The following is a 72089-nucleotide window of genomic DNA, read 5'->3' on the forward strand; positions in this document are numbered from 1 at the left end:
CCCAGGTTAAATCTAGATTAAAGACACATATCTTTAGCTAAGCATTCACATAATACATCTCATATCTTTGTACTCCAGTTATATTGGATCAAATGCACATGCCTATCTTTGCTTAATGTTTTGAACAGGAGCTACACTAATTATTAGGGACCAAGCACCGAAGGTGAGTAGGCATCTATTGTATCTGTTGGCATTCTTATTATTATTGTTCTTCCGTTTTGGATTTTCTTTTTCAAACTCCTCCTAGGCTGTTGCTCTGATATTCGGAAAAATTGAACCAGATCATCTTCAGATCATGGTGACAAAAAGTTATGGAATTCAAGTTGATTCGTGAAAGTGTTCATGAATAATGCACGAAAAAAATTTATGTAGCTTTTGTGAAAACAGACGTAAGGCTCTATCTCTGCAACGCTTTATTGTATTCAGACCAAACTTGGTACATGTCTGGTCCGAAGATACTAAAAATGGATATTTTTGCTTATAACTTCTGAATACTTTGCCCAAAAATCATAAACGCAATCTCATTAGATTCAGGGTGGTATGCCGAGTTCAATGATATCCAATTTTCACATATCGGTCATTTTAGGTGTTGGCCATTTTGAATTTTGTTGTAAAATGCTGTATTTTATGAACACATTAGCATATCGTTATGAAACTTGGTATGGTTAATTGGCACGATGCCCTTAGTGAGCCTGAGAAGTTTTGAGCCAGTGCCACCTAGTGTTAAAATCAAATATTCACATGCTTATTACTTTGGATGTGGTTGCTTATTTTCATGGGAGTCATCTCCTTAGATTCCTGAATCCTTACTGACAATACAAAACATGCTAGGTTTCGGCTTATGGTTTGTGCAATGTTGTGATTTAGCGTTTAAACAACATTCACGAATATCTTAGAAACTGTTAGTCTGATCGAGATGACTCTATGCTAATGGCCTAATGTCAAAATTTTGATAGTAAGTGGCAGAAAAATGCAAGGTCAGGTGTTGGTAATTTTTTATGTGTTCATACATATCAATGTCTATAACTCCTACATTTTCATCAAATTGACATGCTTATGTATGGGGGCACTCTGAGGACATACAAAAAAGTGGTGGGACTGCGCCACTTGGTGGCGCTATAATTGACATGCAGTGTAATTGTCTCAGTTGCTATCTTAGTCCATTATGACACTGTTGGTCTGCTGCTAGCTTCTGTTGTGCTTGGCCCCTTAATCGCTCCTTCCAGCTATATTTTTCCATTTGCTTTTCTGTTTAATTTAGGGATGCCCATCCCGAGGTAACTAGGGAGTATGTCAGCTCCAGTTTGGATCCAGCCTCTGATGAAGACTTAAGATGCCTCAATACCTGTGAAAAGACGGCGCCAACTCCTGCGAGGACTTCAGATGTCCCGACACCAGTGCAGAGACAACTCGAGAGCACTTCAAATCCTGACAGGACTTCAGATTATGCATACTGAATCAACATGCACCAATGCTGAATTTTTCTATATATCATAATCATTTGCTAACAACATGTATTCTTCACTTCATTGAACTCACTGTTTCTGCTTTAAATTAATACATTGTTTAAACTAATACATTGTTAGCTAACTGCATGATTTACAATTCTGAAATGGACACAGTCACCTCTAATAAAAGAAGAATCTAAATTGTAATGTATATGCATGCATTTTCTGTAAAGCTGCTTTGAAACGATATGTATTGTGAAAAGCGGTATACAAATAAATGTGAATTGAACTGAATTGTTTTGCAGCAGCCATACTTCTTAAACAAAATATCTCATAATAACAATATTATTGAGTGGAAACAACATGTGGCAGCAATACGCCACCATACTTAAATTATTTCCTCAATGCAGTACATTTTTATATTGTCATCATAGTAAAAAAGAAAGTAAGTTTGTTATAAAAAAGAGCGAGAAACATAAGGAAAATAATTTGTATAGTAAATTATATGTTACAAGGAGATCAAACTGTTTTACTCCATTTTGACTTTGTTTTTTTAAGGGCTTCTGAAAAGTTAGCTGAGTTGGCCTATTTTTTCATTATTTCTAGGACACTATATAACTACAGTCTCAGTAATTTCAACAGCAAAAATTATTTTCAAGACTGGTTCATATTCATCCTACATAATTTAAAGAAGTAGACTGAAAATTTTAGAGTAACAGTAATCAAAAGCAAAGAAATAAAGTTTAGAAGAATTTGATGGCCCTGGTTCACCGCTACTGAAAGAGGCCAGGGGCATTGAGGCACGCAGCACTGGAGGAGTAATGGAATGCCTCTGACACAAAGCCTCATCCATTAGGGTGAACCAGGGCCATGATGCAGCAGCGTCCTCTCCCTTGTCCACCCCTGAGCCAGTAGGTGGGTTTTTCAGCTCCTACAGAAAAAGAGAGTTAGAAATGTACAATGCATAGTAAATCTGTCCCACAATATTTGTAAAATGATACCTTGTATTTTTGTTTTAAGTTATCCCACTTCTTTCTTGCCTGTTGAGCAGTGACTTTCCCATCCAGGCCAATTTTCTGAAGCTCTTTTCTAGAAAAATGTTAGTGAGAGTAAAGATTTGAAAGCCTAGTTGTATGCTTTTACTGAAAGTACAAAAAAAGACGGCATGACTGATATATTTAAACCATGGTAACCCCAAATCAAATATGTTTTTTGTGTCTCAAGTAGCCGTAGTTTAACCATAGTATTTTTAAAAAAATGTTTTGGACATTTCAACTACAATAAAGCCATTTCTTCATTTTCGTAAAGTATGCTTTGGCTGTACATTACATTATATTATAAGTCAAAGGTACATCATAAAGCTTAAGCATGTACACTAACAATAATGTGACATTAACATAAAAGAAGCCTTCGTTAAGAACTGAAGTGCTGTTCAACAACTTTACTTCCAGCCGGTCACGGCGCTGTTTTTGTGGCCAGTGAAAGCCGCCTCATTCTCAACCCGGGCCGTAATGAAAGCGGCCGTGTCCTCAGATGACCCTTTCAAAATTTAATATGAAATGTTAATACAGAGTGCTTCAGCGATAACCAAGCAAACATTTCTGTACTAAACAAGTACTACAGTTATTTCTCGATAGAAACACCATCAAAATGTGTCGAAAGTGAAAATAACACTTACATTTGTACAAAAACTGCGCTTCAGTCGCATTCTCTGATGCCATTTTTCTGAAACTCCTGCAGAATCGACTAATAAAGCCACTCCTCCTCTGACGAATGCGCACAGGATTGTGGGATATCAAAGGCAGCTAATGCTGCGTTCCAGGCAGGTTTTTGAGCCCATAAGTCACGATTTCAAAATACGACTCACGACTTTGTAGCGTTCCAGGAAAGTCACGCCAAACTGCGTAAAAGTGTAAACAAACCAACATGGCGGACCGTACGGGGCTTATGCTCATTAATTATTTCTATCGCCAAAGGTGCTTACTCTTTGCTTATTTAAGGGAAACAGAGAAGGAAAACAGCACATAAGGCAAGAGAAGCTGTTATACCTTTTATTTTACCGTGCACTTGCATAAACACGGCATCCGTAGGGGCTGCCATTGTTGTTTCACGGGCTATGTGACGTCAGAACTCGTAACTGGGAGTACATCGATCTAGTTCACGGGTGGGAAGTCACGGCTTTGACTGCTATTCCAGTGCACTTTCACGGGTAGAAGGTTGGAAAAACACGAGTTACAGGTTGCCTGGAACGCGGCATATGGATACATCTATGCTTCCTTCAAAACGCGGCCAGATGAAGGTATCTCAGGAAACAGGAAGTGAAGCTAACATTGGATTCGGACATGCCTTGATGTCTTCCTACCTTAAAATGTGTCCTCAGAAGGCAGCATTTTCCAGTTTTCGGACGCAGCCATGGTCTGCTCTGCTCGATATTGAAGGGACTTTCGCCGCACTAGAGTAATAAACGAATCTGATTGCACGGTACGTTTTGGAGTTGACTCGAATCGCGACGGAGGGCGGACTGACCAGACTGTTATATCTTGTAGAACAGTGGTTCCCAAACTGGGGTACGTGAGGTGACAAAAGGGGGTACGCGAACAAAATGCTGAGTAGTTCATTTAATTCTACCTTAAAATAATATTAAAATCGAGGATGTATTTCTAACTTCCAAAATGTCGTAAACCCAGTACATTTAATCAAATTACCTCATCATTTGCAGTCAAAAATGACTGTATCCACCATAGACTGTAAAACAAGCAGCATGCAAATGATAGATTGCGTGCCGAATCTGCTGCCTTAAATTGCGCTAAATTACTGTCGTTCACTACAATGCACCTTTGTAAAAGTAGAGATTTAGCACTTACTCGCATGAAGAACAAATATAGACACAGATAATGGATTAATTTAGATTTAAGACTCAAACTTTCTCCAATACAAAAACATACCTTGTGTGAGTTCTTGTATTTAATATTGATAACGAGCAAGAATGCAATTGTTCCCAAATATCCACATGACTGCAAATGTGGCATTATTATACAACAGGTCAAAAAATAAAACGTATATTTTAAACACAGTACTGCCATATTTACTCTATTTTGCAATGAAATAATAGTTCTAATGAAAACCACAGCAGAACTACAACACACATCTGTGTTTCGTGAATAATTCTGTGGCTTTGAATGAATTGTGAGAGTCAATGATTCATTCACAGCCACTTGCTTCATTACTGAATGAATGACTCGATGACTCACTCATAAAAACAGTGACTTGCTGCCACCTACTGGCGGTTTTAGTTTAATATTTAAAAGTTTTACCATCATTGAATATTTCTCTATTGGACATGTTTTATTTAAAACATTATTTATTTTATAAAGTTATTCATAAAGCTAAAAAAAAAAAAAAAAAAAAAAATGCACTGGAAAATCAATTTAGGGGGCAAATATTGTCCCTTAATGGTAAAGGTGTGACTGCAGTCGATGTGGAAGAGAGGGGGTACGCAGAAGTATGGTAATCTCTTCAGGGGGTACTCCAAGCTAAAAAGTTTGGGAACCACTGTTGTAGAAGATATCAGTCTGGCCTTGCCAGGCAGTCAGCACACCCCCAGGCCCATAAACCTGTTAAAGTTTCAGTAAGCCTAGAGGGTATAGTTCCTGAAATAATGTGACTTACTGGAAACTGCTGTTATTACAGAAAGTGGTTTGGTTTTACCTGTTGTGTGACAGTAAATTCTTCCAATTTTCTTAAAGGGTCATAACTACACATTTAGTCATGTTCAATGTTACTTAGATGGCTCTGCACATCTGCAGACCCAAAACCTATTAACACAAAAATCTTTAGAAATGATTGATTGCTCTACTGTTTCAATGGTGTTCACTGTACATACTGACATTTTGACCACATATATGTGTCCAAGTAAGATTCCTGTTTGAATTGTGAAAGTCTTTTCTCTGACAAATCCATTCACTGTCAAGGTAAACCACCAACTGTCACATAGTCTCATAAGCAGGGCAAAGCGGTGTCAGATCTGGTCTTTCGTCTTTATAATTTCCAAAGACTTTTTTTTTTCTTTAAAGGTCAGTGGTTATGGTAATTTGCTCATTGATTACATTGCATGAACCAGGGGTTCCCAAGTCCAGTCCTGCATGGCACCTCCCCACTCTGAACATTTTTTTATGTCTCTCTTATCTCACACACTCAGTTGAGGGATGGGTTCCATTAGGCCGTAAGTGCACTGAGAAGTGTACTTCAAAGGGTATTCCACCATCTTAAGGGAAATCCGAAGCAGGTGTGTTTGTATGTGGCTGTTCACAGGGGTAAAGTGCATGAGACGCGATTATGATTTATAGGATTCATCATGATTACTGTTTAAATGAGATAAAAAGGCATATTTCATATAACCAAATTACATTTATTTACATACTAAACATTGCATCATAGTTTTAGCATTCAGTTTAAGGCTATTGAATTTGACAGATTAGATTAAGTGAAATTTATAATTAAAGGCACAATATGTAAGTTTCACAGCTAGAGCTCACTTATTCAAAATAATAAAAAAGACGTGATGATGATGCCGTGATGGAGCATGGAATCATAGGAGTTGTTAGCTGCATCCAAAATCGCATACTTCCAACTTTAAAGTAGACAAGAAACAGTATGTGATAAAAGAAGTATGTCCAAATCAACAATACTCATAAAGGAGTAGTCAAAAAGTACTCAGATGACCAACTATTACAGGCAGGATTCTGAAGTGTGCATACGATGAAAACTTTACTATCCCATGAGGCCACAGAAGAGGATTTATGAATGGCAGTGAAGAAACACAACTGACACTGGTAGGTCACATGATAATTACAACATGCAGACCTGCCAACCTTGGAAAAATATTTTGAGTACCAGTGTGACGGGACGGGACATGGGGTTTGTGGGGTTTGTGGGGTTTGTGGGGTGGGGGCAATATAATACACAAAATACACACACACATCTATCTTCGTAAATCTAATTTTAATTTCATTACACCTGCTCAAAAGCAATTTTTTAATTCATGAGTAATATTGCATTGCATAATGTGTGCTTATAATGACAACCACAAGTGAATCGCATTCAATTATTTAATATGGACTAAAATATTTTTTTTGTTTGCAATTTCAAGTAGGCTATATTTAAATACTATGACTAACCTGACAGTTGAGTCGTTTATACAGGTTTTGTAATGAAAACTAGTCTAAAATTAAGAAACCCTTAGAAAACAGTAAAAACTTTGAGTTTACATGTGATTCATTTAAAATACTTAATTTATTATTCCAATATCCAAATATGATACTAAATCCCACAGAAAAAAAGGTTTCTATTTTGTAACGTGCTGTCTTTTAATTTGATCATTGCACATTATAAACAAGAAACATTCACTGAATAAAGGTTAGCTAATAGAAACAAATTTATAGAAAACAGTTGACAATGAATAGAAAGGACCAATAAGTGTATAGAGTATTCAAGAATATCAAGTAGAAGTCCGACATATAACGATGGGTTGTATTAATCAAAGTGTCCGTCATTTAACGAATCTTAAAAACACGGATGGATAATTCAAAATGTTTTCTGACAGAAAATAACACAAGCAAGAACAAATTTTAAACCAAGCATGGCCATTTTCATTTTACAATGATCTTCTGTCTCTGTGCGCGTGCGCGTTTGTGTTTATGAGAGAGAGCTCGTGCAGCACTGAGACAACGGTACTTTTAAATGCATAAGTAACTAATGTGCTAGTTTTCATACAAAATAAGTAGGCTATGTAACATAGGGGAGCAACTGCACATTTGCTGAGGGGTATGCAAGATCATGGCTTTTTTGTGCCCTTTGAGAATTCGGCTTGCAGGGTAGATTTCCTTAATGATATCTCTTGAGATGTCACTTGTTGTAAGCGCATACCTTAATGCAAATTTCTCCAGTTCTTCTTTTGTCATGGTTTCCATCTTGATTAAAAAACTAAATTTGTCAGAGACATGGCCAATATTTTTAAACCTGTCACTAAGTTCCTGGATAGCTGTCAACATTTACATTAAATGCTACACCTAAAATGCACTTCAGGGTCTTCATCTTCACTGTAATTGCCGGTTTCATCATGGAATTTCTTTTGTTTGCGTAGGCGTTTTCTCCTAAACTCTATGCCTCCATTCAATTCACTTGCCATTTTGCGTGCAATGGACATCTATTTTTGAAATTCCTCCTCTCTGTACTGTACAAAGAAGTCTTTTAAAGAATTGATCAGCATAATGGCTGTGTCCAAAGACACCTCTTGTGATACTGTCAGACATATTAACATTAAGTTTGCTTGGTAACATTTTATAATAAGAGTACATGATTAATGTACTAATACCTGAATTAATGGTTACTTCAACATGAACTCATGAAGCAATTCTCCCGAAGCAACTCATGAACTAATCATGAAGCAATTAAGAGCGATCCTTAACTATGGCAGGAGTCACAAGGAATCATGCATGTATAACAGCAGCCTTAACTACATGTTAGTACATGTTTGATAGTTAATGCATTAATAAACATTTAGGGGTAAACTAAATAGGGTTTCACGAGTTTGTTTCCTCATAAAATCTTTAAGCTAATAAGGTTAAGCGTATTTGGCTTGCTGTCCGCTGTGGAGGGGCTCGAGGAAGCAGCTTCAACTCGAGCTTGGATATACCCCCCAGGGACTACTAGTGCCTGGAAGAGGAGTATGATAGATGAGATGCCTAAATTAAAGTGGTGGAGTTGGGGAGGTGGAGGGATATCGAAACAACTGATGCCAGAGCAGGGTGAGTAGCTGATTATATGCTCTGGATGTAATTGAAAGATTAGGGTTCCCTCCTCTTGAGATTATGTTTGAGTTTCACTAATTGAAAGATTAGATGGGTTCACTCCTCCTGAAATTACGTTGTGAACTTCACATATATGAGACTGGGTAAATAGTCTCTATAAGAAGGAAGAAATATTTTGACTTTGACAAAAAAATTTGAACAATTTAATATTGTCATAATTTAAACTAAACTAAACTAAAGCCACAATATGTAAATTTTCACCGCTAGAGGTCGCTTATTGAAAACAAAGGTGCAGCTTGATGACGCCTTGATTTTGCGGAATCATGAGATGTATTGTCTTCACGACTACAGCGGGTGGAAAAGAATTGGGACAGGACTTGGGCAGAAATGAGAGGCCGCTGGAGCGATTGCTATTGAGAGACGAGCGCGACATGCGTCTCGAAAGCAGTGGAGCTTTTATTATGCTCCAGTCGCCGCTTCTGCTTCTTCCGGTCATGAGTATGGTTAAAAGTGCTTATTTCTCTGGATTTAAACATTCTTGGAAACATTTGGGATAATGCAAGTACACGAGTCAACAAAACATGTAACACTGTTCTAGTGTTTTTCGCATATTTTAATCCAAAAATCCTGCATAATGTGCCTTAAATTAAACAAAATTATTGTCATAATTTAAATATTAGAAATGGTTTATTGCCTTACCTCCAAGCCACACTAATAAATACTCATTAATACCCCTTATTTTAATAAACTCAACTGTCTGCTATTTGCTCCATAAAACAAAACGAACTATTAGAACAAGTTTTGCCTCAGACAACCTCACGAATGAAGCTGTGCAGTGGTAACACATGGGTTAAGTTCATGTTTTTAACCCTTTGATGCATAAGCTATGAAAACCCCTTCTAATGCATAACATGGGTCAAAAATGACCCGTATTCATTTCCTATATAATTTCAATAACGGTTGAGTGTTTCTTTGCTGAATCTTTAAAAGAAATGTATTTTATCATTCATTTATTCCAGGTATTCCTTAAATATCTTGTTTTTGATTGACAAAAATCATTATGTTCATTTTTTCTTTCTTACTTTATAAACAAACACAGTTTTTGTTTGTCTACATCAATTTTACACACATGGGTCAAAAATGACCCGTATTCATTTCCTATGGTATTTCAGTCAAGACTGAGAGTTTTTTTTGCTGAATCTTTGAAAGAAATGTATTTTGTCATTTATTTATTCCAGGTATTCCTTAAATATCTTAAATACACAGCTTTTGTATTTCTACATCAATTTTACACACATGGGTCAAAAATGACCCATACACTGTGTGCAGAATTATTAGGCAAGCTAACTTTCTGATCATATTTTTTTTCCAAACACATTTTACCAATTTCAATCCACATCAATCTTAATAACTACTATTAATAATGTTTTTAATCATTTATAAGTGATATATAATTGTTCATGAAGGCTGGAAATGAAAAATGCCTTATATTCAGGTGTGCAGAATTATTAGGCAGGTTTGCTTTTACAGGCAAAATGAGCCAAAAAAGAGATTTAACTTAGACTGAAAAGTCAAAAATGATTAAATACTCACGAGAAGGACGCAATATTAATGCAATACTAGAAATTGCAAAGTTAAAGCATGACCAATGGACAGCAAAATGCTCATTAGGTCAGCGGGGTCATACAAAAACAGGTGGAAAAGAAAAGACACATGTTAACTGCAAAAGAGTTAAGAATTAAGGTGAAGAGTTAAGTGTGAAACCATCAGGAACCTTTTAGACTCCAGCGCCACCATTTTCCAGAACTGCAACCTACCTGGAGTCTCCAGAAGTGCAAGGTGTCTCAGAGACTTAGTTAGGTTAGCTAAAGAATCCTAAAAAATGACCCGCTCTTAATAAGAATCACAAGCTGAAGTGTTATAAAATACATGAAGACTTGGGTTTTTATAGGCCTTATAGACAGACAGCTTGAGAGTGACTCCTGAAGGACCAGCACCACATCCTCTTTTACCACTGTTTGAAGAATTTATCTTCCAGAATCTGGCAGTAAGTTTTGGAAGATCATTTTTAGTCCATCTCTGCAAGACGGACATTTCAGGATAAGAGAGGGACTGAAAGTAAACTCCCACACCTTACTGCCAGATTCTGGAAGATAAATTCTTCAAACAGTGGTAAAAGAGGATGTGGTGCTGGTCCTTCAGGAGTCACTCTCAAGCTGTCTGTCTATAAAGCCTATAAAAACCCAGTCTTCATGTATTTCACAACACTTCAGCTTGTGATTCTTATTAAGAGCGGGTCATTTTTTAGGATTCTTTAGCTAACCTAAGTCTCTGAGATCCTGACACCTTGCACTTCTGGAGACTCCAGGTAGGTTGCAGTTCTGGAAAATGGTGGCGCTGGAGACTAAAGGGTTCCTGATGGTTTCACACTTAATTCTTCACCTTAATTCTTCAATCTTTTGCAGTTAACATGTGTCTTTTCTTTTCCACCTGATTTTGTATGACCCCGCTGACCCCATGAGCATTTTGCTTTCCCTTGGTCATGCTTTAACTTTGCAAATTCTAGTATTGCATTAGTATTGCGTCCTTCTCGTGAGTATTTAATAATTTTTGACTTTTCAGTCTGAGTTAAATCTCTTTTTTTGGCTCATTTTGCCTGTAAAAGCAAACCTGCCTAATAATTCTGCACACCTGAATATAAGGCATTTTTCATTTCCAGCCTTCATGAACAATTATATATCACTTATAAATGATTAAAAACAATATTAATAGTAGTTATTAAGATTGATGTGGATTGGAATTGGTAAAATGTGCTTGGAAAAAAAATATGATCAGAAAATCAGCTTGCCTAATAATTCTGCACACAGTGTATAGAAACCTTTGCAAATTTTCACAAGTACGAACATATTTACTGCAGACAACTATTCATCCACCACACATTTCACCTCTCAACATGGCTGCTTTTGTATATTTGATGGATGAAAGTCATATTATATTTCATATAATAGGCTATATATTATATTTCATAATTTGTATTTTTTGTTATAAACCAATGCTACTGGTCACTTTTTACATCTATCAGTGTTCCTGAAATGTAACAGTTTTGAACAAGGTTTCTGTCCAACAGTGAAAATATATAATAAGTGAATCGACCAACAGTGCTTTTGATTTTCTTTATCTAGAGTGTTAGTGGCTGGTCCTCAACAGAACTGAGGTGGATGATGACATCACTGTAAAAAAAGCTGAAAGTGATGAAAGTATACTTTGCGCACAAACGCAATTTAAATGTGTATGTGCAGGTTGCACATACACAGTTACAGAAATCCGGCGGAAATTATAAAAAGTTACAAAAATCTGTATGCTGATCCTCATATACGCATACAAAAGTGAAGTATACTTTGGCCTTTAGAATGGTAATGACACACAAAAAAATTTAATTCAAAAAGAAAGGAAAAATTAAAACAAGGATTTGTTTATTGAGTAATAGATGGAATAATGAATGATAAAATTAATTTATTGTAATATATGCGATATAGAAAGTAATAACTCATTCAGGTCACTTTAGACCCATGTTGTATATGTCCAAAACTGTTACTTTTCAGGAACATTGACAGATTTAAAGAGTGACCAATTGCATTGATTTATGACAAAAAATAAAAAATTATGAAATATATAGCCTAATATATTAAATATAATAAGACTTACATCCATCAAATATACAAAAGTAGCCTTGTTAAGATGTGAAATGTGTGGCAGATGAACAGTTGTCTGCAGTAAATATGTTCCTACTTGCAAAAATTTGCAAATATTAAAGATTTCTATATGGGTCATTTTTGACCCATGTGTGTAAAATTGATGTAGAAACTGTGTTTGTTTATAAAGTAGGAAAGAAAAATAAACATAATTATTTGTAGAAAATCAAAAACAAGATATTTAAGGAATACCTGGAATAAATAAATGACAAAATACATTTCTTTCAAAGATTCAGCAAATAAACACTCAGTCATGACTGAAATACCATAGGAAATGAATACGGGTCATTTTTGACCCATGTGTGTAAAATTTATGTAGACAAACAAAAACTGTGTTTGTTTATAAAGTAAGAAAGAAAAAATGAACATAATGATTTTTTACAATCAAAAACAAGTTATTTAAGTAATACCTGGAATAAATGAATGATAAAATACATTTCTTTTAAAGATTCAGCAAAGAAACACTCAACCGTTATTGAAATTACATAGGAAATGAATACGGGTCATTTTTGACCCATGTTATGCATTAGAAGGGTAGTGATACAAAAATGATTTTTATTAAAAAAGTAAGAAAGAAAAAATTAAAATGAGGATTTGTTATGATCAAAAACAAGTTAATTGAGGAATACCTGGAATACTGAATGAAGAAATTAATTTCTTGCAAAGATATAGAAAATAAAAACTCAGGCGGGTCATTTTTGACCCATGTTATGCATCAAAGGATTAAGAAAGAAAGACCCCTGGCTTTTAACACTTGAGGATCCACTCATTCTATCCTTTGCCACCTGGGGAAAGAAGGACGTAGGCCGTAGGAGCCTTCAAATTGGGACAGCCTTTGTCGTGCTGCTGTGATGTAATTGGCCTTCAAATGCGGCTTTCGAAGGGTACAGCCTCCGAATTGGGAAGCAGCTTTTGTGTTCAGTTCCAGTGTGTTAAGTTCCTGTTTTCTTGGTTGCCATAGTTATTTACTGTTTCATTGTTTAATTGATTAGAATCTCACCTGTCCCTCATTGTCACTCTGTATTTAAACTCTCAGTTAGCTTCTGTTCTTTGTCTTGTGTTAACATTACTAGTTGGTTTGTATCTTTGGTTGATTCTTGGTTTCTATTGTTACTTAAATGTTCATCTTCTTCAAGTCTCTTTATTCTGGATCATCTAGCCAAGAACAGCACCTGACAATAGGCTACTTGACTGGTTCATATTCATCCTACATAATTTAATCTAGTAGACTGACAATTTTAGAGTTACAGTAATCAAAAATTTAGAAGAGAAACACAGTTTTGTTGAGTAGATCACAAATAATATGAGTAAATCAGACAATCTGTTTCCTTTTTTTTTTTTCTTCAGTGTGCGAGCACATATGGGCTAGAAGGCATAGTTCCAGATATAATGTGACTTAGTGGAAACTGCTGTTACAGAAAGTAGTTTGGTTTTGTTGTGTGACAGTAAATTCTTCAAATTTTTTCAAAGGATCATAACTAAACACTTAATCATGTTCAGTTTCACTTCTTACATGGCTCTGAACACACCCTGTCCCAGAAACCTGTTAACACAAAAAGAAGAAGAACTGGAATTGTGAACCCCTGGCATAAACTATTGCCTTAATACAGTAGATTTGTATGTCCCAATCATATATGTCTGAAAAAATTGGATAAAATATTAAACTCACGACTTTTAAAGATAGATATCATATAAATCAGTTTTCTTTTATCACAGTATCACAATTAAGTAACACAGGTGAATTTTCAACAATTTCACTACTTCAAGCATTAAGCAAGATATTTACATTTTTGGCAACTTTTAATTTTTATTTATTGCAAAATAAATAAATAAATAAAAATTAGCACAGATCCTACCAAATCGAACATTCACAGACATTTAATAGCAGTGAATACAGAAACACATGAAGAGAGATACCAAGAAAAAAACATTGATCAAAGATTTGATTCATACTAGGTCCCAGAAAACATTTTTACAGATCTAAAGTTAGGACAAACCCTACCACATCTAACATTCACAGATATTATTTTATATATTTATTATTAATTTATTATTTATTAATTATATATTTATATTACAGATATGGATTGGGGATTAAATGTACATGTCTGCAAATGTCAGGTTTGGAAGGGACTACGATCACACCAGTAAATAACTGAGTGTATGTATTTGGGAATGAATGTATTTCATTATACATGTATGAATTAAATTATGAAGAATAGATTGGAGATTACTTTTTCTGTGTTGTACATGCTTTCTGCAAGCTATGTTGCCCCGCCCTCCTCCTCCTAAAAAAGCAAAAAACAAAAAAACAATCAGAGATAAACATAGTGGGGGTGGGGCAGGATAACTTAGATAAATGTGGCAGTACTTGCTTTACATCTCATTATAAACCTGAAGGTTGAGGAAACAGCAGAAGATATGAAGTTTAACACAGCTATTGCCGGAGTCATACTTCTCAACATAGCAGGTAAAATCTATAACATGACAAAATTGGATGTAAGTTTATTAGCATTTGTTTCAAATGTTTAATAACTGACAAGCAATTGAATTGCTAAGAACTAGCTATAAACCGTTTATAGCTAGATTATTTTTTCATAGGTTGATTGTGAAATTGCTGTGTCTATAATCAAGACAAATCACATTTATTTGTAAAGCATATTTATATTTATACTTATAGAGCTGAATCAATAATGGAAACTCAACTATGAAGACAGTTCAGATTCTGCTGTAACGCAACTCTAAACAAAGACTGTACAATAACACAAGATGCGTCACTCGTATAGAGGGTATGCACGTGACGTCACCGTCGACCGTTATGACTGCGGTTACAATACAATACAATACAATGTTTATTTATATAGCACATTTAAAACAACTGAAGTTGACCAAAGTGCTGCACAGAGTATGCAAAACAAAACAGTCAACAAGATTACAAACAATAAGACAATCTATAGAACACACATTATAAAATGGATGAGGTGCATTTAAATATAGGATCATTGCACAGCAAGTCAGGAAATATTAAATGCCAGGGAGAAGTAATATGTTTTATGAGTAGACTTAAAAATAGACAGAGTTGGGGCAGCTCGAATTTGAATTGGGAGACTATTCCACAACTTGGGGCCAATAACAGAAAAAGCACGATCACCTCTGTTTTTGAGACGTGCCCTGGGAACGTCTGAGTAATAACCCAGAATCAGCCTCGCAATAACCTCGCAATAACCCAGAATCAGCCGATCTGAGTGCTCTTGATTGAGTGTATGGGTGTAGCAAATCAGATAGGTACTGTGGAGCCTGATTATGAAGAGATTTATAGACGAACAATAAAATTTTAAAATCAATTCTATATCTGACTGGCAGCCAATGCAATGAAATCAAAACTGGTGTAATAGACTCGTGTTTACCTTTCCCACAAAGAAGCCGAGCCGCTGCATTCTGAACCAACTGTAGACGTGAAACACATGATTGAGGAGCACCGATATACAATGAGTTGCAGTAATCCAATTGAGATGTTACAAAAGCATGCATAACCATTTCAAGCTTCTTTAGAGACAAAAATGGCTTCACCTTCGTCAGAAGACGAAGATGATAAAAACAGGACTTAATGACAGCACTTTTCTGTTTATCAAATTTAAGATTATTATCAAACCAGACACCTAAATTTCTTACACGTGTAGTGCTGAATGGAGTAAGAAGTTCTGAATCAAAATCATGTACACAGTGGTCATTTGAGCCAAACAAAATAAATTCAGTTTTACTTTCATTGAGGCTTAAAAAATTACTTGCAAGCCAAAGTTTAAGTTAAAATAGGCTTTAAAGCCTGTTTATTATCACGCTTCAAGGGGATATAAAGTTGTGTGTCGTAAGCATACAGATGAAAAGAAAATTGAATTAATAGTCAAGTACGATTGAAGTTGATTTAGAACCACTTTCTCTAAAATTTTAGAAAAAGAGATAAGTTTGAAATAGGACGAAAGTTAGACGGTAATGCAAACTAGGTTTTTTAAGATGAGGCCGCACCGTGGCAAGTTTAAAGTCGCCAGGTACAGTGCCAGTATAGAGACATTTGTTAATAATAGACAATAAGTCAGGGCCAACAGTCTCAATAATTTGTTCAAGGAAACGTACCGGAATTACATTCTGGGGGGCAACGTAGTAGGTTTTTGGCAGCAAACCCACCAGATGGGTTTGGTGCACACATGGATAAAAAGTGCCCCATGCCCACTGTTAAATATACTGCTGGATCTTTAATGTTGTGGGCCTATTTTTCTGCTGGAGGTCCTGGACATCTTGTTCAGATACATGGTATCATGGATTCTATCAAATACCAACAGATAAAAAAATCAAAACCTGACCGCTTCTGCTAGAAATCCAATAATGGGCTGTGGTTGGATCTTCCATCAGGACCGAAACAAACATCAAAACCAACACAAAAATGTGTCACTGAGCACAAAATGAAGCTTCTGCCACGGCCATCTCAGTCCCCCGACCTGAAGAGAAGCACCACCAACATGGAGCTGGAATCTGAAGGATCTGGAGATTCTGCATGAAGGAATGGTCTCTGATTTCTTGTCAGGTGTTTTCCAAACTCAAGACTCAGAGCTGTTATCTTGGCAAAAGGAGGTTGCAAAACGTTTTGAATACAAGGGTGCCAATAATTGTGGCCAACGTGTTTTGGAGAAAAATATTTATTTCATAATGTGAGTTTCCCCTCACTTTCAATTATTTTCCTTAAATGAAAGGTTATAATTTTGTGAATTTTTTGAATGAAAGATCAAAAGGATAAACAATGCAGATTTATTTTCACAGCTGCTTTTGCTCATAATTACTAAGGGTGCCAATAATTGTGGAGGGCACTGTATATATATATATATATATATATATATATATATATATATATATATATATATATATATATATATATATATATATATATATATATATATATATAAACTTTCAGAGTTGCTAACACGTTAGAACCACTGGGGAACAACACCACTTCCGTTGCCAAAATACGCGCACAACTATTTGATCACGTGGGCTGTAAAAGGGTCTATAGATCAAAAGCAATGGCATGATGCACAAAAAAGATTGAATGTTTAATACATTTTAGTCATTTACACATTGAAACTTTATTATCTGTATACATGACAGAATCTTAACCATAACCACAGTAACCCAGAACTGTGTTCTGTATATATGAGATGCAGTTCTATCACATACACACTGTATGTAAAACTGGCATAAACTGGCATAATTTAAATGAGGCTAGTTACTTTATTCATGTCATGACTATGAAATCATTTAACAGGAATTTTGGCTAAAATCCATATATAGCATTCTTCAGGTGGAGGTTATATCTTGTTTTCATGCCAATGGTACGTGCCTGCACTGATGTGAGAGTTTACTTGGTATTTGTCTACCCACACAGGTTCCCTCTGCCAGTCAGATGGTAAGTTGTCATAATGACCATAAAACTGTTTTCCATGCAGAATGTTTCTTTTATATGTGAGGCATTTTAACAAGGAATTCTCATTATTTTTTCTCGCATTAGTATGTGGTCAAGCCCCCCTCAACACAAAGATTATTGGAGGGGAGGATGCAGCAGCAGGGTCTTGGCCGTGGCAAGTCAGCATTCATAGTGACACGTATGGAGGCCATTTCTGTGGTGGGAGTCTAATCAATAAAGACTGGGTTTTATCTGCAGCTCACTGCTTCCAGAAGTATGTTGAAATCTTAAATAAAGCTTAAGATACAGTTGTAGATTGACAAAAGTGGGATTAAAAGAGACTTTCTCTGTTTACAGTGTAGGTGCATCTGACATATGGATGTACTTCGGGCGCTGGAGACAATCGGGCTCAAACCCTAATGAGACATACAGGACAGCAAGTCGAATTATCAACCATCCCAATTATGAAGGTGATGTTACTCATAACAACGACATAGCACTGGTCCAGCTCTCCTCCTCTGTGAATTTCACTGACTATATTAAGCCAGTCTGTCTGGCGGCTGCTGGTAGTGCATTTGCTGGAGGTACAGAGATCTGGGTGACTGGATGGGGAGCACAAAAGACTGGAGGTAAGTGAGCATTTGCTTACCAATTAACTGAATACAAAAAAACTACGGTAAATCTCAACAATTTACCTAGAAATGTTTTTTAAAAGCCATCAAATTTGTCCTTTGATCTGTGTCACAGGCCCGGCTGCTAACATACTGCAGCAGGTGATGTTGCCAGTTGTGAACAACAGTGAATGTAATAATGCTTATGTGGGCAATCCGAGCATAACGAGCAATATGATTTGTGCTGGATTTTTAAATGTGGGAGGGAAAAGTTCATGTCAGGTAAGACATCAGTCATTCATTTTAACCTATTTTAATCCAAAGCAATTTACAAAACACTACTCCCCAGTTTTTGGTCACCTGCACACAGTGCCGGCACAAGCTCAACTGCCACTCTAGGCAAAACACCGTCGTGCATCGCCCCCATTTCTCACTCACAATTAAACACGATCTTTGAGATGCAGGTGAAAGGCTGGAGGTTTTGTTTATTCGTTAATAAATTTGCAGTATATTTTATATATATACAATGTATAAGCATGTTTTCAGATTTTTTTTTTTTTCACTCTGCAACGTAAAATAAAACAGCACGCAACACTATCTGCAAATGCAAATGCTATATTATATATATTATATAATAAAATTATCTCCTGGAAAATTCGGGAGAATTCCCAGTGGGCCCCTGATAAATTGGGTTGGCAGTAGCCTACTTCGATGTTTACAGGACGTGCAAAGAACAAGTCTCTAGCACATTTTCAATGAGAGACACACAGAAACGGCAAATCAGTTTTAGTTCTAGTAGTGGCGAAGCAACGATGTGCACACCCAAAATCCGGTCACTTGCGCGTGCACAGCTCTTTGTTATAAATAGAGGTTATAAATATATGGCATATATAAATATTACGCACACAAATAGGTGAGCTAAGTGACCTCTCCCCCGCTTTCTCTCAAACACACATAGACGAGACACAATTCCAAGGGAAGGCTAAGGAAATGCGCTTCCCCTTTAAAAACATACATTTCCTTGTAATAGTTTCAATTTACGTGTTGTTACACAACCTACACAGCCCAGCATAAACACTCCTGATAAATCATTTGTTATTAAAGAGTCTATATTCACAAACCACTGTTAATTTTAAAGAGGTCATATAATGGTACATGCACTTTTACAAGTTGATTGTACTGAAATGTGTGTTGGCAGTGCCTGTACACAACCATCCTATAATGATAAAAATCCATCCAGTGTTTTTTATTAAATCTCCTTATATGTTTTCCCGTCTTAAATCGAGCCGTCTGACCATGTGACGTCACACGGTCGGACGACCCTCCCACGTTTGTTAATTGACAGAAGCATTTCAACACAGAACCGCCCTGAGCGAGCTGTCACCATAGTCCGCTATTGTTGATACGTTGGAGCAGAATGGCGTCTAAGCGATTGTGGTGTTCTGTTCTTGGGTGTAATAACGAACACAGCAGTCATTTTGATGTTCCTAAATCTGAACCGTTTAAGACGCAGTGGTTGAGTTTTGTTTTCAAAGGGAATATTCCCCTCGATCAACAACAATGCTTTCATGTTTGCGCAAATCATTTCTCACCGGACTGCTTTATAAACGAGGGTCAGTATAAAGCAGGTTTTGCTAAGAAGCTGCTCCTGAAAAAAGGATCGGTACCAACCAGGGGCGTAGTTTGCGGGGGGATGGGGGGGAGGTAACCCCCCCAATATTTCAACATGAAAATCACAGTAGATCTATACTAACATATGTATAATTCATTTATTTTGTAACAATAATTTTGTTTCTAATAAATTAGTCAAAAAAGCACCCCCCTTCCATTGAACCAATTGGTAACGCCCAACCAATGAGCGTCGCACTTTCGCCAAAACAACGCGAGTGGAGCTCTAATGTTTGAATGGAGAGCACGGGTAGCACCAAAAAATGAAGAGAACCGTTGTCCAGCCGACTATATTGAACTTCTGTTCAAAGAGGGATGTTAAAAAGAATAAAGCATGTACTGAGAAGGAGGTATGAAAACATTGTAATAGCTAGGTACACTCCACATATATTTTAGCTAGCTAATCCATTGCAATTTAGCCATAACTATCAGTGTAACTGTAACCAGTTACCAAAACAGCCGTCTGTTTTGTTACTTAATTTTTCAATAGCGTCTTATCAATGACAAAAGTATTCACATCGGTGTTTGTTTCCTTCCTTAATTAATCTGACTTTTGAACGAATTGGCTTGAATGAACGATTTAAGTAGCTCACTCATTAAAACGTCGAATCGCTGCCACCTACTGGCGGTTTCAATATTTAACATAATTTCTTTCTTTTTAGAATCACTCCGTTATGTTAGAATTTGATGAATGGTTATAGATAAATGCCATAAAGTTATGATAGATAGATAGATAGATAGATAGATAGATAGATGTTGAAACCAAATCTACGCCCTTGGTACCAACTATTCTGGACAATCATATGTCTGTGATTGGCTAAATTGCAAAACACTGCAACAACACATTCTCTCTTAACGCTGTCCAGACTGGAAACACAAATACGCACTAGCGCATTTGCAAAATCTGTTTGCCTGTTTTGGACCCTCTAGCACTCCCGTAGACCCGGGCCTGATGATTTACAGGGCTCTACATTGCAACCATTTAACTCGCAAATGTACGTTCTGATGTATTTTGCTGAAAAGCATAAAGTATAACAAATAAAATGTATTGGAAATATAAGCCTATGGCAGTAGTTCTTAAATCAACAGTAGTACACTGATAATCAACTCACCTTTTACATGAGAAACTATTAAGACTAGTTTCACTTTATATGCATTAGATGTGTAAAATATCTGCATCATTATTGGGTGCTTTAGTAATTGGTTATTTGAACCAGTTCATTGAAATGAACTGTCCGAAATAACCAGTTTGTGGAAAAGAATTGAGGCTATGAATTACAGGTGATAATAATGTTCACAGATTCGTACACAGATTGATTGATTCACTTCATAAGACCTCAGTGTATTGCCAGGAGCCATGGGTATTAATTTTTATGTTGCCTGTATATGCTTTTTTTGACTCTCAAAATGATGGTAGCTGTGGATTTACATTTTATAAATCACCAAGGACCACGGTTTCAGCTAAAATCTTATTTACTGTTCTGCTGAAGAAAAAAAGTCACTTAAATCTTGGATGGTCTAAATTAACAGCAAACTTTAATTTTTGGGTGAACTAACCCTTTAAAAATGTATATTTATTTGCAACAAATGCTCCTAGAATGCACACTTCAAGTGCATAAGGATGCACATTTCCGATTAGAATTTACTAATAATCCATGCATACTGTCCCGCTGAGGGAAAAAAAAAAAAAAAAAAAAACATACCGCCAAATGGATAACTGAAACATACAGGCCATGTGTCCACCAAAGCATTGCTAGTCTTATGAAAACTCTCAGCTGGATGTTCCTGAAAGCACTTTGGAGGCACAATCCACAGAAGTAATGTACTAGTATCTGATTTCGCAGACAGTTTGTTTCATCAACAATTACTGACCAGCAATATTAACTTCCTCTCCATTATTATTCACGTGACGGTTGGCCGGTGTGGTATTTATCTCACCCATCCACCACTGTGATTAGACGGCTAAGTAAAAAGTGACAGTGACGAGTGCTGTTTTACCCATAGACTGTAAAAAAATCGTGAGGTGGAGCTGCCGTATCAAGGTCCCACCGACACTACCGGACACTCATTCACAAGCGCAAAATCATGACGCCACACACCATCAAATAACTAAATAAAGCCAAACTTGTTCGAAAAGTGTACATATGAATGTATGTCATCATAATAACTACCTAAAATGACAGAAACCATCTATGGGAAAAAAATGATTTGAAGTGCAGTATGATTTTTTGTTGTTGTTGTTGTTGGACCTATACTGCAGCCAGCAACCAGCAACCAGGGACAGATCAAAATCTTTTGGCTTCATTTTTCAGGACATGAGCAGCATACTTTTTTTTACTAAAAGTTAAAGAACATTTTTTAAGTCTGTGATGAGAAAAATGCCCAGTGTTCCACTGTAAACGATTTAAAAAGGTACGCTGGCCTCAGGTAAAAACTCTTTGGTGGATACACGCCCGGCATACTTTTACAATTGGGATACACTATTGCATACTTATGTCTGTAACAGTTGTTCACAGTATGTTGTCAGAGATATAAATGCTGCATGATTGTCAATACAGGGAGACTCTGGAGGTCCAGTGGTCAGGAGGAACGGCTCCCTGTGGATTCAGTCCGGCATTGTGAGTTTTGGTCCAGAACAATGTGATAATCCCAAATATCCAAGTGTGTACGCCAGAGTTTCTCGGTACCAGGACTGGATCAAGTCTTACACGGGCAGCAACCCACCTGGATTTGTTGAATTCAACTCGAGTGGATTCAGAAGTTCACTCAACTTCCTTTTATTGTCCATTCCTTTCACCTTCTCGCTATATCTCTACTCCTAAAGATTGTTTGAACAGTAATTCTCAAGGTTCTTTGATGAAGACGATAGATGTGTTGTACATGCTCTCATAAAGAGATAAAAAGAGCAGTTATATTGTTATTTTTGTCATTTATTCTTTATCTTTACAAATATGTCTAAAGCTCTGCATTGTGATCAGGGATACTTGTAAAGTAAAGTTGATTTTAACAGAATAAATACAAAAGAATGAACTGGCTTGGGGAATGTTTTCTGTCTCTTTATCTCACTTCATACTGTTTTAATATTTTTGAGTAAAGTAAACCGATATATTTTTTCTTGATCGTTTGATGAAAAAGTTTTAAAAAAGTAATAGAAAAAAGGTTTTGATCAATTTAATCCATCCCTGCTGAATAATCGTATTAAACATCTTGCTGACCCCAAACTTTTCAACAGTAGTGTACAAAAAAAAATTAAGCAGTACAAATGTTCAACATTGATAATAATAAAAAAAATTCTCAAATTATCAAATCAGCATATTAAAATGATTTCTGAAGGATCATGTGACACTGAAGACTGGAGTAATGATGCAAAACCATGTTGATTTTTTACTTGCTCTGGAAAAAGACATGCCATTAATAAAAAAAAATGTAAGTGGAATTGTTTAAGATATGTTTTATAAAGATAGAATGTTGTGTCATATCTGTTATTTGCTATAAAGAAAAATATCAGTGTGATTCCATAATTTATTAAATCTGAATAACGCGTTCAGATTTGATCATATATGAACTGAAGTTAGGGTAGGTCATAATACCTCTGACTAACACTAGAGGACAGTCTGTTTAAGTGTCTAATACTTCTCGAATTCTACCTCTTGACCTCCTGACTTCTTTTGTGTGGGCTCATCCATGGCACCTTGTGTGCATTCTCAGCTAGGTCGGCTTTCCTCTCTCAATCTGTTTTTTTTGTGGTTTTTTTTGTTTTTGTTTAATTATTTATTTGAATTGTTTGATTTCAATTTCTCCTATAGTTATTTTATTTTGTTTAGAATTATCATTATTTTCATTCCGTTTGCCTTTTTATTTGTACTATTATTTTATATTATTCAGTCCTCTTGCCTCTTTTACTTTATAAACTTATTTAAATTTAGTTTAAACAAAGTTTACATTTAAGTTAAGATCCCTTTTGTTCAGCTGTTTGTGTTTTATTTATAGGTAGCACTCCCCCTACTGCTTGGGAGGTGAAGCAATGGTTGACCTCACCACTGATTCTCACCTGAGTGTCCTCCATTCACCACAAGGCCTATTAAATTAGACACAATCCAATTCACTTATAAGGCCTGAAGAGGATTAGACATTCCCTGGGGTGCTTCTCAATATCCCTCCTTGTTTCCTCATTCCTCCGTCCTCCGTCCTCCATCCTATGACCTGAAAACTGATCAAACTCAGCCATCTTGTAGGACATCTCAATTCTCTAATTGCATCACGAGGAGGCAAGGATTCAAGATTCAAGATTTTTATTTGTCACATACATGGTTATATGGAGAACATATGACCAGCAGTGAAATGTAAAACAGGTCCGCTCCACGGACAATACAAATATTAAGAATACAAACAAGAAAATTATACAAAAAAATATATATAAATAAATAAAATATGCAGGACAGTATACTATAGACTTAATAAATATTATCATGAGCAGAATGTACAAAAATAGAATGTGCAACAGGTTGTACAGGGTATATACATAGCAGCATCAGAAGTAATAAAGTTCAATAAAGAAGAAAAATATGTAATTTTATAAAAATTACTGAATTCAAGTGTCACTGACAACATATTACTGATAATAAATTACAATCATATACAAGTTAAAAAAGTGAGTTTGAATTTAGAAGCCTGATGGCCTGGGGAAAAAAACTCCTAAATCTCTCAGTTTTTGCCATCAAGCTACAGAAGCGCTTTCCAGATGACAACAAAATGAAAAGAAAGTTGCCAGGGTGATTTGTGTCCTTAAAAATTTTAACAGCTCTGCTTTTACAGCGTTTGAGATAGATGTCCTCCAGAGAGGGAAGGGCAGACCCTGAGATGCGCTCAGCTAAGCGCACAACTCTATGCAGGGCTTTACAATCTTGACTGGAACTGTTCCCATACCACACTACCCTGAGTCAATACACTTTCTATGGCCCCTACATAGAAAGTTTTCAGGATCGCTGGTGAGACTCTGAATTTCCTCAGCTGTCGCAGATGGTACAGTCTGTGTCTTTGTCATCCTTAAACTTACCCATTCCACCAAACCTGTCCCTAACCTTACCCGTATCCCACCTCAATAGCAGCAAATGTGTTTTGCAATTCAATATGAACCCAATATTACATTGTACTTAATTTTTGGTTGTAAGTATTTAGTAGTTAAGGCCACTTAATATAAAGTGGGACCACTTTTTTTTTTTAAAGGTCAGTGGTCATGATAATTTGCTCATTGTTTACATTGCATGAACCAGGGGTTACCAAGTCCAGTCCTGGCACCTCTCCACTCTAAATATCTAAACATGTCTCTCTTATCTCACACACTCAGTTGAGGGATGGGTTCCATTAGGCCGTAAGTGCACTGAGAAGTGTACTTCAAAGGGTATTCCACCATCTTAAGGGAAATCCGAAGCAGGTGTGTTTTTATGTGGCTGTTCACAGGGGTAAAGTGCATGAGACGCGATTATGATTTATAGGATTCATCATTATTACTGTTTAAATTAGATAAAAAGACATATTTCATACATTTATGTTCATAGTAAAAATCACATCATATTTTTAGCATTCAGGTTAGGGCTACTGAATTTGACAGATTAAGTGAAATTTATAATTAAAGGCACAATATGTAAGTTTCACCGCTAGAGGTGAATCATAGGAGTTGTTAGCTGCATCCGAAATTGCATACTTCCCTACTTTAAAGTAGGAGAGAATCAGTATGTAAAAAAAAAAAAGAAGTATGTCCAAATCAACAATACTCATAAAGGAGTAGTCAAAAAGTACTCAGATGACCAACTATTACAGGCAGGATTCTGAAGTGTGCATACGATGAAAACTTTACTATCCCATGAGGCCACAGAAGAGGATTTATGAATGGCAGTGAAGAAACACAACTGACTCTGGTAGGTCACATGATAATTACAACAAGTAGTGTTGTAGCATGCATGAGAATGTAGTACGTACAGATTACATTCATACTACACAAATTCATCATGTATAAACTCAGCAATAAAAGAAACGTCTCTTTTTCAGGATACTGTATTTTAAAGATAATTATGTAAAATAGGCTTTTGCACATTTGGAACAGTCCTTAAAGGATTAGTTCACTTTCAAATTAAAATTTCCTGATAATTCACTCACCCCCATGTCATCCAAGATGTTCATGTCTTTCTTTCTTCAGTTGAAAAGAAATGAAGGTTTTTGATGAAAACATTCCAGGATTTTTCTCCTTATAGTGGACTTCAATGACCTCCAAATGGTTGAAGGTCAAAATTACAGTTTCAGTGCAGCTTCAAAGGGCTTTAAGCGATACCAGACAAGGAATAAAGGTTTTATCTTGCAAAACAATCATTTTCTAAAAAAAAAAAATAAAATAATATACGTTTTAACCATAGACGCTCGTCTTGAACTAGCTCTCTTCTTCTTCTTTATTAGAATTCCGGCAGTGTAGACACTGGTCAAAGTTTGAACTAAATTGTCATATACAATATGCTAGTGCATTAGAGGGCAGTAATACACTTAGCAGCGTCTACACTGCTGGAATTCTGAAAGAGAAAAAGAAGAAGAGAGTTACTTAAAGATGAGCGTCTATAGTTAAAACATGTAATTTTTTAATTTTTTTAGAAAATTACCAATCTTTTTGCCAGATAATACCCTTATTCCTTGTCTGGTATCGTTCAAAGCCCTTTGAAGCTGCACTGAAACTAGTCCACTATAAGGAGAATAATCGTGGAATGTTTTCATCAAAAACCTTAATTTCTTTTTGATTGAAGAAAGAAGAACATGGACATCTTGGATGACATGGGGGTGAGTAAATTATCAGGAAAATTTTATTTGAAAGTGAACTAATCCTTTAACACGTGTTTCCTTTTCTACATTTCTAAGTGTAGCCTATTCCTCGGCCACCACAGAACTATCACCTGCCGTTTTCTTTGAGGAAAAAAATCCTGTCAAGACCAGCACGCAATGAATTGGGATAGGCTAGGCTGCGAAGGATTCACTCATTCTATCCTTTGCCACCTGGGGAAAGAAGGCCGTAGGCCGTAAGAGCCTTTGAATTGGGACAGCCTTCGCTGTGATGCAATCGGCCTTCAAATGCGGCCTTCGAAGGGTACAGCCTCCGAATTGGGACGCAGCTTATGTGTTCAGTTCCAGTGTGTTTAGTTCCTGTTTCCTTGGTTTCCATAGTTATTTATTCATTAATTTCATTGTTTAATTGATTAAGGTCTCACCTGTCCCTCACACTGTGCATTTTATACTCTCAGTTAGCTTCTGTTCTTTGTCTTGTGTTAACGTTACTATCTGGTTTGTATCTTTGATTGATTCTTGGTTTCTATTATGTTACTTTTTTGAAAATTTTAGTTACAAAAAGTTTAGAATATAAACACAGTTTTGCTGAGTACATCATAAATAATATGAGTAAATCAGACAATCCGCATTTTTTTGTTCTGCGAGCACATATAAGTAGGGTTGCCACCTTCAATACAGAAAAATAAGGGACGCCAGCCGCAGCGGGGGCCACACCCCTCGGGGCCACGATGACCACAGTCCCGATGGCGTGCCAGTGGTGGTATATCATAACTTAAAACATATTTTCATAAAAATATTAAGATTGATACCATTGGACATTATAATAAGATATCTGCTATTGAAATCAGTGTGAACAGATGCACTCAGTCTCTCACTATCACAACGTAAGTGGTCATATTGAATACACAGCTATGACAATAATAAACATTGGCCAACAAAGTGTGACTGAGACCACAAAAAATAAGCTTTTGGAGGAACTTGTGAGATGCGAACCATATTTTATTAACTTATTAAATTAACAGATCCATAACTTAGTAAGTATAAATTAAACAAATTGTAAATTGTCATTTGTTGTGAACAAAGATTTTGGCTAAAATATTTGTCATTGTTTGCAGTAACAACATCCAAACAGTGAAACCACACCTAAATAACTGAAAATGATATATCTACAAACATTTCTTATTGAAGTAAAACACTTAACAACATTTTTATTATTGGTAAGTAAATATATTTTGCATTATGTATTTAAATATGTATTTATTTATTCCATTTTTATATTGTCTATTGTTAATTCTATAGTATTGAATGATGCAATTATTTAAATTGGTTAAGCATAACAAATAGTTGTTTATTTTATTCACATAGGCACTATATTTTGATTAAATATGTATTAAATATATATCTCTTATCTCTTATTAAAGGGATAGTTCACCCAAAAATGAAAATTTGATGTTTATCTGCTTACCCCCAGCGCATCCAAGATGTAGGTGTCTTTGTTTCTTCAGTAGAACACAAATGATGATTTTTAACTGCAACCGTTGCCGTCTGTCAGTCAAATAATAGCAGTGGATAGGAACTTCTACTATAAGAGTAAATAAAACTTGCATAGACAAGTCCAAATTAAACCCTGCACCTCGTGACGACACATTGATGTCCTAAGACACGAAACGATCGGTTTGTGCGAGAAACCGAACAGTATTTATATAATTTTTTAACTCTAATACACCACTATGTCCAACTGCGTTCAGCATTCGCTTAGTAAGGTCTGATCGCTCTCTGACAGCGGCAGTGATGTCTCGCGCATATACTTCAATGAGCGAGACATCACTGCCGCCGTCAGAGCGCGATCAGACCTTACTAACGAGTGTTGAACGCAGTTGGACATAGTGGTGTATTAGAGTTAAAAAATTATATAAATACTGTTCGGTTTCTTGCACAAACCGATCGTTTCGTGTCTTAGGACATCAATGCGTCGTCACGAACCGCAGGGTTTAATTTGGACTTGTCTATGCAAGTTTTATTTACTCTTATAGTAGAAGTTCCCATCCACTAGCATTATTTGACTGACAGACGGCAACGGTTGGAGTTAAAAATCATCTTGGATGCGCTGGGGGTAAGCAGATAAACATCAAATTTTCATTTTTGGGTGAACTATCCCTTTAAAGTAATGCTTATGTGTCTGACTGTACAACTTAACCTTAATAAACAAATCCTACCATAACATGATTAATATACATTATTAACATTATTTCTTAGGCAGCATATGAAACCTAACGTTATTAATCAAAAACTTGAGGTGATAAAAAAAAAAAAAAAAACATTACACTATCTGCCTCAGGAGAGAACCGGCGAGGCGGCGTCCCGCCCTCCTCTGACTCTGATTGGCCGTGATTCACGGCCCGTGAACCTGAAACAAACCAATCAAACCATGATGGCAGCGAGTATTACCCAATCAGCGGCAGAATCAGGTTGTGTCTTCACTAGTGATGTGTCGTTCTTGAACGATTCGTTCATTTTGAACGAATCTTTAATGTGACTCGGGAAGAACGAGTCGTCTCGGGGGGTGATTCGTTCAGTCGCGCATGTGCAATATTCTACAGGTTCTGTACTGCTAGAAGTAGTTCACCTGATGATTCAATTGATTAGTTCATTTCATGAGTCTTTCGGGTTTTTGAGTCGTTCCTTAATCATGTGACAGACCCATACACTATGCTGTGTGACCCAAGCACATTATATTTATTAGTAAATAACGTTAACTCTCCAGTTTTGTTTGAGTTTGTGTTACAACTGTTAAAGCTGAAGTTATCATAACCTTGATGTTTTAAACTAACATTAATAATTCAAATTCAAAATGTTATTTGCTTTTAATTTATGTCATTATATGTCCTTTTTGAGCAATCTTCTTATACATATATTAGACCAATATGTCAAGTCTGCCTAGGAAAAGCAATTATTATAACAGCAAACTCAAAATTGGAGTAAAAATGAACAAATTAGGCTATAAATACTTTGTATTGTAGGCTTGGATTATTATATTATTATATAGCCTAGTGTTTATTTACAGATAGACAGTCAAAAAGATAAATTAATCAATATTTTATTTATAACAGGGCTTTATTTATTTATAATAACACACCACAGATCCTCAAGAAACAGTAACAAAAACAGTGACAGAAATGTCAGAAATAGCGTATGGGTCTGTTACGTGATTAAGGAACGACTCAAAACCCGAAAGACTCATGAAGAGAACTAATCAATTCTCTTTCCGGCTCAGAATGCATTGGTTTAGCATGGGACTGCCTGTCACGTCATTAAGGAATGACTTAAACCGAAGACTTGTCAGACAAGAGGTGAGGTGAGCTTAATCAGCTTGTCATAAACTGAAGACCCAGGTAATGAATTAATCATTTCTGAATCTTATAGCATTGTAGTTTTGTATTGTTTGTAGTGGGATCAACGTTTGCATAAGTAGTAGATGTGTTGGGGAAGTAACACGTAACATTTTAATTACATTTTGCTAAAATGAACGAAATGACTCGAAAAAAGATTCGTTCATTTTGTTGAACGAGACTCAAAAGTCCGAGTCAGTAAAATGATCCGAACTTCCCATCACTAGTCTTCACACAATGCGGGTGGGGTGATTTGCATGGGATGCTGCATAATGTGGACCTATGTAAAATAGACCAATTTGGTGTTTGCAAACAGCGATGACGTTTTTTATGGGCGGAGCCTACCTGGTTGCAGAAAATGACAGTTGAGCAGTAGCAGTCTATGGAAGCCACGAAATAAAAGAATAAAAAAAAGTTAATTTCGAGTTTATGTCTCACAATTCTGACTTTTATTTCTCGCAAACCTGAGTTTATATCTCACATTTCTTACAAAGAAAAACAGAATTGTGATATATAGCCTACTCGTTATCCTGTCTTTTCTGAATTGCAATTTATCCCGCAATTCTGACTTTTTTCCGCTCAGAATTGTAAAATAAACTCACAATTGCGAGTTATAATGGCCGAACTGGGAGTCATAAACACGCAAATGCAAGAAAAAAAGTCAGAATTGTGAAATAAAAATTTTATAGACTATGTTTAAAAGTTATATCTATGTAAAATGTTATAGGTTTAAATATTATTTCATGCTGTAACTGCTATGTATGTATGTCCTCTGAACTGCATATGTGAATATTATGTAGACTTACTGTTTACTTCAAATTCCTGCTTAATAGTAGACTAATCCTTGGAGGTGTCATCAGTCCGTGAAACGTCTCCGTTTAGCTTCAAAGGATGTTTTCAACGATGGTTTTCTTTAAAAATGAAGACTATATTTTTTTGCATTCCGATTCCAACATCCAGAGGCACAACAAAACGTTTTTCTCTTATTCTGTGGATTTTGCACATTTTCCTCCAATTGCTACCGCTATTTTTCTGCAACCACTATGCGCGCGCAGCTGCAAATGACGTAATTGTGACGTCTGCTCCAAAGAGGTCTATACGGGACAAATCGCGTCCCGTATTGATTTGATACGGGACGCGTCATTTTGCCTGTAAATACGGGACGGGTGGCAACCCTAAGCTAGAAGGCATAGTTCCCAATACAATGTGACTTACTGGAAACTGCTATTATTACATAAAGTAGTCTGGTTTTACCTGTTGTGTGAGAGTAAATTCTTCTAATGTTCTCAAAGGGTTACAATTACACACAGTCATGTTCAGTGTCACTTCTTAGATGGCTCTGCACACCCCAGGTACCAGAAACCTGTTAACACAAAAAGAAGAAGAACTGGAATTGTGAACCCCTGGCTGGCATTTAAATTATTGCCTCAGTACAGTACATTTTTATGTCCCCATCATATGTCTGAATAGATTTGATAAAATATTGAACTCACGACTTTTAAAGATAGATATCATATAAACCAGTTTTCTTTTATCACAGTATCACAATTAAGTAACACAGGTGAATTTTCAACAATTTCACTACTTCAAGCAATAAGCAAGATATTTACATTTTTGGCTACTTCAATTTTTTTATTGTAATAAAACAAACAAACAAACAAACACAAAAAAACACACAGACCCAACAAAATCTAACATTCACAGACACTTAATAGTAGTGAATACAGAAATGCATGAACAGAGATACCAAGGAAAAAAAAGTTAGAACAATCCCGACCACATCTAACATTCACAGACGTTTTTTATATATGTAACCCACCATCTATACAGAGATGGATTCTGGACTAAATGTACATGTCTGCAAATGTTAGATTTGGAAGGGACTACTATCACACCAGTAAATAAAAGAGTGTATTTGGGTATGAATGTATTTCATTATACATGTATGAATTAAATTATGAAGAATAGATTGGAGATTATTTTTTTCTGTGTTGTACATGTTTTCTGCAAGCTATGTTGCAAAGAGTCAAAAAGTGTTGCAATATAATCTAGCTATAAACTGCTTGTTCAATTTTTGGTCAGTTATTAAACTTGCCAAGGGGACAAAATTGACGTTAGCTTTTTTTTTTTTTTTTTTCAGAAAAGGGGTGGTGACAGAGAGCTTTTGATAAATATGGCAGTACTTGCTTTACTTCTCATTAGAAACCTGTCAGTTGAGGAAACAGCTGTCAGATCACAGGCGATATGAAGTTTAACACAGCTTTGAGTATTGCTGGAACCATACTTCTCAACATAGCAGGTAAAATCTATAAAATGACAAAATTAGATGCAATAGCATTTATTTATTTATTTATTTATTCAAAGTTTAAAAACTGACAAGCAACTGAATTTAAATGAGGTTAGTTACTTTATTCATGTCTATGACTATGAAATCATATTACAGGGATTTTGGCTAAAATCCATATATAGCATTCTTCAGGTGAAGGTTTTATCTTGTTTTCATGCCAATGGTACGCGCCTGCACTGATGTGAGAGTTTAAAAGTGTTCGTAACAGTTTATCAGCTCTGTCCAAATGACTGTCTAATTACTTTGTATTTGTCTACCCACACAGGTTCCCTCTGCCAGTTAGATGGTAAGTTGTCATAATGACCATAAAGCTCTTTTCCATGCAGAATGTTTCTTTTATATGTGAGGCATTTTAACAAGGAATTTTTGATATCATCTTTTCTCTCATTAGTATGTGGCCGGGCCCCCCTCAACACAAAGATTGTTGGAGGGGAGGATGCAACGGCAGGGTCTTGGCCGTGGCAAGTCAGCATTCACGGCCCCTATGGCCATTTCTGTGGTGGGAGTCTAATCAATAAAGACTGGGTTTTATCTGCAGCTCACTGCTTCAAGAAGTACGTTGAAATCTTAAAGCTTAAGATACAATTGTAGATTGACAAAAGTGGGATTAAAAGAGCCATTCTCTGTTTACAGTTACGCTATGTCTGACATAGTGATGTACTTCGGGCGTTGGAGACAATCGGGCTCAAACCCTAATGAGACATACAGGACAGCGAGTCGAATTATCAACCATCCTAACTATGACACTCCTAAGTTCGACAATGACATAGCACTGGTCCAGCTCTCCACTTCTTTGAATTTCTCTGATTACATTAAGCCAGTCTGTCTATCAGCTGCTGGTAGTGTATTTGCTGGAGGTGCAGAGAGCTGGGTGACTGGATGGGGAACGTTACAGTCTGAAGGTGAGTGAATATTTGCTTGCCAAATAACTGAATATAACCAATACTGTAAACCTCAACAGCTTACCTAGAAGTGTTTTTTAAAAGCCGTAAAATTTGACCTCTGATCTGTGTCACAGGCCAGGCTGCTAACATACTGCAGCAGGTGATGTTGCCAATTGTGAATAACAGTGACTGTAATAATGCTTATGGAGGGGGCATCACAAGCAATATGATTTGTGCTGGATTTTTAAACGTGGAAGGGAAAAGTTCATGTCAGGTAAGACATCAATCATTAAAGGGATAGTTCACACACAAAAAATGAAAATTTGATGTTTATCTGCTTACCCCCAGGGCATCCAAAATGTAGGTGACTTTGTTTGTTTGGTATAACACAAATGATGATTTTTAACTCCAACTGTTGCAGTCTGTCTGTCAATGGGAACTCCATCTATAAGAGTAAAAAAACATGCACAGACAAATCCAAATTAAACCCTGTAAATGTACGTTCTGAAAAGCATAAAATATAACAAATAAAACATATTGGAAATATAACAGTGATCCGATGGCAGTAGTTCTTGAGTCAACAGTACACTGATAATGGTTTCTCATGGTTCTCATGTAAAAGGTGAGTTAATTAGATTAGTTTATTCACTTTATAAGCTTTAGACGTGTAAAATATCCATGTTTCACATAATTATTGGGAGCTTTAACAATTGGTTATTTAAACCAGTTTGTTGGAATGAACTGTCAGAAAGAACCAGTTAGTGGAAAAGAATCTGACTTCTCCGTTTGCCTGTGGCTGTGTGTTATTATTAATGTTAATTTAATAATGTTGTAAATAATGTTCAGTTTCTCACACAGATTGATTGTTTCACTTCATAAGCCCTCAAGCATAACCTGATATTGCTGAGTTCAGCATGTTCCTGGGTCAACATTTTTGTGGATCCTGGAACAACATTCAAATCAACCAATCAGATTTGAGGGACAAGTTTACAGATTATGTCAAGTTTAGGCTTTTGTTATTCATCTATCATTTCCCTCTGATTTTTGGGATAACTTATGGGTGGGGTTAGGTTTAGGGGTAGGAATAGGGTTAAGATTAAATTTTCAGACTAGAATGTTGTTCCAGGATCAACAAAATATGTTGACCCAGGAACGCATCTAACTCAGCAATATCAGGACGTGCAGACCTCAATGTATCGTCAGGAGCCACAGGTATTAAAGGATTAGTTCACTTTCAAATTAAAATTTCCTGAAAATTTACTCACCCCCATGTCATCCAAGATGTTCATGTCTTTCTTTCTTCAGTCGAAAAGAAATGAAGGTTTTTGATGAAAACATTCCAGGATTTTTCTCCACATAGTGGACTTCAATGGCCTCCAAACGGTTGAAGGTCAATATTACAGTTTCATTGCAGCTTCAAAGCGTTCTACACGATCCCAGACGAGGAAGAAAGGTCTTATCTAGAGAAACCATCACTCAATTTCTAAAAAAAATTTAAAATTATGTATGTTTTAACCATAAATGCTCATCTTGAACTAGCTCTCTTCTTCTTTGAACACTTTGAAGCTGCACTGAAACTGTAATTTTGACCTTCAACCATTTGGAGGCCATTGAAGTCCACTATATGGAGAAAAATCCTGGAATGTTTTCATCAAAAACCTTCATTTCTTTTTGACTGAAGAAAGAAAGACATGAACATCTTGGATGACATGGGGGCGAGTAAATTATCAGGAAATTTTAATTTGAAAGTGAACTAATCCTTTAACTTTATGATGCCTGTATATGCTTTTTTGACTCTCAAAATGATGGTAGCTGTGGATTTACATTTTATGAATCCTCAAAGACCACAGTTTCAGATAAAAATTTTATTTACTGTTCTACTGAAGAAAACAAGTCACTTAAATCTTGGATGGTATGAGGGTGAGTAAATTAAAAGAGAAATTTCATTTTTGGATGAACTAGCCCTTAAAAATGTATATTTATTTGCAAAAAAAAATGCTTCTTCTAGAATGCACACTTCAAGTGCATAAGGATGCTCATTTCCGATTAGAATTCGCTAATAATCCTTGCATACTGTGCTGCTGAAAATAAATGAATAAAATAAAAAAAGAGATGTACCACCAAAAGGACAATTGAAACATACAGGTTATGTGTCCACCAAAGCATTGCTAGTCTTCTGAAAACTCTCAGCTGGATGTTCTTGAGAGCATTTTAGAGGCAGAGGCCATGGAAGTAATGTACTAGTATCTGATTTTGCAGATCATTTGTTTCATCAACAATTACAGCAATATTAACTTCTCCATTATTATTCACGCGGCGGTTGGCCAGTATGGTATTTATCTCACCCATCTTCCACTGTGATTGGACGGCTAAGTAAAAAGTGACAGTGATGAGTGCTGTTTTACACATAGACTGTAAAAAAAAAAAAAAAAGGACTACGCATCTCCACTTCCTTCAACTGTAAAATAAAAAAAAATCCAAAATGTCTCAGAAATGGCCGCTGTCATCTTGTGCTGATGACATCATTTGGAGCCAGAGTCTGCGCAGAATTAATCGTGAGGTGGAGCTGCGGTATCAAGGTCCCCCCAACACTACCGGACACTCAATCACAAGCGCAAAATCATGACACCCTGACACCATCAAATAACTAAATAAAACCAAACTTATTTGAAAAACGTACATTTGAACATATGTCATCATGATAAGAACTACCTAAAATAACAGAAACTATCTTTGGGAAAAATATTTATTCGAAGTGCAATTAGATTTTTTTGTTTGGCTCACATCCCATACATTTACCTGGAGAGGACAGGGACCTATACAGCAGCCAGCAACCAGGGAGCAATCAAAATGTTTTGGCTTCACTTTTCAAGACATGTGCGGCACACTTGGTTTTGCCCAAAGTTAAAAAACATTTTTTAACTCTCTGTGACGAGAAAAACACTTAGCGCTTCCACTGTAAATTATTTAAAAAGACACATGGCCGGCATACTTTTACAATTGGGATAAACTATAGCATTCTTATGTCTGTAACAGTTGTTCACAGTATGTTGTCAGAGATATTAATGCTGAATGATTGTCAATACAGGGAGACTCTGGAGGTCCATTGGTCCGTAGGAATGACTCCCGGTGGATTCAGTCCGGCATTGTGAGTTTTGGTGCAAAACGATGTGATGATCCCAAATATCCCAGTGTGTTCGCCAGAGTTTCTCGGTACCAGGATTGGATCAAGTCTTACATGGGCAGCAACCCACCTGGATTTGTTGAATTCAACTCGAGTGGATTCAGAAGTTCACTCAACTTCCTTTTATTGTCCATTTCTCTCACGTTCTCATTTATTCCTTTCACCTTCTCCCTATATCTTTCTTCCTAAAGATTGTTTGAACAGTAATTCTCAAGGTTCTTTGATGAAGAGGATTATTGTGCTGTACATGCTCTCATAAAGAAGTAAAAATAGCAGTTATATACTTGTAAATGTTGCAATTACACTGTTTTAACAGAATAAATACAAAAGAATGAACTGACTTGGGGAATGTTTTCTGTCTCTTTATCTCACTTCATAGGGTTTTAATATTTTTTAGTAAAGTAAACCGTGATATATTTTTCTTGATTGTTTGATGAAAACAAAGTTTAAAAAAAAGTTAAAAAAATTAAAAAGAAAAAAGGTTTTGATCAATTTAATCCATCCTTGCTGAATATTCGAATTAAAAGTGTTGCTGACCCCAAACTTTTCAACAGTAGTGTACAAAAAATATTAAGCAGCACAAATGTTCAACATTGATAATAATAATAAAAAAATGTTTCTTAGCATCAAATCAGCATATTGGAATGATTTCTGAAGGATCATGTGAAAATTCAGCTTTGCATCACAGGAATAAATTACAATTTACAATATGTATTCATGGAAAACAGCTATTTTAAATTGTAATAATATTTCTCAAAATGACTGTTTTTGCTGTATTTTTGATCAAAGCAGAAGAATGAGCACAAGAGACTTCTTTAAAAACAAATCTGAAAGTTTCCAAACTTTTGATAGGTAGTTTGGTTTATGTGTGTGTGTGATTCCATACATTTTTTCCTCCTACTTGCTCTGGAAAAATACATGCAATTAATAATAAAAAAAATTAAGTGGATTTGTTTGAGATGTTTCATGAAGATTCCATAAGAATGTTGTGTCATATCTGTTGTTTATTTGCTATAAAGAAAAATATATGCATGATTCCATAAATTTGTGGATGTGGACATTTTTTCTTTTTGTCAAATTGTCTGCTCCAATACAAATAATTTATATTTACACAAAACAGCAGGCATTACAAGATGGAAATATTTAAACTTCCTCTGCCTTTACGTCCATGACACTCACCGTGGAGTTGCCAGTTTTGGTGGTCTTTCCAGCTCTTAACACTGAGTGGGAGCCCGATCTCTCATCACAGCATTAAGGTAATTCAGATTTTTTTGTCATTACAGGAAATCATCTTGTTATATGCTTGGTTCATCTTCCACTTTACTTCATGTGCTTGCGCATCATGACATCACCTACACAGGACTCACAAGTCAACGATACATGGTCTGTCACATCCTGCTGACCATAAATATATCATATTGTATCACATCTTGTCTCAGTTACAAATTTGACTGGTAAATAAGAAATGATTCACCCCTTGTATAAATTGCATTGCATATTATATGTTAATGGATGACAGACTGATCAGCAGACATGCTATTTATGACTGTATGTAACTTTTGATACTTTGCGGTAAAAGTGGCTCTCCTTTTGACTTTGTCCCATCAGTGTGGCTCTCAGGAAAAAAAATAGTGAAGACTACTGTAGCTGTTTTACATGCAAACTTACCTAGCTACCATATGCAATGTGTGTCTGTTTTCACAAATGTGCAAGTTTATTACCAGACTGTTTTACCTGTTTGTGTTTCACTTGAATTACTGGCACTGCAGCTACTCTCTTCTCCTGAAACAAGATACACACATACACACACACACTTGTTATGAAAGTCAAACTCGTTCTCGCCTTACAGTTATAAAGCACCTGTCACTATACCAAGCAAGCTAAGAATTAAGCCTGTGAAACAACTGCATCTTACCTGAGCAACTAGTTGCGTGCACTCCTCCACAGTCGACCCTTCAAGAGCAAAGTAGTGAGATAAATAAGAACAGAAAAAGTTTTGGTAACGGTATCATATTAGCAAAGCAAATAACACAAACTTACAATTAGCACTTTCCATATCACTCTCAGGTGAGGAACCGTCTTCGCCGGTAACGCCAATCTCGACGGATGAATCAAACACAAATGCTGGGCAGCTACTAGGCTTGTCCCGCAGAATCCTGTCCATATCCTCAAAACACCTGAATGTTTTCTTCTCCCTCCCAGAATGGTTATGATCGATCATTTTTTTATACTCAGTCTTCAGTGCCTTCAATTTAATTCTGCACTCTTTAGCACTTCTACATACACCTTATGCGGACATTTTTTGGGCTATTTCTTCAAAAAACTATTTGGTAACGCTTTAGATTACAGCCCGGAAAGTACTGCGTAATTACAACGAATTTACAGCATAACTTTCAATAATTATACTGTAACTATACAGTAAGTATGTGTAAGTATAGGGGAACAATATGTAAAGTATTGGGAATAAAGGGGTAACAACCAGGAAAATAACAAATTATTTATACTGTAAATATTTTATAACTAAGGGGAACTTATGACATATAACTAAGGGGTAAATATGACATTACGGGCCGTAAATTAAAGTGGAGCTTGTTACCCTCTTATTTCATGTAGTTACAGGGTAAATATGACATTACGGGCCGTAAATTAAAGTGGAGCTTGTTACCCTCTTATTTCATGTAGTTACAGGGTAAGTAATTAATAAAATGCAAACAATCTGATATCACTGACTCTGAAACCTTTATTTGAAAAACAACTTTATTAAAAACAGGTCTACAACACTTATTCACTTTTTCATTTCATTCCTGACAGAAAGTAACAAGTTTTGTCCGTTTTTTGATTGTTGTTGTTTCTCGCTTGGCTTCCTCCTGCTCTTGTTTCTCAGCAGATGAATCTTAAGAAGGAATCCCATTGCTGTTCTGTATTATAAGAAAATACAGTACACCCCGAAATTTTCTCATGGTTTAGGCTATTCATCTTTTCGCTTCCGACCAACTGTCACCAGCGCCTGCATGAGAGTCGACTTTGCGCTTGACGAAGCATATTAATGAGCAACGTGAAGCTTTCATGATGTTCTCGCGGGAGATTCATGTGAAACTCGCGCGAGAACTGCCGTCTCTGTTATTCTGTCTTGTTTGTTTCTCATTCTCATTATCTGTTATTCTGTGTATTTTGTTGTGAGCATTACTAAAAAAATAAAATAAAAAAATAAAAAACTGATGGCATCCAACATCTGCGTGAGTTTCTCGGCACGCTTACATCACGCTTCAAGTTACGTCAAGCATGAACTCTCAACCCTCGCATGCAGGAGACAGTTGGTCGAAAGTTTTAAAAATATTCAAATATTTGGTATTTTTCTTACAAATACTTATCGTTTCACTTCAGAAGACATCGATTCATCCATTAGGGTCTGTGAGATTCTAGACACATCATGTGCTCTGTCTCCTTCAGACATCATGTGATCTTTCTCTGTACACCCTAAAAGGATTCAGCCGTCACGTCATAGTTATAAGTGAACTTATAGTCCTTTTATGTACTTCAGTCACTGAACTGTTAGTTTCACTTCTTATTTTCTAATTATATAATGTACCCCTGGACAATAAACTGTGTGCCATGATTGAACTGCACTTTATGTGTCTGTCTAGTCATTGGTACCCAGGTATACCTGCTTTTCTGTGCTACATCGCTCAACCTGAAAGATCTTCTCAAAATACTTGATCTCCAAATTATTTTATCTGACAGTCTGGGGGCTCGTCCGGGATACGGGGGGGATTCTCCCTGTGAACTGGGAAAAGAGAAAAGCGTGCCGGGGATCGGAGGACCTACGGAAAAGGGGGTAAGTGTTTTTTGGATATTTCTTAAATGAAGTATGCACTTACCCCTGTAGGATCCTATTATAACATCTCGTGGAAATACGAGAGGTTTTTTTGTAATCACTAGTAGCTAGTGGAATATATCCATTGTTGTTACACTACGGCTGGCAACAGTAGTTTTAATTAACTATTAGCATAAGAGTGATTGGGTTGAATCACCAATTGTTAGTGGAATTTATTTTCCATTGTTGTTACACTTCGGCTGGCAACAGTAGTTTTAATAAACTATTAACGTGAGGATTGGTTTTAATCACCAGATGTTAGGGGAATGTCAGTTCCATTGTTGTGACACTACGGCTGGCAACAGTAGCTTTGATTAAGCTATTAACTGGGGTGGTTGGAAGTGCAGTACTGATCACACTGTACTTCGGATCACGGCAGCGTATACTAATTTGCGGAGAAAAAAAAAAAAAAGTTTTAATATTTGATATTGATGAAAATGATTTAAATTGTTATTGCATGTTGATATATTGTGACATAAAAAAAAAAGGTGTTCTAGGGGCGACCCGAATTCAGTTTGGCGGGAGCCGGACTAATTTGGCGAGAGCCCAAAATTAGCTGAAAACACCCAAAAAAGAAGGTGACATAGAGGCGATCAGGACGAAAAGTCTTGTGTGAGCCTAACATAGGACCATCACCCACGTCACAATACGATGCATGTACGGCAATTGAGGTTGGGCAATTGAGTACAGAAAAATTTGCGTACGCTACTAACACTGAAATCAATTACTAACACTGAAGTGGAAGATGGGGGGTTCGGCCTCTAGACCACTACCTAATGAAATGCCAGTTGAATTCGTGTTTAGAAATAATCATAAAACCACCTGTGTAGTCTGTGACGAAATCTAAAACATTGCAAAATATTTCGAAAGTTATAAAAAAAAGTAAATTAATAAATAAAAAACTGAGGCATCAAGCCTGAATGCAATGGTGTGGCTAAGAGCTGGAAATGCGATATCTGTGAAACCACTAAAAATGTCTGACATAGAGTCAATATGTAAAAGCCTGCCTTCTCCTCAGAACCCTGGTAAATTTGTGACTGTTCTGCAAACGCATACAAAATATCCTCACCTTACATGGGCAGATTACAGAGCGGTTCTGTTGAGAACGTTGGAAGGAGATGTCACTGAGACATTGTTAATCAATGAATGTCCAACGTTGAAACGTGAAAATGATAAACCAACAGGCTCAGGTACAGCTGCCTCGCCCCATGTTTATTACTGGGAAGAGCCTGAAAACCATAATACCTTTTTTAAGGAACTGAGAGCTTTCTTAGTCAAACGCATTGGTGCAAAACAGACACCTCAAGGGAAAGTGCATGACCAAAAAGCAGAAGTAAAACCACCCTTGACCCAGCAAAGAAACTCAGCAGTAGTCTGCTATTACTGTAGGCGAGAAGGTCATATACGCCGTGATTGTAGGAAATTAAAAGGTCACCAAAGGAGGAAGCAATGGGTGAAGCCACAGCAACAGAGAAATAAACCACCAGTAGCCACGTATCCCACTACAGAACATAATAACCAACAACAGGGGAGCCAGAGTTCCCCAGTCTGAGTCAGTTCCGACTTATCAATGATGACCCTAACATTTTCAAATCATAGTGAGGATTTACCTTATATTACATTGATGGGGCATGGTCAGCCACAAACGTTCCTTTTGGATTCTGGAGCAGATGTGACATCAATGACCTCCGCACATTATGACGGTCCAATGTCTAATCAAGTAGTTAACTCTGTGGGTATATCAGGAACTGACATTGCATGTCCCGTAACACCTCTTGTAGAAGTAAGAGCTCCTGGATTTAAACCATTTTTTTTTCATAAATTTACAATTATAACAGGAACTCTAATTAATTGATTGGGGTATGATCTGCATAAGTTGAACATGGATATTAAATTTACTGATAAACAAGTTGTGTTTTCCTTCCAGTCCAGTTTGCAGGTCTCAGTGAATCCTTTGCCTACATGGGAGAAGCCCAGTGAACCACAGCCTGTCTCACCACAGCCTGACACACCTCAGATGGTACATCACATGATTAACCCATCATTGTGGTCACAATACAAGGACAACACAGGTTTCATAGACATGGAACCTTATAAAGCTAAATTGAAGAATAACAAAACACTCTATATTAAACAATATCCTTTGTCTAAAGATAAGGAACTTGGTATCAAACCATTAATTGATAATTTTGTCCAGCAGGGTGTCCTCGTACCAATACATTCGCCGTACAACACGCCTGTGAATCCAGTGGTCAAGGCTGATGAAAAAACATGGCCCTTGACCCAGGACTTAAGGGTTATAAATCAGTTGATAACAATGTTGGCACCGATCGTCCCTGACGTTCCAACTGTTAACTCTATCCCGTGTATGCACAAATATTTCACGGTTATTGATCTTTGCGCAGCATTCTTCTCTGTACCTGTACATCCAGATACTCAGCCCATTTTAGCTTTTACGTTTCAGGGTAAACAGATGTCGTGGACATGCCTTGCTCAGGGCTCCATTGATTCACCCGCCGTTTTCTCGGCAGCAGTGCAAAGAACATTGGCTAAAATGACTGATTTGCCTTCTACAGTTTGTGTGCTTCAATACGCAGATGACATCCTGGTTTCTGGGGAGACAAAAGAGGACTGTGAAAAGGCCTCCATCATCGTCTCCAATGTGCTCGCCCAAGCTGGATTGAAGGCCTCGAGAGACAAGCTTCAGTGGGTCCAGTCTAAAGTGACATACGTGGGACACATAATATTGCCAGGTTTGAGAGCGATCTCATATGATAGGGTCCAGATGAACAGAAAAATGAAGTCCCCTCGAACTGTACAGCAGCTTCAAAGCTTTCTGGGGTTAGTGAACTATTATAGATCATGGATACCTGATTGTGCCATACATGATAGGCATCTACAAAACCTGATTGACCACAAAGCTCCCCCAAGTACTCTTTTAAACTGGACTGATGAGGCAGAGCTACATTTCACTGCCTTGAAACAAGCCATCACTACGGCACTCGCGTTGGGCCTTCCCGACTATTTCTGAGATTTCCATTTGCATGTCCGTGAGGCGGAAGGGGTGGCTCTTGGCGTCCTGTTGCAACAGCATGGCTCCATGTATAGACCATTAGCATACCTATCTAAGAAACTAGATAATACAGCTTCAGGTATGCCAGCATGTCTTCGTGCTGTAGCTGCGGCTGCTCTGGTTGTACAGATGGCAGAAAGAATGGTTTTATCGCATCCACTGATTCTTTATACCTCTCATCAGGTAGGAGCTATCCTACACAATATGCAAACACAGCATATGACAATGCAACAACGCTCAGGCTATGAGGCAATCCTGCTGGCTACCAAAAACCTCACTATTAAGCAAACAGGATCCATCAACCCTGCGCTATTAGGCGTTCTAGGTATGGCTGGCATGGTAGATAATGCGACAGATCATGACTGTATCATTGAATTGCCTTCCTCATGTTCTTCCAGGGCCGATCTTTTGGATACGCCCCTGGATGGGGGGAGAATATTTATATAGATGGGTCATGTTCAAAACCTTCTGATGGCGTCTACCTTTGTGGCTATGCTGTGGTGTCAGACACTGGGGAGGTAATAGAGGCTTTTGCCTTGGATTATAATTCAGTCCAAGCTGCTGAATTAGTAGCGTTAACTCGAGCATCTGAACTGATGGCAGGAAAACGTGTAACTATTCACACTGATTCAAAGTATGCATGGGGGGTGGTGCATCATTTTGCTAAAACATGGGAAGCTAGAGACTTTAAAACAGCAGATGGCAAACCCATAGCACACTCTAACCTAATAGGACAATTGACTAAGGCAGTACAGTTACCTTCCGAAGTGGCCATAGTACAGGTTAAAAGGTCAAGCACCAGGGGATGATGAATAAGATGCAGAAACAGAAACGCAGATGAAGCCGCTAAGGAAGCAGCAAAGGCCCAAATTAAATCGAAATTTGTTGTGTAATCAGAGTCAGGTAACTATGACTACACATATAACTAATATACCTAACATTGACATTAAGATCCTGCAGAGTCAACCAACATAGGCTGACTTGGAGCATTGGGGAAAACATGGATGTGCCTCAGATAAAGATGGGATCTTGAGAGATGAAAAGGGAAGAATAGCACTTCTGAAGTTAGGATTAATAATCCTTATCAGGCACTACCAAGGCTTGTCACACATAAGCTGTGCAAAAGTAGTACAGGTAATCAATCAATTATGTTGTATCGCAGATGTATACAAAATGGCGAAGCTCGTTTTAGATGCATGTCTTACATGTGCAAAAGTAAATCCGCACAGACCAGTTAAACATGACGCACTGCCGCATCCACAAGCACCGTTTCATAATGTGCAAATTGACCTCACCCACATGCTGCCAATAGGTAATTTGAAATATCTTTTGGTAATTGTGGATAGATTTTCAAAGTGGCCAGAAGCATTCCTATGTCCGAAAGAGGATGCTAAGTCTGTGGTAAAGATTCTAACCAAAGAAATTATTCCTCGATTTGGCATACCTACCACTATTGAAAGTGATAATGGGACGCCATTCGCGTCTAGGGTAACACAGCTCTTGGCCAAAGCATTGTCAATTGATTGGCATTTCAACACACCCTTCCACATTGTCAGTCATTGTCTGATGTGGAGCAACTTAACCAAAACCCTCAAGAGAAGGCTCACAAAAGCCTCCATAGATACCAGAAAGAAATGGCTAGATTTGCTACCCATGGTGTTGACAGAAATAAGAATGACTCCATCTTCCACTACTAAGTTATTGCTGTTTGAAATACTAATGGGTAGGCCTTTCCTGACCCCATGGGTCAAAGGCCGCGCAGGCATTACTTCCCTAGGTGATCTGGAGCTGATACAGGAGGACTACGTAACTTCCCTCATTGAGAAACTGAATTTTGTATGTGCTGATGTTCCTCTGTGTCTTCCTCTCCCCTTAGAAAAGCCTACTTACCCCTTTGTTCCAGGACAGAGTATGCTGATCAAAAGCCTGAAACTGACAAAGGTGGGAGAACCGAAGTATCTTGGACCAGCTACAGTGATCGCCGAAACGAGGACAGGAGTTCTGACAGATTACTAACCACAGTGGATACACGCTTCGAGAATAAAGCACTGTCCTACAGGAGAGCAGGCAAGCTCCAATTCAGAATAGAATCTCAAATGGGGATTCACCTTACTGCATAACAGGGAGGAGCAAAATACTGATTAAGCTGAGGAAGGAACTACCTCTAATAGTGAGGTGGGGGTTATCCAAAGCCAGAAGATAGATGGCCCATTGAGCCAAACAGTGTTAACTCCTTACACACCCCTGTATGCACTAAGGGCCAAATTTTTATTAATGGATATACCACCTCTAGAGTTTTACACAGTGTTCAGTTGCAGAAGCTGTTGCAGCATTCAGCAAAAATATTGTTCACTTAGCTAAGTGCTCTCAAGAGGAAGAACCAAGATTGGAAGAAATAATACTTCAGAGACCATATCCAAACACAATCATGTTTTTCCTGTTCACAACAAAGTATGGAACCTTCAAAGTTTTTAAAAAGGATATATGCATATGTGTGTATGTCTACAATAATCAGATCTTATGTGCACAATGATGTTCCATAGGTAAGACATTCTGTCTTAAAGTGGCCATTGTGAGATTCTAGACACATCATGTGCTCTGTCTCCTTCAGACATCATGTGATCTTTCTCTGTACACCCTAAAAGGATTCAGCCGTCACGTCATAGTTATAAGTGAACTTATAGTCCTTTTATGTACTTCAGTCACTGAACTGTTAGTTTCACTTCTTATTTTCTAATTATATAATGTACCCCTGGACAATAAACTGTGTGCCATGATTGAACTGCACTTTATGTGTCTGTCCAGTCATTGGTACCCAGGTATACCTGCTTTTCTGTGCTACATCGCTCAACCTGAAAGATCTTCTCAAAATACTTGATCTCCAAATTATTTTATCTGACAGGGTCATATGGATTACTGTAGTTATTGCTGTATGTGCTGTTTGATGCTTCGACTTTTAGGAACACGTGAGCTTGCATTATAAAGCGTTCCCAGATGATTTTTTTTTTTTTTTCCTAAAATCCTTTTTGTGTTCATCTTAAAAAGGAAAGTTGTATACATCTCAGATGGCATGAGGGTAAAAGATGAGTAAATGGTGAGCACATTTCCGGGTGTACTGTATTTTCTTATAATACAGAATAGCAAATGGGATTCCCTCTTAATATTCATCAGTGGAAAGAAAGAAAAAGAGGAACAAGAGGAGGAGGAAGCCAAGCAAGAGAAACAATTAAATAAGAAGTGTTGCAACTTTAAATCTGTTTTGAAATAAGTTGTTTTTCAAATAAAGTTTTCCAAGTGATATGACTGTTTGAGTTTTTTTTTTATTTTTTTTTTATTTATTATTAATTACTTACCCTGTAACTACATGAAATAAGAGGGTAACAAGCTCCACTTTAATTTACGGCCCATAATGTCATACTTACCCTGTAACTACATGAAATAAGAGGGTAACAAGCTCCACTTTAATTTACGGCCCATAATGTCATATTTACCCCTTAGTTATATGTCATAAGTTCCCCTTAGTTATAAAATATTTACAGTATAAATAATTTGTTATTTTCCTGGTTGTTACCCCTTTATTCCCAATACTTTACATATTGTTCCCCTATACTTACACATACTTACTGTATAGTTACACTATAATTATTGAAAATTACGCTGTAAATTTGTTGTAATTACGCAGTACTTTCCGGGCTGTAATCTAAAGCGTTACCAACTATTTCTTTTCATACTATTTTTTTTCTAAATATACTTTGTCAGCCCATACTGCAATCAATTTTGTTTCCTGGTCGCACCACAATACACTTTTCTCCACCATCCTGCCAACTCTGAGGTAAAAATTTGCCACATGACAATACACGCCTATTGGCGCGCTTCCCGTGAAATCATGATTAACAACTAGTTTGATTAACAACAAAGCAGTTTGTAAAAAGAGAATCTACATTTTTTGAGATCCAAACAGTAATTACTTTATTTATAGATTCTGTAGGTGTTCTTTTTCATACAAAGCAACAACATTAAATGTTTGTGCTTCTAAAAGTTTTTGTAATAAAACAGTATACATTATATATATAGCACACCTTCAGGGGTCTAGTGGAGTCCATGCCTCGACGGGTCAGGGCTGTTTTGACAGCAAAACGGGGACCAGCACAATATTAGGAAGGTGGTCATAATGTTATGCCTGATTGGTGTACAAACCAAATTAGAGGGAGTCAGTAGTGTTATGTGTACATTAAGAAAGTAGAAAGTCTCAAAATCTCATCAGATTTTAGAATTTCGTGAGTTTGCTAATGATTTTTCAGGTCCCTTTGATATGTGTATCTCTTCTCGCACTGAAGACATCTGAAAGGCTTCTCTCCAGTGTGAAGCCGCATATGAGTCTGAAGATTTCCATTAAGTGTGAAACTCTTTCCACAATGAGGACAGATGAAAGGCTTCTCTCCACTGTGAAGTCTAATGTGAGTGCTTAGGCTTCTTTTATGACTGAAACTATTTCCATATTGAGGACATATAAAACAATACTCTCCTGAGTGAATCAGGTGGCATTTAAGGGTTTCTTTACAACTGAATCTCTTTCCACACTGATTACTGATTACTTTCTTTTTTTCTGTCTCAGTCTTCTCTGGGAAGAACGAACCTGTTAACCCTTTGAGCGGTACGGTCCCACATATGGGATTTTTATTTCTGTGCCCCTGGGCGTACGGTCACACATATGGGATTTAGAACATTCAGTGACGTCACATAACTGCCAGAGGACCACTCCTTCCCCCAGAGGAGGGCCGGGGGAGAATCCTTTGTTGTTTTTCGCCACTGGCACAGCCAGTGGTACCAAAAGTTTCAATAAAAGACCTGTTTCCTCTACCTCCGGGTCCCAAGAGGGCGTGGATGACAGTGTGTCACCACGCTGATCTTGTCCTCCTCTTCCCTTGCCACTGCCACAGGGCCGGCACGAGAATGCGCTGCCTTCTCATAGAGCCCCCTCTGTCACCTCTCGGAACCAGAGGAGTGCACACACTCAGTCTGTTCCGTCTCGCTGCTCCACCATGGGTACGCCTGTAGTTCCTCTGATCCCGCTGGATCAGTGTGGAGGTCGCCACCCTGATGGCAAAGGGTGCGATCAAGTCGGTCCCTCCAGCTGACATGAAGTCGGGTTTCTACAGCCCTTACTTCATAGTACCCAAGAAAACAGGTGGGTTAGAGCCAATCCTGGACCTACGGGCCTTGAACCGAGCACTTCACAGGCTCCCGTTCAAAATGCTGACGCCCAAGCGCATTTTCGAATGCATTCGTCCATTGGATTGGTTTGCAGCCATCGACCTGAAGGATGCATACTTTCATGTCTCCATTCTTCTTCGACACAGAACGTTTCTTCGGTTAGCTTTCGAGGGGCAGGCATATCAGTACAAAGTTCTCCCGTTGGGGTTGGCCCTGTCTCCCCGTGTCTTTACGAAGGTCGCGGAGGGAGCTCTCGCTCCCCTCAGTGTCCAAGGTGTCCGTATCCTCAACCACCTTGACCGCTGGCTGATTCTAGCCCACTCTCGAGATCAGTTGTGCAAGCAGAGGGACCTTGTGCTCAGACACCTCGTCCGTCTGGGTCTTCGAGTCAACTGGAAAAAGAGCAAACTCTCCCCTGTGCAGAAGATCTCTTTTCTCGGTATGGAAATAAACTCGGTCGCCATGTATGCGCAGCTTACAAGCAAGCGCGCATGGTCTCAGCTGAATTGCCTGAGTCAGATCAACGGCAAGAGAGTGGTTCCACTGAAACTATTTCAGAGGCTCCTGGGGCCTTTGCACACATGCAAATTCCGCAGACCAAGATACTCCTCGTATCATTAGCTCGTTTTGTAACACTCGAAGGTCATTGGGCTCTCAGGCGAGACCCCATTTCGTCAGTCCCTGACATAACGTCTCCGTTCCCTCCTTCAGGAAACGATGGTTACATACATAACCTAGACGTTTTGCAGGAGCCATACTTCTTAAACAAAATATCTCATAAAAAACAACATTATTGAGTGGAAACAACATGTGGCAGCAATACACCATCATACTTAAACTATTTCCTCAATGCAGTACATTGTTATATTGTCATCATAGTAAACAAAACAAAAAGAAAGTAAAATTAAGTTTGTTATAAAAAAGAGCGAGAATAATTTGTACAGTAAATTATATACTACAAGGAGATCAAACAGTTTTACTCAATTTTGACTTTTCATTTTTTAAGGGCTTCTGAAAAGTTAGCTGAGTTGGCCTATTTTTATTATTTCTAGGACACTATATAACTACAGACTCAGTAATTTCAACAGCAAAAATTATTTTCAAGACCGGTTCATATTCATCCTACATAATTTAAACAAGTAGACTGAAAATTTTAGAGTTACAGTAATCAAAAGCAAAGAAATAAAGTTTAAAAGATAAACTGTTTTGTTGTAGAGAAAACAATTAATATGAGAAAATTGGATAATCTGTGTTTTCTGTTGTTGGTTTTATTTTATTTTTTTATTTTTTCTTCAGTGTGTGAGCACATATACTATAGTCCCCAATATAACGTGACTTACTGGAAACTGCTGTTATTACAGAAAGTGGTTTGGTTTTACCTGTTGTGTGACAGTAAATTCTTCTAATTTTCTTAAAGGGTCATAACTACACATTTAGTCATGTTCAGTGTTACTTAGATGGCTCTGCACATCCGCAGGCCCAGAAACCTGTTAACTCAAAAATCTGTTTGAATGGTGTTCACTGTACATACTGTACATACTCACATTTTGACCACATATATGTGCCTAAGTAAGTTTCCTGTTTGAATTGTGAAAGTCTTTTCTCTGACAAATCCATTCTCTGTCAAGGTAAACCACCAACTGTCTCATAGTCTCATAAGCAGGGCAAAGAAGTGTCAGATCTGGTCTTTGGTCTTTATAATTTCTAAAGACTTTTTGGTCACACTTTATATTAAGTTGCCTTAACCACTATGTACTTACATTTAAATTAATCATTTGATACAATGCACTTATTGTGTACATACATGTTTTTACAATGTCCTTATATTTTAAAAACACCTGCATGTAATTACATCTGTAATTAAATTCTGTAATTACATTTATAAATATAGCTGCAAGCAGCAATTACGGGGCCAAGCACAAAAAACGGCACAAGAAGCCAGCCAACATGGCTGGGAGCATCAGACCAACAGCAGCAGTGAGCAATTAGAAAAAAAAGTTATTAACATTTTTGTCAATTTTGTTATAACTTGTGACCACAAGGTGGCGCTGGTCCGAAACTTCTCAGGCTCCTTCAGTGCATTGTCCTGATGACCCATACCAAATTTATGAATTTTGGTCAAACCCATCAGAAGTTATAAGCAAAAATAGCCATTTTTCATATCCCCACTCCAGTAGGTGGCGCTACGCTGAAACACTCTATGATGCCTCAGGTCATGCTTGTGATGACACGTACCAAGTTTGATCTGAATATGATAAAGCATTGCAGAGATACAGCTTCAAGAGTCATTTTTGCATCATACCTCAAATTGTTTGCTCTGGTATACGAAAACGGTTTGACATATCGACTTGAAATCCATAACTTTTTGTCGACATGGTCTGAAGATGACACGGTTCAATTTTGGTGAAAATCGGAGCAACGGTCTAGGAGGAGTTTGAAAAAGTAGGTTTTTAAAGAAAAACATATGGCGGACAGGAAGTTCAGCTAACTATGGCAAACTTGATATCTATGTTCTCAGCATGACCCACAGAATCTACTGAGACCAGTTTCATTACAATCGGTTAATATAGTCAAAAGTTATTAGCATTTTTGTAAATTTGTTATAACTTTTGACCACAAGTGGTGCTGGTCCGAAACTTCTCAGGCTCCTTCAGGGCATTGTCCTGATGAACCATACCAAATTTATGAATTTTGGTCAAACCCATCAGAAGTTATAAGCAAAAACAGCCATTTTTCATATCTCCACTCCAGTAGGTGGCGCTGTGCTGAAACATTGTATGATGCCTCAGGTCATGCTTGTGATGACACATACCAAGTTTGGTCTGAATATGATAAAGCATAGCAGAGATACAGCTTCAAGAGTCATTTTTGCATCATGCCTCAAATTCGTTGCTCTGGTATACGAAAACGGTTTGACTTATCGACTTGAAATCCATAACTTTTTGTCAGCATGGTCTGAAGATGATACGGTTCGATTTTGGTGAAAATCGGAGCAACGGTCTAGGAGGAGTTCGAAAAAAGTAGGTTTTAAAGAAAAACAATATGGTGGACAGGAAGTTCAGCTGACTATAGCAAATTTGATATCCGTGTTCTCGCATGACCCAAGGAATCTACTGAGAGCAGTTTCATTACAATTGATTAATATATTCAAACGTTATTAACATTTTTGTAAATTTCATAATAACTTTTGACCACAAGGTGGCGCTGGTCCGAAACTTGTCAGGCTCCTTCAGGGCATTGTGCTGATGACCCATACCAAGTGTCGTAATGATACTTGAATGCGTTCATAAAATACAGCATTTTAGCACAAAATTCAAAATGGCCGACGGCCAAAATGGTTGAAATGGGAAAATTGGATATCATTCGACTCGGCATGACTCCCCGAATCCAACGAGACCAAAGTTGTGATTTTTGGACAAACCCATCGGAAGTTATAAGCGAAAATATCAATTTTTCATATTTCCGCACCAGTAGGTGGCGCTGCTCCGAAACACTGCATGATGCCTCAGGTCATGCTTGTGATGACATGTACCAAGTTTTTGTCTGAATAAGATAAAGCGGTGTGGAGATACAGCTTCAAGAGTGTGTTTTACATCATGCATCAAATTCATTGCTCCAGTATACAAAACGGTTTACATATCGACTTGAAATCCATAACTTTTTGTCGGCATGGTCTGAAGATGATACGGTTCGATTTTGGTGAAAATCGGAGCAACGGTCTAGGAGGAGTTAGAAAAAGTAGGTTTTTAAAGAAAAACAATATGGCGGACAGGAAGTTAGCCAACTATGGCAAATTTGATATCTATGTTCTTGGCATGAACCAACGAATCAAATGAGACCAGTTTCATTACAATGAGTTAAAAAAGTAAAAGTTATTAGCATTTTCGTAAATTTTGTTATAACTTTTGACCACAAGGTGGCGCTGTTCCGAAACTTTTCAGGCTCCTTCAGGGCATTGAGCTGATGAGCCATACCGAGTTTCGTAAAGATACGCTAATGCGTTCGTAAAATACAGCAGTTTAGCACAAAATTCGAAATGGCCGACGGACAAAATGGCCGATATGGGAAAATTGGATATCAGTCGAATCGACATGATGCCCCGAATCTAACAAGACCAAATTTATGATTTTTGGACAAACCCATCAGAAGTTATAAGCAAAAATGACAATTTTTCATATCTCTGCACCAGTAGGTGGCGCTGTGCCGGAACACTGCATGATGCCTCAGGTCATGCTTTTGATAACATGTACCAAGTTTGGTCTGAATACGATAAAGCGTTGTGGAGATACAGCCTTATATCTATTTTTGCAAGCTCTACGTACAATTCGTTCGCTTGTTTTATGAAAACGGTTTGAGGAATTGACTTGAATTCCATAACTTTTTCTTGGCATGCTCTGAAGATGATCTGGTTAAATTTTCGTGAAAATCGGAGTAACGGCCTAGGAGGAGTTCGAAAAAGTACGTTTTTCAGAAAATTCAAAATGGCGGAAAAATTTTCATGACGGAAAATGACGTCATATAGTGCATTCGATTAGTCTTGAGCCAAGGACTCAGGGGAAAAAAGAATTTTGTTTCTAGCCCTTACGGTTCAAAAGTTATTAACATAAACATAAGTGCAACTTTGGACAGCTGGTGGCGCTAGAAGGATTGAGTTAGAGACTCCAAATTTGCTATGGACAAAGGTCAGACTGTCCTCTAACTGTGTGCCAAATTTCACAACTTTCCCGTAAGCGGTTCTATGGGCTGCCATAGACTTCAAGAGCGGAAGAAGAAGCGGAAGAATAATAATAAGCGTACGGAACGCCAACAATAACAATAGGTGCCTAAGCACCTTCGGTGCTTGGCCCCTAATTACACTGTTGACCCATCCCTTACACCTTAACCCATCCTTAAACTTACCCATTCCACCAAACCTGTCCCTAACCTTACCCGTATCCCACCTCAGCAGCAAAAGTGTTTTGGAATTCAGTATGAACCCAATATTACATTGTACTTAATTTTTGGTTGTAAGTATTTAGTAGTTAAGGCCACTTAATATAAAGTGGGACCACTTTTTTTTTTTTTTTTTTTTAAAGGTCAGTGGTTATGGTAATTTGCTCATTGTTTACATTGCATGAACCAGGGGTTCCCAAGTCCAGTCCTGGCACCTCTCCACTCTAAATATCTAAACATGTCTCTCTTATCTCACACACTCAGTTGAGGGGTGGGTTCCATTAGGCCGTAAGTGCACTGAGAAGTGTACTTCAAAGGGTATTCCACCATCTTAAGAGAAATGTATGTGTTTTTATGTGGCTGTTCACAGGGGTAAAGTGCATGAGACGTGATTATGATTTATAGGATTCATCATTATTACTGTTTAAATGAGATAAAAAGACATATTTCATACATTTATGTTCATAGTAAAAATCACATCATATATTTAGCATTCAGTTTAGGGCTACTGAATTTGACAGATTAAGTGAAATTTATAATTAAAGACACAATATGTAAATTTCACCGCTAGAGGTCACTTATTCAAAGTAACAACAAAGACGCGATGATGATGCCGCGATGGAGCATGGAATCATAGGAGTTGTTAGCTGCATCTGAAATTGCATACTTCCATACTTTAAAGTAGAAGAGAATCAGTATGTAAAAAAAAAGAAGTATGTCCAAATCAACAATATTCATAAAGGAGTAGTCAAAAAGTACTCAGATGACCAACTATTACAGGCAGGATTCTGAAGTGTGCATACGATGAAAACTTTACTATCCCATGAGTCCACAGAAGAGGATTTATGAATGGCAGTGAAGAAACACAACTGGTAGGTCACATGATAATTACAACAAGTAGTGTTGTAGCATGCATGAGAATGTAGTACGTACAGATTACATTCATACTACACAAATTCATCATATATAAACTCAGCAAAAAAAGAAACGTCCCTTTTTCAGGATACTGTATTTTAAAGATAATTATGTAAAATAGGCTTTTCGGATCTTTATTGGAAAAGGTTTCAACAATGTTTTTCATGCCTGTTAAACAATTATTGCACTTGCACATTTGGAACAGTCCTTAAAGGATTAGTTCACTTTCAAATTAAAATTTCCTGATAATTCACTCACCCCCATGTCATCTAAGATGTTCAAGTCTTTCTTTCTTCAGTTGAAAAGAAATAAAGGTTTTTGATGAAAACATTCCAGGATTATTCTCCTTATAGTGGACTTCAATGGCCTCCAAATGGTTGAAGGTCAAAATTACAGTTTCAGTGCAGCTTCAAAGGGCTTTAAACGATACCAGACAAGGAATAAGGGTCTTATCTTGCAAAACAATAATTTTCTAAAAAAAAAAAAAAAAAAAAAAAAAAAAAAATATATATATATATATATATATATATATATATATATATATATATATATATATATATATATACACACATTTTAACCATAGACACTCGTCTTGAACTAGCTCTCTTCTTCTTCTTTATTGGAATTCCGGCAGTGTAGACACTGGTCAAAGTTTGAACTAAATTGTCATATACAATATGCTAGTACATTAGAGGGCAGTAATACACTTAGCAGCGTCTACACTGCTGGAATTCTGAAAGAGAAAAAGAAGAAGAGAGTTACTTAAAGATGAGCGTCTATAGTTAAAACATGTAATTTTTTAATTTTTTTAGAAAATTACCAATCTTTTTGCTAGATAATACCCTTATTCCTTGTCTGGTATTGTTTAAAGCCCTTTGAAGCTGCACTGAAACTGTAATTTTGACCTTCAACCGTTTGGAGGCCATTGAAGTCCACTATAAGGAGAATAATCCTGGAATGTTTTCATCAAAAACCTTAATTTCTTTTCAACTGAAGAAAGGACATGGACATCTTGGATGACATGGGGGTGAGTAAATTATCAGGAAAATTTTATTTGAAAGTGAACTAATCCTTTAACACGTGTTTCCTTTTCTACATTTCTAAGTGTAGCCTATTCCTCGGCCGCCACAGCACTATCACCTGCCGTTTTCTTTGAGGAAAAAAATCCTGTCGAGACCGGCATGCAACGAATTGGGATAGGCTAGGCTGCGAAGGATTCACTCATTCTATCCTTTGCCACCTGGGGAAAGAAGGCCGTAGGCCGTAAGAGCCTTCGAATTGGGACAGCCTTCGCTGTGATGCAATCAGCCTTCGAATGCGGCCTTCGAAGGGTACAGCCTCCGAATTGGGACGCAGCTTATGTGTTCAGTTCCAGTGTGTTTAGTTCCTGTTTCCTTGGTTTCCATAGTTATTTATTCATTCATTTCATTGTTTAATTGATTAAGGTCTCACCTGTTCCTCACACTGTGCATTTTATACTCTCAGTTAGCTTCTGTTCTTTGTCTTGTGTTAACGTTACTAGCTGGTTTGTATCTTTGATTGATTCTTGGTTTCTATTATGTTACTTTTTTGAAAATTTTAGTTACAAAAAGTTTAGTATATAAACACAGTTTTGTTGAGTAGATCACAAATAATATGAGTAAATCGGACAATCCGCATTTTTTTTTTCTCAGTGTGCGAGCACATATAAGCTAGAAGGCATAGTTCCCAATACAATGTGACTTACTGGAAACTGCTATTATTACATAAAGTAGTCTGGTTTTACCTGTTGTGTGACAGTAAATTCTTCTAATGTTCTCAAAGGGTCACAATTACATGCAGTCATGTTCAGTGTCACTTCTTATATGGCTCTGCACACCCCAGGTACCAGAAACCTGTTAACACAAAAAGAAGAAGAACTGGAATTGTGAACCCCTGGCATAAACTATTGCCTCAGTACAGTACATTTTTATGTCCCCATCATATGTCTGAATAGATTTGATAAAATATTGAACTCACGACTTTTAAAGATAGATATCATATAAACCAGTTTTCTTTTATCACAGTATCACAATTAAGTAACACAGGTGAATTTTCAACAATTTCACTACTTCAAGCAATAAGCAAGATATTTACATTTTTGGCTACTTCATTTTTTTATTGTAATAAAAAAAAAAAAAAAAAAAACACAAACCCAACAAAATCTAACATTCACAGACACTTAATAGTAGTGAATACAGAAATGCATGAACAGAGATACCAAGAAAAAAAAAGTTAGAACAATCCCGACCACATCTAACATTCACAGACGTTTTTTATATATGTAACCCACCATCTATACAGAGATGGATTCTGGACTAAATGTACATGTCTGCAAATGTTAGATTTGGAAGGGACTACTATCACACCAGTAAATAAAAGAGTGTATTTGGGTATGAATGTATTTCATTATACATGTATGAATTAAATGAAGAATAGATTGGAGATTATTTTTTTCTGTGTTGTACATGTTTTCTGCAAGCTATGTTGCAAAGAGTCAAAAAGTGTTGCAATATAATCTAGCTATAAACTGTTTGTTCAATTGATCAAATAGAAACCTGACAGTTGAGGAAACAGCAGTCAGATCACAGACCAGACGATATGAATTTTAACACAGCTTTGAGTATTACCGGAACCATACTTCTCAACATAGCAGGTAAAATCTATAAAATGACAAAATTAGATGCAATAGCATTTATTTATTTATTTATTCAAAGTTTAAAAACTGACAAGCAATTGAATTTAAATGAGGTTAGTTACTTTATTCTTGTCATGACTATGAAATCATATTACAGGGATTTTGGCTAAAATCCATATATAGCATTCTTCAGGTGAAGGTTTTATCTTGTTTTCATGCCAATGGTACGTGCCTGCACTGATGTAAGAGTTTAAAAGTGTCCGTAACAGTTTATCAGCTCTGTCCAAATGACTGTCTAATTACTTTGTATTTGTCTACCCACACAGGTTCCCTCTGCCAGTTAGATGGTAAGTTGTCATAATGACCATAAAACTCTTTTCCATGCAGAATGTTTCTTTTATGTGCAAGGCATTTTAACAAGGAATTTTTGATATCATCTTTTCTCTCATTAGTATGTGGCCGGGCCCCCCTCAACACAAAGATTGTTGGAGGGGAGGATGCAACGGCAGGGTCTTGGCCGTGGCAAGTCAGCATTCACGGCCCCTATGGCCATTTCTGTGGTGGGAGTCTAATCAATAAAGACTGGGTTTTATCTGCAGCTCACTGCTTCAAGAAGTATGTTGAAATCTTAAAGCTTAAGATACAATTGTAGATTGACAAAAGTGGGATTAAAAGAGCCATTCTCTGTTCACAGTTACGCTATGTCTGACATAGTGATGTACTTCGGGCGTTGGAGACAATCGGGCTCAAACCCTAATGAGACATACAGGACAGCGAGTCGAATTATCAACCATCCTAAGTATGACACTCCTAAGTTCGACAACGACATAGCACTGGTCCAGCTCTTCACTCCTTTGAATTTCTCTGATTACATTAAGCCAGTCTGTCTATCAGCTGCTGGTAGTGTATTTGCTGGAGGTGCAGAGAGCTGGGTGACTGGATGGGGAACGCTACAGTCTGAAGGTGAGTGAATATTTGCTTGCCAAATAACTGAATATAACCAATACTGTAAACCTCAACAGCTTACCTAGAAATGTTTTTTAAAAGCCATAAAATTTGACCTCTGATCTGTGTCATAGGCCCGGCTGCTAATATACTGCAGCAGGTGATGTTGCCAATTGTGAGCAACAGTCACTGTTATAATGCCTATGGAGAGGTCATCACAAGCAATATGATTTGTGCTGGATTTTTAAAAGTGGAAGGGAAAAGTTCATGTCAGGTAAGACACCAATCATTAAAGTGATAGTTCACACAAAAATTTTTTTGTGTCTGCTTACCCCCAGGGCATCCAAGATGTATGTGACTTTGTTTCTTCAGTAGAACATAAATTATGATTTTTAACTCCATCTGTTGCTTGCTGTCAGCTATAAAATACATGGCAATGGGAACTCCATCTATAAGAGTAAAAAAAACCATGCACAGACAAATCCAAATTAAACCCTGCAGGACATTGGTGTCATAAGACACAAAACGATCTTGGAATCTTGAATCTTGAATGCCCTGGGGGTAAGCAGATAAACATCAAATTTTCATTTTTGGGTGAACTATCCCTTTAATTTTAACCAATTTGAATTCAAAGCAATTTACAAAACACAACTCACCTGCACACTTTACACTTGTACACTACAACTGCTTTTTACTACACCTAAAGTCCCTTTCAAGGAAAGTCTGTTCACTCGGCAGCCATATTTGCAACGCCTCCGGGAAGCTATTTCGGGCATCCAAGACCAAGGTCTATCTATTTGACTGGGGGAATCCTGAAATCTCAAAAACTGCTTGCACAATTAAATAACATATTTCAAATCAGCAACAAAATCTGACATGAACATAAATATTGTTTTTTTTTAAGCTCAAGTAAGGCTTTCTATGGGAACCAAAGCTTCTAAGGACAACTGCAGTGATGCAATGACTTTATCAATCAGCGATTGGCTCTTTTACTTAGAAGGCAGGACATATTCCACCATGTTGTGCACTGCAATTTCTCCCATTCATAAATAATAGAAGTGAACCATCTATAGTCTATATCTATAGTTTTTGCTACACCTTTAATAGGTTTTATTTAATATTTGTTTGTCTTATTTGAAATTTACTCTATTGATAAACTATAGTCTGCACTGCAACTCCATGCTTAGATAGTTCACCCAAAAGTGAACATTTGCTCTTAATTTACTCACCCTTGGGCCATCCAAGATGTAGGTGACTTTTTCTTCAGTAGAACAGTGGAGAAGATTTTTAGCTGAAACCGTTGTCATTTGTGATTTAGCAAATGCAAGTCAATGGCTACCATCACTTTAAGAGTCAAATACAGGCATTACAAAATAATTACTCGTAGCTCCTCGATTTGTTAGGAAGAGAAACGTTCGGTCTGTACAAGAAACTAAACATTAATTATCAACATTATTACCTGTAATCCATTACTTCAGGCAAACGGCCCTGAGCATGTTTACAAGAGCATGTGTACATTTCGCGAACAAATATTTTAGTTATTTTAGTGAACTGGATGAACTAGTTCACCAAACAGTCTGAAACACTTTGTGGCTCGAGTCAGCAAAGATCTACGAGTTACTTGATCAAAACTCACTTTCAGACGTGCCTGAGAGTCACTCTGACTCAAAATGAGCCAAAAAACTGGCGGATATGTATGATCCTGGTTCTTGTCAACTCATTCAGTGCTCCAGTTACTCCAACGGTACGCTAAACTGAGAACAGTACAGATATGTCCGACATTCTGAAAGTTGACTACCGAGGTTTTCATAAGAGGGCAAAATGTACGTTCTGAAAAGCATAAAATAAAACATATTGGAAATATAACAGTGATCCGATGGCAGTAGTTCTTGAGTCAACAGTACACTGATAATGGTTTCTCATGGTTCTCATGTAAAAGGTGTGTTAATTAAGATTAGTTTATTCACTTTATAAGCTTTAGACATGTAAAATATCCATGTTTCACATAATATTGGGAGCTTTAATAATTGGTTATTTAAACCAGTTTGTTGGAATGAACTGTCTGAAAGAACCAGTTAGTGGAAAAGAATCTGACTTCTCCGTTTGCCTGTGTCTGTGTGTTATTATTAATGTTAATTTAATAATGTTGTAAATAATGTTCAGTTTCTCGCACAGATCGATTGTTTCACTTCATAAGCCCTCAAGCATAACCTGATATTGCTGAGATCAACATGTTCCTGGGTCAACATTTTTGTGGATCCTGGAACAACATTCAAATCAACCAATCAGATTTGAGGGACAAGACTTGAATGTTGTTCCAGGATCAACAAAATATGTTGACCCAGGAACGCATCTAACTCAGCAATATCAGGACGTGCAGACTTCAATGTATCGTCAGGAGCCACAGGTATTAAAGGATTAGTTCACTTTCAAATTAAAATTTCCTGATAATTTACTCACCCCCATGTCATCCAAGATGTTCATGTCTTTCTTTCTTCAGTCGAAAAGAAATGAAGGTTTTTGATGAAAACATTCCAGGATTTTTCTCCATATAGTGGACTTCAATGGCCTCCAAACGGTTGAAGGTCAAAATTACAGTTTCATTGCAGCTTCAAAGCATTCTACACAATCCCAGACGAGGAATAAAGGTCTTATCTAGAGAAACCATCACTCAATTTCTAAAAAAAATTTAAAATTATGTACGTTTTAACCATAAATGCTCATCTTGAACTAGCTCTCTTCTTCTTTGAACGCTTTGAAGCTGCACTGAAACTGTAATTTTGACCTTCAACCATTTGGAGGCCATTGAAGTCCACTATATGGAGAAAAATCCTGGAATGTTTTCATCAAAAACCTTAATTTCTTTTCGACTGAGGAAAGAAAGGCATGAACATCTTGGATGACATGGGGGTGAGTAAATTATCAGGAAAGTGAACTAATCCTTTAACTTTATGATGCCTGTATATGCTTTTTTGACTCTCAAAATGATGGTAGCTGTGGATTTACATTTTATGAATCGTCAAAGACCACAGTTTCAGATAAAAAAATTATTTACTGTTCTACTGAAGAAAACAAGTGGTATGGATGGTATGAGGGTGAGTAAATTAAAAGAGAAATTTCATTTTTGGATGAACTAGCCCTTAAAAATGTATATTTATTTGCAAAAAAATGCTTCTTCTAGAATGCACACTTCAAGTGCATAAGGATGCTCATTTCCGATTAGAATTCGCTAATAATCCTTGCATACTGTGCTGCTGAAAATAAATGAATAAAATAAAAAAAGAGATGCACCACTAAAAGGACAATTGAAACATACAGGTTATGTGTCCACCAAAGCATTGCTAGTCTTCTGAAAACTCTCAGCTGGATGTTCTTGAGAGCATTTTAGAGGCAGAGGCCATGGAAGTAATGTACTAGTATCTGATTTTGCAGATCATTTGTTTCATCAACAATTACAGCAATATTAACTTCTCCTCCATTATTATTCATGTGGCGGTTGGCCAGTATGGTATTTATCTCACCCATCTTCCACTGTGATTGGACGGCTAAGTAAAAAGTGACAGTGATGAGTGCTGTTTTACACATAGACTGTAAAAAAAAAAAAAAAAAAGGACTACGCATCTCCACTTCCTTCAACTGTAAAATTAAAAAAATCCAAAATGTCTCAGAAATGGCCGCTGTCATCTTGTGCTGATGACATCATTTGGAGCCAGAGTCTGCGCAGAATTAATCGTGAGGTGGAGCTGCGGTATCAAGGTCCCCCCAACACTACCGGACACTCAATCACAAGCGCAAAATCATGACGCCACACCCTGACACCATCAAATAACTAAATAAAACCAAACTTATTTGAAAAACGTACATTTGAACATATGTCATCATGATAAAAACTACCTAAAATAACAGAAACTATCTTTGGGAAAAATATTTATTCGAAGTGCAATTAGATTTTTTTGTTTGGCTCGCATCCCATTCATTTACCTGGAGAGGACAGGGACCTATACAGCAGCCAGCAACCAGGGGGCGATCAAAATGTTTTGGCTTCACTTTTCAGGACATGTGCGGCACACTTGGTTTTGCCCAAAGTTAAAAAACATCTTTTAACTCTCTGTGACGAGAAAAACACTTAGCGCTTCCACTGTAAATTATTTAAAAAGACACATGGCCGGCATACTTTTACAATTGGGATACACCATTGCATACTTATGTCTGTAACAGTTGTTCACAGTATGTTGTCAGAGATATTAATGCTGAATGATTGTCAATACAGGGAGACTCTGGAGGTCCATTGGTCCGTAGGAATGACTCCCGGTGGATTCAGTCCGGCATTGTGAGTTTTGGTGCAAAACGATGTGATAATCGCAAATATCCCAGTGTGTTCGCCAGAGTTTCTCGGTACCAGGATTGGATCAAGTCTTACATGGGCAGCAACCCACCTGGATTTGTTGAATTCAACTCGAGTGGATTCAGAAGTTCACTCAACTTCCTTTTATTGTCCATTTCTCTCACATTCTCATTTATTCCTTTCACCTTCTCCCTATATCTTTCTTCCTAAAGATTGTTTGAACAGTAATTCTCAAGGTTCTTTGATGAAGAGGATTATTGTGCTGTATATGCTCTCATAAAGAAGTAAAAAGAGCAGTTATATTGTTAGTTTTGTCATTTATTCTTTATCTTTCCAAATATGTCCTATTCTTGATAGATATGTATAACTGATTTATGGTCTAAAGCTCTGTATTGTGATCAGGGATACTTGTAAATGTTGCAATTACACTGTTTTAACAGAATAAATACAAAAGAATGAACTGACTTGGGGAATGTTTTCTGTCTCTTTATCTCAATTCTTAGGGTTTTAATATTTTTTAGTAAAGTAAACGTGATATATTTTTCTTTGTTTGTTTGATGAAAACAACGTTAAAAAAAAAAAGTTACAAAAATTAAAAAGAAAAGGTTTTGATCAATTTAATCCATCCTTGCTGAATATTCAAATTAAAAATCTTGCTGACCCCAAACTTTTCAACAGTAGTGTACAAAAAATATTAAGCAGCACAAATGTTCAACATTGATAATAATAATAATAAAAAATGTTTCTTAGCATCAAATCAGCATATTGGAATGATTTCTGAAGGATCATGTGAAAATTCAGCTTTGCATCACAGGAATAAATTACAATTTACAATATGTATTCATAGAAAACAGCTATTTTAAATTGTAATAATATTTCTAAAAATTACTGTTTTTGCTGTATTTTTGATCAAAGCAGAAGAATGAGCACAAGAGACTTCTTTAAAAACAAATCTGAAAGTTTCCAAACTTTTGATAGGTAGTTTGGTTTATGTGTGTGTGTGATTCCATACATTTTTTCCTCCTACTTGCTCTGGAAAAATACATGCCATTAAAAATAAAATAATTAAGTGGATTTGTTTGAGATGTTTCATGAAGCTTCCATAAGAATGTTGTGTCATATCTGTTGTTTATTTGCTATAAAGAAAAATATATGCATGATTCCATAATTTTGTGGATGTGGACATTTTTTCTTTTTGTAAACAAAAGTATTTTTATTTGTTTACAAAGATTTATTTTTATGGCAGTAAATAATACGGTGATATGATCATGCAGTCAATACAGATATTTCATGAAAACATTAAAAACAAGCAGGACTATAACATAACCCATTAAAAAACTCAAATTGTCTGCTCCAATACAAATAATTTATATTTACACAAAACAGAAGGCATTACAAGATGGAAATATTTAAACTTCTTCTGCCTTTACGTCCATGACACTCACCGTGGAGTTGACAGTTTTGGTGGTCTTTCCAGCTCTTAACACTGAGTGGGAGCCCGATCTCTCATCACAGCATTAAGGTAATTCAGATTTTTTTGTCATTACAGGAAATCATCTTGTTATATGCTTGGTTCTTCTTCCACTTTACTTCACGTGCTTGCGCATCATGACATCACCTACACAGGACTCACAAGTCAACGATACATGGTCTGTCACATCCTGCTGACCATAAATATATCATATTGTACCACATCTTGTCTCAGTTACAAATTTGACTGGTAAATAAGAAATGATTCACCCCTTGTATAAATTGCATTGCATATTATATGTTAATGGATGACAGACTGATCAGCAGACATGCTATTTATGACTGTATGTAACTTTGGATACTTTGCGGTAAAAGTGGCTCTCCTTTTGACTTTGTCCCATCAGTGTGGCTCTCAGGAAAAAAATAGTGAAGACTACTGTAGCTGTTTTACATGCAAACTTACCTAGCTACCATATGCAATGTGTGTCTGTTTTCACAAATGTGCAAGTTTTACCTGTTTGTGTTTCACTTGAATTACTGGCACTGCAGCTACTCTCTTCTCCTGAAACAAGATACACACATACACACACACACTTGTTATGAAAGAAACTCGTTCTCGCCTTACAGTTATAAAGCACCTGTCACCATACCAAGCAAGCTAAGAATTAGGCCTGTGAAACAACTGCATCTTACCTGAGCAACTAGTTGCGTGCACTCCTCCACAGTCGACCCTTCAAGAGCAAAGTAGTGAGATAAATAAGAACAGAAAAATTTTTGGTAACAGTATCATATTAGCAAAGCAAATAACACAAACTTACAATTAGCACTTTCGGTAACACTTTACTTGAAGGGGTGTGCATAAGACTGACATGACACCTTCATAATCATGACATGACACATGTCATGAATATGAAGGAGGTTTTATGAATGTTTATGACAACTGTCATTTAATGTCATTCGCTCAATTATGTCATTTTTAATGCAAAGATGACATTGTTTGAGATGTCCGAGTTATGACAACTTGACATAAACCAACACATCATAACCTGTCAGTGTCTTTGTCATGACAACTTGACATTATTTAGCTTTATGGGTTAACATTACATTAAACTGTCATGTGGTTGGTTTTGACATTGGCTGTCATGAGGCCATTATAATAGTGTCATGAATATGTATCTTGAGCTCAAGTACAGTGGTACAAATTGAACTTGTCATTAAAATGTCATTAAGTGACAATACTCTGACAAATAATTTTATAACAGCGTCATGACTATTTTTCATTTCATGTTTTTTTTTTTTTTTTTTTTTTTTTTTTTTTGAGTTTCCACAAACAGAAGGTCAGATAATAGACAATTTCAAATTTCGTAAAAAAGATGACACTGTTATAAAATAATGGTAACACTTTATTTTAGGGTCTTTTAACTAGTTGCTTATTACTATTAGCATTCATATGGCTAAAATATTGGCTATTTATTAGTACTTATAAAGCACATATTAATGCCTTATTCTGCATGACCTTATTCTACATTCTTAATCCTACCCAATACCTAAACCTAACAATTAACTATAATAAGCAGTAAATTAAGAGTTTATTGAGGGAAAAGTCATAGTTAATCATTTATATATGTGTTCCCTATACTGAAATGTTACCAAAATAATGTAATGTAATGTTAACCCATAAAGCTAAGTAGTTTTTTTATGTTTGATAATTAATCTGCTATGTCATATTTATGACAGGTTATGATGTTTTGCTAATGTCAAGTTGTCATGACAAAGACACTGACAGGTTATAATGTGTTGGTTTATGTCAAGTTGTCGTAACAAAGACATCTCAAACAATGTCATCTTTGCATTAAAAATGACATAATTGAGCGAATGACATTTAATGACAGTTGTCATAAACATGCATAAAACCTCCTTCATATTCATGACATGTGTCATGTCAAGATTATGAAGGCGTCATGAACGCCAATCTCGACGGATGAATCAAACACAAATGCTGGGCAGCTACTAGGGTTGTCCCGCAGAATCCTGTCCATATCCTCAAAAAACCTGAATGTTTTCTTCTCCCTCCCAGAATGGTTGTTATGATCGATCATTTTTTTATACTCAGTCTTCAGAGCCTTCAATTTAATTTTGCACTCTTTAGCACTTTTTTTAGCACACATTTTTTGGGCTATTTCTTCAAAAAACTATTTCTTTTCATACTATTTTTTTTCTAAATATACTTTGTCAGCCCATACTGCAATCAATTTTGTTTCCTGGTCGCTCCACAATACACTTTTCTCCACCATCCTGCCAACTCTGAGGTAAAAATTTGCCACATGACAATACACGCCTATTGGCACGCTTCCCGTGAAATCATGATTAACAACTAGTTTGATTAACAACAAAGCAGTTTGTAAAAAGAGAATCTACATTTTTTGAGATCCAAACAGTAATTACTTTATTTATAGATTCTGTAGGTGGTCTTTTTCATACAAAGCAACAACATTAAATGTTTGTGCTTCTAAAAGTTTTTGTAATAAAACAGTATACATTATATATATAGCACACCTTCAGGGGTCTAGTGGAGTCCATGCCTCGACGAGTCAGGGCTGTTTTGGCAGCAAAATGGGGACCAGCACAATATTAGGAAGGTGGTCATAATGTTATGCCTGATTGGTGTACAAACCAAATTAGAGGGAGTCAGTAGTGTTATGTGTACATGAAGAAAGTAGAAAGTCTCAAAATCTCATCAGATTTTAGAATTTTGTGAGTTTGCTAATGATTTTTCAGGTCTCTTTGATATGTGTATCTCTTCTCGCACTGAAGACATTTGAAAGGCTTCTCTCCAGTGTGAAGCCGCATATGAGTCTGAAGATTTCCTTTAGGTGTGAAACTCTTTCCACAATGAGGGCAGATGAAAGGCTTCTCTTCACTGTTAAGTCTAATGTGAGTGCTTAGGCTTCTTTTATGGCTGAAACTATTTCCATATTGAGGACATATAAAACAATAGTCTCCTGAGTGAATCCTCATGTGGCATTGAAGGGTTTCTTTACAACTCAGGGTCTCTTTCCACACTGATTACTGATTACTTTCTTTTTTTCTGTCTCAGTCTTCTCTGGGAAGAACGAACCTGTTAAACCTTTGAGCGGTACGGTCCCATATATGGGATTTTTATTTCTGTGCCCCTGGGCGTACGGTCCCACATATGGGTTTTAGAACATTCAGTGACATCACATAACTGCCAGAGGACCACTCCTTCCCCCAGAGGAGGGCCGGGGGAGAATCCTTTGTTGATTTTCGCCACTGGTACCAAAAGTTTCAATAGACCAATTTGGTGTTTGCAAACAGCGATGACGTTTTTTTATGGGCGGAGCCTACCTGGTTGCAGAAAATGACAGTTGAGCAGTAGCAGTCTATGGAACCCACGAAATAAAAGAATTAAAAAAAGTTAATTTTGAGTTTATATCTCACAATTCTGACTTTTATTTCTCGCAAACCTGAGTTTATATCTCACATTTCTTACAAAGAAAAACTGTGAGAATTGTGAGATATGCTCGTTATCCTGTAACTCGTTATACTCGTTTTCTGAATTGCAATTTATCCCGCAATTCTGACTTTTTTCCCCTCAGAATTGTGAAATAAACTCACAATTGCAATTTATAATGGCCGAACTGGGAGTCATAAACGCGCAAATGCAAGAAAAAAAGTCAGAATTGTGAAATAAAAATTTTATAGACTATGTTTAAAAATTATCTATGTAAAATGTTATAGGTTTAAATATTATTTCATGCTGTAACTGCTATGTATGTATGTCCTCTGAACTGTATATGTGAATATTATGTAGACTTACTGTTTACATCAAATTCCTGCTTTAATAGTAGACTAATCCTTGCAGGTGTTATCAGTCCAGTCTGTGAAACGTCTCCGTTTAGCTTCAAAGGACGTTTTCAACGATGGTTTTCTTTAAAAATGAAGACTATATTTTTTTTGCATTCCGATTCCAACATCCAGAGGCACAACAAAACGTTTTTCTCTTATTCTATGGATTTTGCACATTTTCCTCCAATTGCTACCGCTATTTTTCTGCAACCACTATGCGCGCACAGCTGCAAGTGACGTAATTGTGACGTCTGCTCCAAAGAGGTCTATAAAAGAGCTGTTTCCTCTACCTCTGGGTCCCAAGAGGGCATGGATGACAGTATGCGCTGTTTCATCACGCTGATCTTGTCCCCCTCTTCCCTTGCCACCGCCACAGGGCTGGCACGAGAATGCGCTGCCTTCTCACAGAGCCCCCTCTGTCACCTCTCGGAACCAGAGGAGTGCACGAACTCAGTCTGTTCCGTCTCGCTGCTCCACCATGGGTACGCCTGTAGTTCCTCTGATCCCACTGGATCAGTGTGGAGGTCGCCACCCTGATGGCAAAGGGTGCGATCGAGTTGGTCCCTCCAGCCGACATGAAGTCAGGTTTCTACAGCCCTTACTTCATAGTACCCAAGAAAACAGGTGGGTTAGAGACAATCCTGGACCTACGGGCTTTGAACCAGGCACTTCACAGGCTCCCGTTCAAAATGCTGACGCCCAAGCGCATTTTCGAATGCATTCGTCCGTTGGATTGGTTTGCAGCCATCGACCTGAAGGATGCATACTTTCATGTCTCCATTCTTCTTCGACACAGAATGTTTCTTCGGTTAGCTTTCGAGGGGCAGGCATATCAATACAAAGTTCTCCTGTTGGGGTTGGCCCTGTCTCCCCGTGTCTTTACGTAGGTCGCGGAGGGAGCTCTCGCTCCCCTCAGTGTCCAAGGTGTCCGTATCCTCAACTACCTTGACGGCTGGCTGATTCTAGCCCACTCTCGTGATCAGTTGTGCGAGCAGAGGGACCTTGTGCTCAGACACATCGTCCGTCTGGGTCTTCGAGTCAACTGGGAAAAGAGCAAACTCTCCCCTGTGCAGAGAATCTCTTTTCTTGGTATGGAAATAAACTTGGTCGGCATGTACGCGCAGCTTACAAGCAAGCGCACACAGTCTCAGCTGAATTGCCTGAGTCAGATCAACGGCAAAAGAGTGGTTCCACTGAAACTATTTCAGAGGCTCCTAGGGCCTCTTGGCGCTTCAGGTGACCATCACTCCGGCCTGCTGTCAAGCTCTCACTCCGTGGCGGGACCTATCGTTTCTACGGGCTGGTGTTCCCCTAGAACCAGTATCCAGGCATGTTGTTGTGTCAACCGATGCTTCAACCATTGGTTGGGGTGCCATGTGCAACGGGCATGCTGCATCGGGCTCCTGGACAGGACCCCAACTTCAGTGGCATGTCAATTGCCTCGAGTTGCTAGCAACATGCTAAGAGACAAGCACGTTCTGGCCTGAATGGACAACACTGCGACCGTAGTTTACATCAACCATCAGGGTGGTCTATGCTCGCCATCTCCTTTAATGGAGTCAGCAACTGATTTGGGAACGCTTCGGAGACGCCCAGGTAGACCTGTTTGCCTCTCTAGACAATTCCCACTGCCAGATTTTCTCCCTGACTGAGGGCACTCTCGGCTCAGATGCACTGACGCACAGCTGGCTGCAGGGCTTAAGCAAGTATGCGTTTCCCAGTGAGCTTTCTCGCACAGACACTATGCAAGATCAGGGAGGACAAGGAGCAGGTCCTTATGGTCACTAGGAGTGGGAGCCTCTTCCTGGGCTTTGACACATGGCGCCTCACTACCAGATATTTGTAGAGCTCTGGGCTGTATCGTGCTGGCCTCACAACAAGGTGCTATCACTTATGCTGTTTAACTGGAAGACAGCTGTTGCGGCATTTTGGTAGGGACCCCATTTTGTCAGTCTCTGACGTAACGTCAAACATGATCGACTGAAAGGGAACGTCTAGGTTACATATGTAACCCTCGTTCCCTGAAGGAGGGAACGGTTAAGTCCCCTTGCCACAATCACTGTACTGCTAAAAGGCCGGGTCACATGGCTCGGCTCCTCTGTGAAGACTTGAATGCAAATTGCTTGCACTGCTACTTATATACCCACACTGTGGGGCGGAGCTCGCACATGCAAATTCCGCAGTCCAAGATACTCCTCGTATCATTAGCTCATTTTGTAACATTCAAAGGTGATTGGGCTCTCAGGCGAGACCCCATTTCGTCAGTCCCTGACATAACGTCTCCGTTCCCTCCTTCAGGGAACGATGGTTATATACGTAACCTAGATGTTTTATAGGAGCCATACTTCTTACACAAAATATCTCATAAAAAACAACATTATTGAGTGGAAACAACATATGGCAGCAATACGCCATCATACTTAAACTATTTCCTCAATGCAGTACATTGTTATATTGTCATCATAGTAAACAAAACAAAAAGAAAGTAAAATTAAGTTTGTTATAAAAAAAGAGCAAGAAACATAAGGAAAATAATTTGTACAGTAAATTATATACTACAAGGAGATCAAACAGTTTTACTCAATTTGGACTTTTCATTTTTTTAAGGGCTTCTGAAAAGTTAGCTGAGTTGGCCTATTTTTATTATTTCTAGGACATAATTTTAACAAGTAGACTGAAAATTTTAGTTATAGTAATCAAAAGCAAAGAAATAAAGTTTAAAAGAGAAACAGTTTTGTTGTGTAGATAAATAATATGAGAAAATTGGACAATCTGTGTTTTCTGTTGTGGGTTTTATTTATTTATTTTTTTTTTTTCTGCAGTGTGTAAGCACATATTGTCACGAATACAACCTCTGTGGCTCCCTCCGATCGGCACCTGAGGGCGCCTTCACCCGAGTATTAAGCCATTCCCGGACTACATTTCCCACACTCCATATCTGGACTGATTACCTCTCCACCTGTTCCACATCACCTTGGACTATAAAAGACCCACTGACCCACAGTGCTCCGTGAAGTCTTGTTTTGCCACGGCTAACATTTCTGAGCGTTTATCCCTGTGTATAGTTTTTCTGTGTATGACCTTGGACTGCCTTGACACCTCTGACTCTGTTTGCCGCCTGCCTTGTGATATTACTGCCTGCTCTCTGGTTTACCCTGTCTTGCCTGCTGCCTGCCCTGATTGTCTGCCTGTCCCCGATACTGATTACATCTTGTGTCTGATACTGCCCATGCTGTTGTCTGACACCAGCCTGTACGACCACGATTATACAATAAAGCTGCACATGGATCTCTCTGAGTCTGCCTCGTTACACATATACTATAGTCTATAGTTTCCATTTATAATGTGACTTACTGGAAACTACTGTTATTACAGAAAGTGGTCTGGTTTTACCTGTTGTGTGACAGTAAATTATTCAAATTTCCTTAAAGGGTCATAACTACACATTTAGTCATGTTCAGTGTTACTTAGATGGCTCTGCATATCCGCAGGCCTAGAAACCTGTTAACTCAAAAATCTGTTTGAATGGTGTTCACTATACATACTGTGCATACTCACATTTATGTGGCTTACTTAGCCACATATATGTGCCTAAGTAAGTTTCCTGTTTGAATTGTAAAAGTCTTTTCTCTGACAAATCCATTCTCTGTCAAGGTAAACCACCAACTGTTTCATAGTCTCATAAGCAGGGCAAAGAAGTGTCAGATCTGGTCTTTGGTCTTTATAATTTCTAAAGACTTTTTGGTCACACTTTATATTAAGTTGCCTTAACCACTATGTACTTACATTTAAATTAATCATTTGATACAATGCACTTATTGTGTACATACATGTTTTTACATTGTACCTATATTTTAAATTAAATTCTGTAATTACATTTATAATTACACTGTTGACCCATCCCTTACACCTTAACCCATCCTTAAACTTACCCATTCCACCAAACCTGTCCCTAACCTTACCCGTCTCCCACCTCAATAGCAGCAAATGTGTTTTGCAATTCAGTATGAACCCAATAAGTACATTGTACTTATTTTTTGTTCTAAGTACGTAGTAGATAAGGCCACTTAATATAAAGTGGGACCACTTTTTTTCTTAAAGGTCAGTGATTATGGTAATTTGCTCATTGTTTACATTGCATGAACCAGGGGTTCCCAAGTCCAGTCCTGGCACCTCTCCACTCTAAACATGTCTCTCTTATCTCACACACTCAGTTGAGGGGTTGGTTCCATTAGGCCATAAGTGCACTGAGAAGTGTACTTCAAAGGGTATTCCACCATCTTAAGGGAAATCCGAAGCAGGTGTGTTTGTATGTGGCTGTTCACAGGGGTAAAGTGCATGAGACGCGATTATGATTTATAGGATTCATCATTATTACTGTTTAAATGAGATAAAAAGACATATTTGATACATTTATTTTCATAGTAAA

General features: G+C 37.3%; 3 protein-coding genes and 2 long non-coding RNA genes across 5 annotated transcripts; 4 read left to right on the top strand and 1 right to left on the bottom strand.

Annotated features, from left to right (window-relative positions):
- Nucleotides 1-1119: 1119 nt before the first annotated feature.
- Nucleotides 1120-3822, bottom strand: LOC125245961. The gene is made up of 2 exons (XR_007179653.1): nucleotides 2450-3822; nucleotides 1120-2379 (listed from the first exon to the last, which is right to left on the bottom strand). It is a non-coding gene; the product is annotated as an uncharacterized LOC125245961 (long non-coding RNA).
- A 10516-nt stretch (nucleotides 3823-14338) lies between these two features.
- Nucleotides 14339-22774, top strand: LOC125245875 (chymotrypsin-like protease CTRL-1). Its single transcript, XM_048156685.1, has 6 exons — nucleotides 14339-14479; nucleotides 17444-17464; nucleotides 17567-17735; nucleotides 17819-18090; nucleotides 18209-18354; nucleotides 22299-22774. Exons 1-6 carry the CDS (start codon nucleotides 14431-14433, stop codon nucleotides 22560-22562), a joined length of 921 nt encoding a protein of 306 aa, XP_048012642.1. The 5' UTR covers nucleotides 14339-14430; the 3' UTR covers nucleotides 22563-22774.
- A 9320-nt stretch (nucleotides 22775-32094) lies between these two features.
- LOC125245870 (trypsin-2-like) lies at nucleotides 32095-36709 on the top strand. The gene is made up of 6 exons (XM_048156679.1): nucleotides 32095-32253; nucleotides 32567-32587; nucleotides 32693-32855; nucleotides 32935-33203; nucleotides 33320-33459; nucleotides 36274-36709. The coding sequence occupies exons 1-6, from the start codon at nucleotides 32199-32201 to the stop codon at nucleotides 36556-36558; spliced, it is 933 nt and encodes a 310-aa protein (XP_048012636.1). The 5' UTR covers nucleotides 32095-32198; the 3' UTR covers nucleotides 36559-36709.
- A 2077-nt stretch (nucleotides 36710-38786) lies between these two features.
- LOC125245952 lies at nucleotides 38787-46103 on the top strand. The gene is made up of 2 exons (XR_007179645.1): nucleotides 38787-40204; nucleotides 45193-46103. It is a non-coding gene; the product is annotated as an uncharacterized LOC125245952 (long non-coding RNA).
- A 10861-nt stretch (nucleotides 46104-56964) lies between these two features.
- Nucleotides 56965-62787, top strand: LOC125245871 (chymotrypsinogen A-like). The gene is made up of 6 exons (XM_048156681.1): nucleotides 56965-57051; nucleotides 57360-57380; nucleotides 57486-57648; nucleotides 57728-57996; nucleotides 58113-58252; nucleotides 62249-62787. The coding sequence occupies exons 1-6, from the start codon at nucleotides 56997-56999 to the stop codon at nucleotides 62531-62533; spliced, it is 933 nt and encodes a 310-aa protein (XP_048012638.1). The 5' UTR covers nucleotides 56965-56996; the 3' UTR covers nucleotides 62534-62787.
- Nucleotides 62788-72089: the final 9302 nt, after the last annotated feature.

This window comes from Megalobrama amblycephala, linkage group LG14, assembly GCF_018812025.1.
Source record: "Megalobrama amblycephala isolate DHTTF-2021 linkage group LG14, ASM1881202v1, whole genome shotgun sequence".
Lineage (NCBI taxonomy): Eukaryota > Metazoa > Chordata > Actinopteri > Cypriniformes > Xenocyprididae > Megalobrama > Megalobrama amblycephala.

Coding starts and splice junctions, on each gene's coding strand:
- LOC125245875 (XM_048156685.1), top strand. CDS start 14,431: ATGAAGTTTAACACAGCTATTGCCGGAGTCATACTTCTCAACATAGCA. Junction 14,480..17,443: donor CATACTTCTCAACATAGCAG/GTAAAATCTATA, acceptor CTACCCACACAG/GTTCCCTCTGCCAGTCAGAT. Junction 17,465..17,566: donor TTCCCTCTGCCAGTCAGATG/GTAAGTTGTCAT, acceptor TTCTCGCATTAG/TATGTGGTCAAGCCCCCCTC.
- LOC125245870 (XM_048156679.1), top strand. CDS start 32,199: ATGAAGTTTAACACAGCTTTGAGTATTGCTGGAACCATACTTCTCAAC. Junction 32,588..32,692: donor TTCCCTCTGCCAGTTAGATG/GTAAGTTGTCAT, acceptor TTCTCTCATTAG/TATGTGGCCGGGCCCCCCTC. Junction 33,204..33,319: donor GGGAACGTTACAGTCTGAAG/GTGAGTGAATAT, acceptor TCTGTGTCACAG/GCCAGGCTGCTAACATACTG.
- LOC125245871 (XM_048156681.1), top strand. CDS start 56,997: ATGAATTTTAACACAGCTTTGAGTATTACCGGAACCATACTTCTCAAC. Junction 57,381..57,485: donor TTCCCTCTGCCAGTTAGATG/GTAAGTTGTCAT, acceptor TTCTCTCATTAG/TATGTGGCCGGGCCCCCCTC. Junction 57,997..58,112: donor GGGAACGCTACAGTCTGAAG/GTGAGTGAATAT, acceptor TCTGTGTCATAG/GCCCGGCTGCTAATATACTG.